At 44.2% G+C, this 72,089-nt stretch overlaps 3 protein-coding genes across 5 annotated transcripts in view; all 3 read left to right on the top strand.

Annotated features, from left to right (window-relative positions):
- The window catches only part of LOC110507154 (calsyntenin-2), a 445,555-nt gene extending 439,670 nt beyond the window's left edge, over positions 1-5,885 (top strand). The window contains exon 17 of the mRNA XM_036965819.2: positions 1,007-5,885. Coding sequence (XP_036821714.2) covers positions 1,007-1,192 — 186 coding nt within the window. The 3' untranslated portion in view covers positions 1,193-5,885. The remainder of the gene's footprint in view (positions 1-1,006) is intronic.
- A 3,072-nt stretch (positions 5,886-8,957) lies between these two features.
- LOC118944654 (tripartite motif-containing protein 42-like) lies at positions 8,958-12,683 on the top strand. Its single transcript, XM_036964659.2, has 5 exons — positions 8,958-9,001; positions 9,208-9,917; positions 11,439-12,172; positions 12,286-12,510; positions 12,627-12,683. Exons 1-5 carry the CDS (start codon positions 8,958-8,960, stop codon positions 12,681-12,683), a joined length of 1,770 nt encoding a protein of 589 aa, XP_036820554.2.
- Positions 12,684-29,360: 16,677 nt separating this feature from the next.
- On the top strand, positions 29,361-71,479 carry LOC110507935 (SPRY domain-containing SOCS box protein 4). Of its 3 annotated transcripts, XM_090223870.1 has the most exons (4): positions 29,564-29,983; positions 51,037-51,187; positions 60,421-61,352; positions 69,541-71,479. In XM_090223870.1, the coding sequence occupies exons 3-4, from the start codon at positions 60,644-60,646 to the stop codon at positions 69,666-69,668; spliced, it is 837 nt and encodes a 278-aa protein (XP_090079996.1). In that variant the 5' UTR covers positions 29,564-29,983; positions 51,037-51,187; positions 60,421-60,643; the 3' UTR covers positions 69,669-71,479. The 3 variants fall into 3 exon arrangements, with proteins under 3 accessions (XP_021444031.1, XP_090079996.1, XP_021444032.1); XM_021588356.3 differs by lacking the exon at positions 51,037-51,187 and having other exon boundaries at positions 29,361-29,983; XM_021588357.3 differs by lacking the exons at positions 29,564-29,983; positions 51,037-51,187 and adding an exon at positions 53,171-53,817.
- The last annotated feature ends 610 nt before the right edge of the window (positions 71,480-72,089 follow it).

Genomic DNA, 72,089 nt, shown 5'->3' with positions numbered 1-72,089 from the left:
GCAAGATACTGTCCAGTATATTAACAGTGAAAGGTGGTTCCAGGTGAATGACAAGAACCTATGAATAGTTACAGAATATTTACATAATACAGGTTTGAATAGAAATCAAAACCCTAAGCCTCAATCAGGCCTACCCTGCCAAACCAATAGTAGCAGGTTGGGGCATACCAGGTTATGGACAGCCTCCAAAACAGCTCACATAACAGAGCTAGAACATCCCTCCAGCTCACAGCTCATAGGTGAAACAGCTACCTTTATACCTATGGCCCCTACTTATGGAACATACCATTAAACATGGTGCTCTTTACCCATTAAATCATGTTAACAGGCATCTTCATTATATTACGTATTACATCTAAATAAACATCTTAAACATTCCTGGCTTATCCTCAACGCGTGAAATCTTTAAATGAATGAATACACATTTCATAACAATAGTTCTGCAACCTGCGTATGGTCCCATTGATAGACAAGACATGGAGCTCCGAGATGAGCCAACTTCAAACACAGGACACATTACAATATGGAAATAAACAAACTTCTTTCTCGTCAGTGTAGCAGGTGTCCATGTGCACCTGAACATGGCATCCACTTGGAGGATTGCAAAAGGGACAATTAATGCATTTAAATATGAAACTGAAATTCGTCACAATGCAACTTGACCAAACATTTGCTCGACACACAATTAGCCTTACGCACAATAAATAGCCATGATACTGGCAAAAGAGGGAAATAACAAGAGTACACTTTTATAATAAATTAATTACTAGATATATAGGGACACATGAATGCGCTAAACAAGGGGAATTCAATAATTAGTGACGAGAGGTACTGAGTCAGCTTCGTCACAGTGAGAAAAGAGAGAATGGACTGAAATAGAGTGAGTACCTGAAGATAGAGGGCAGAGGGAGGAATGGGACATAATGAACCAGAGTAGGATACACAAGGGCCACAGTAATCGGCTCCAGAGCCTGTCACACACCTGTTGCCTCTGTGCCCCATGCAGAGCTTCCAGGAGCCCCAGGGAGCTGAGGAAGAGGCCAGTGAGGAGGAGGAGGAAGATGAAGAGGATGACATCACCAGCACAGAGTCAGACGACAGCGAGGAGGAGGAGGTTCAAGGAGCTCCCAGGGTACAACAGAGCAGCAAGAGGGGCCAGCTGGACTGGGACAACTCTACAATAACCTACTGAATACAATTATACATACACACTGATGCACACACATACACACTGATGTACATACACACACGCTGAGGCATCAACATACTCACTACTATAAAATAAATTGTTCAAGTCATGAGACTACCTGAGATTTCTCTGAGTTGAGGTAACATCTTCCCCTACTGGTGAAAAAAGGAAATGGTATTAGGAATAGAATGAGCACTAAAGTGAAAACACACATACACGTCACACACACACACACAACACCAGTCTGAATTTAAAAAGACTCCTTTCCTTTATGTCAAACTATGTGGTGTTAACTAAAGGCTACCCTGTGGTACTCCAATGCTGTAATACTATCCTGTGGTCTTGAGTACCTCAGACCTCAAGCCCTCATCCACAAGCTGAAACCTTACCTACTGTTTTTTACTGAGACTGTGAAAAAAATACAACAAAATGTGAAAATACTGTATACAACTGAAATTGCTTGTCAAACATCTGTTTTCCACCTATTTTTTCAGGGTCTAAAATCTTGTCTGAGAAACTGTGGTCCTATAGGTCGCTGTGATCTTTTGTAATGGTAACAACCAACTAATGAAACAAATACCAAATGATAGTCTTTGGGTGGAGTTTTCCTTTAAGATGGTACAGTCCAGTATAGGGGAACACCTTCGATCCTTACCTTGATACACTATATTGCAAAAGTATGTGGACACCCCATCAAATTAGTGGATTTGGCTATTTCAGTCACATCCGTTGCTGACGGGTGTATAAAATCAAGCTCATCGCCATGCAATCTCCAAAGACAAACATTGTCAGTAGAATGGCCCTACTTAAGAGCTCAGTGACTTTCAACATGGCACCGTCATAGGATGTCACCTTTCCAACAAGTTAGTTCATCAAATTTCTGCCCTGCTAGAGCTTCCCGGTCAACTGTAAGTGCTGTTATTGTGAAGTGGAAACATCTAGGAGCAACAACGGCTCAGCCACAAGGGGAAGGCCACAGAAAGGGACCGCCGAGTACTGACGCGCGTAGTGCGTGAAAAAATGATGTCCTCGGTTGCAACACTCACTCCCGAATTCAAAACTGCCTCTGGAAGCAACGTCAGCACAATAACTGTTTGTCGGGGGCTTCATGAAATGGGTTTCCATGGCCGAGCAGCCACACACAAGCCTAAGATCACCATGTGCCATGCCAAACATCAGCTTGAGCGGTGTAAAGCTCACCGCCACTGGACTCTGTAGCACTGGAAACACATTCTCTGGAGTGATGAATCACTCTTCCCCATCTGGCAGTCCGACAGACTAACCTGGGTTCCAGTAGAACGCTACCTGCACAAATGCGTAGTGCCAACTGTAAAGTTTGGTGGAGGAGGAACAATGGTCTGGGGCTGTTTTTCCATGCATCGGGCTTGGCCCCTTAGTTCCAGTGAAGGGAAATCTTATCGCTAAGGAATACAATGCCATTCTAGATTATGCTATGCTCCAAACTTTGTGGCAACAGTTTGGGAAAGGCCCTTTCCTGTTTCAGCATGACAACAGGCATCTTCATTATATTACATATTACATCTAAATAAACATCTTAAACATTCCTGGCTTATCCTCTACAGCGTGCACAAAGCAAGGTTCTCACGCAATTGCACACCCTATAGAAATGTTGTGCAACATTAGCTTATGGGCTCTCATGAAGTGTTTGATTAGATTTTCGATTGCATTTGCATTGATGTCAGAGTGATTAGAGGGACAACAGAGTGCTGAGGACCAGGCAGTTAGCAAGTTTGGTAGGCTACTAATTCCCATCAGCAGCATAAGAGCTTGGAGAAGCCTAATTACCATGACTAAGCGGTCATTTGGAATTTGACTGCCTTCATGACTCGTGACCGCCGGTGTGGCGGTAATAAGGTCACCGCAACACCCCTACATACAGAAATGGTTTGTCGAGATCGGTGTGGAAGAACTTGACTGGCCTGCACAGAGCCCTGACCTCACCACCATCTAACACGATTGGAATGAATTGGAATGCCGACTGCAAGCCAGGCATAATCGGCCAACATCAGTGCCCGACCTCACTAATGCTCGTGGCTGAATGGAAGCAAGACCCTGCAGCAATGTTCCAACATCTAGTGGAGAGCCTTCCCAGAAGAGTGGAGGTTGTTATAGCAGCAAAGGGGTGACCAACTCCATATTAATGCCCATGATTCTTGAATGAGATGTTTGACGAGCAGATGTCCACATACTTTTGGTCATGTAGTGTATCTGTGTTCAGTATATCATACCTTTTGTCTATTGCATCAAATTAAAATTTAAGACAAAATAAGAAAAAATTATTGCATTGATTTGCAATATTTTAATACCTGAAAAATATGTTGGGTTTATTGCAATGGAACATATTTGATTTTTCACTGCGTATTTAAGCCTGGATGATGTGTCTAGGTGATTTTACATTTGGTGTAACCAATGGCACTAAACAATCGATTTGTTTTTTGATTGGTGTCCTGTTGGAGATGTTGTAGTTACTTGAGGCATAATCATGCAGTTGCAACATTACAGAATGTGCAGATAGAAATATGTTGCATAGAACAGACACGTTTCTCTGTCATGCAAAACAATAACCATGTCAGCTATATGCTTTTAATTTCTATCTTCAATATTCTGTACCCAACTGAATAAGCACCCAGGTGAAAGTTGACCTTGCCTGTTCTGATTTTTTTTGGACACACTATAAGAGAGAAGGAACCTTGTACATTTTGATATGTTCCTCTTACCTGTACATACTGACTAGAGTAGGTGACCCTGCCCTGAACCTAGCAAAGCCCCTCCCTCTGTTCATCTGTATGTATGTATGCACACCCCCCATCTCTATGTACTAACCCACCCATGTCATTTCATTCTGTTCATATCACACCAAACCCACCCCTCTCTCTATGTTTGCATCTCAATGTTCAGTTCATTCCAAATGGCTGTGCTCTCTGTCTCTGTTAAGATAGGCAAGACAAACAGACACCGCTGTTCCTGCATTTTAGGATGGGAGACAACAGTGGGAAATTATCATGGAGGTTAAACCAATTTAAACCCAACTTAAACTGGTTAATGGGCAGGGCATGTATAGGGTGTTGTCTTCTGTCTCCCTTACCCCTATCATACACAGTACACATATTACAAAACGTGATTTAACCTGCCATGAGGAGAAATTGAAAGTTTCTATTTTCTTCATTTGGGTATTTGACTGTGTGACCCTGCTTGATGTATTCCTTCCCGGGGATAGTCCTTTGGTTCTAGCTGTACCCGTATGTATCCCCTTTGAACCCTTGCTGGACTTTGCATCAATCCTCCCCAATGTTCTCCCAACGTTTGATTTAGAACAGTGGTCACCAACATTTGAGTCAAGATCACTTTCGCAGTCAAAAGGCAAGCCAAGATCTACCGCTCAGATAATTATTTTTACATTAACCTAATAAAAACATCTCTGTAGGAGATTTGTGCAGTACACTTAATACATTATCTTAGCATATTGGCTATATGCCTGCCCTGGCAATATTGTTATTCTCGACCATATTATATTTCAAAACTCGAGCTAATAGATCAGTTGCTGTAGCACTTGTGAGGCACAGCTGAGCACACATAATTCACTTGTTTATTTAACTGGACTGATGGTACAGTACCTGCATCTGATGGTCATGGTGATTTTAAGACAACTGGGAACTCTGAAGAAACGAGGTCAAACCAAGAAGTCAGTGAACTTCAGGTCGGGAAGTCGGAGTTCTAGAAAGATGCCAGCGTTTACGAGTTGGATGACCATTCAAAACTATTTTCCATAATCGGATATTGCTTTTTCCGAGTTCCCAGTTGTCTTGAACGATCAAAAGTCAACGAATCCCGAGTTCCCAGTTATTAAAAAAAAAAAGAAAACAGTCTCAGTGGGCGGAAGAAGTGAGCAGCAGACGGTCCTTGCTCTCTCCTTCCTTTCCTCCAGTGAGACTGACCAGATGGAGGGGACACAGTCTTCCACCTGATGGCAAAACTCGAGTCGCACCACATGTGCCTCGGCACAAATTCATGTTGTTCCTATGACCAACAAAAGTGAAATACTCCTCGATATTAAAATACACACGACGAGCTGCTAATAATAATAATAAAAACGCAGGGCTAGCCATACACTTGGCTACTCATTCATTTTCCGGGGTCGTGGAAGTAGGTAGGCACAGTGAATTGAGCTATCCGATTGGCCAGCACCAAAAGCGCACTCGATTTAGCCACATATCACCCGGTCCGCTGGGTAGCCGGAGTTTGTCTTTTCAGACAAATGCAATGGTAAAACGTTGTATACCCGGTGCCCAGGGCTTCCGAATCAAGTTGAACGTACCGTCAACAGCGCAACACGGAAAAAAAGGGGCGCAAGCGTATGCTGTTACCGTTGGCTTTTCTACAGAAATGTTTGGTGATCGACTAGGAATGCCTTGAAGATCAACCTGTCAATCAACATTAAATAAAGGTTTTTTTTTTTTAAATGGAATAAATTAAAATCGCAATCCACCGGTTGGTGACCACTGTTAGAGAAGAAGAAGAAGAAGAAGGTGAAAATAAATATCATCCTCGTAAAATGTGTAAAACCTTTTTTCGGTTTTTCTTGATTTTTTCTTTGGACTGTTTTTCTTAGTTTACTTTAAATGGTCACTAAAACACTTTCTGTCAATTGACCAATAAAGACTTGTTTTAGAATCTAGCTGTGTCTCATTCATTCCGCAGTCACTTATCAATTTGTTCAATACAGAAAACAACTAGGCCTAGAGAATGTGAATTAAAATGGGGTGGGAAATACTCAGCCACAGGTCACTAATTAGTCATATAGTAAAGTCTATGGACATTTCAGCCTATGGCATTTCAAAGCTATGAAAGGTTAGTTTCATGTTAATTAATTCTGTGTTCCAGGTCCAAAATGACCATCCCATTATAGCTGATTATAAATCCATAATAATACATACAGTGGGGCAAAAAAGTAATTAGTTAGCCACCCATTGTGCAAGTTCTCCCACTTAAAAAGATGAGAGAGGCCTGTAATTTTCATCATAGGTACACTTCAACTATGACAGACAAAATGAGGAAAAAAATCCAGAAAATCACATTGTAGGATTTTTTATGAATTTATTTGCAAAATATGGTGGAAAATAAGTATTTGGTCACCTACAAACAAGCAAGATTTCTGGCTCTCACAGACCTATAACTTTTTCTTTAAGAGGCTCCTCTGTCCTTCACTCGTTACCTGTATTAATGGAACCTGTTTGAACTTGTTATCAGTATAAAAGACAACTGTCCACAACCTCAAACAGTCACACTCCAATCTCCACTATGGCCAAGACCAAAGAGCTGTCAAAGGACACCAGAAACAACATTGTAGACCTGCACCAGGCTGGGAAGACTGAATCTGCAATAGGTAAGCAGCTTGGTTTGAAGAAATCAACTGTGGGAGCAATTATTAGGAAATGGAAGACATACAAGACCACTGATAATCTCCCTCGATCTGGGGCTCCACGCAAGATCTCACCCCGTGGGGTCAAAATGATCACAAGAACGGTGAGCAAAAATCCCAGAACCACACGGGGGACCTAGTGAATGACCTGCAGAGAGCTGGGACCAACGTACCAAAGCCTCCCATCAGTAACACACTACGCTGCCAGGGACTCAAATCCTGCAGTGCCAGACGTGTCCCCCTGCTTAAGCCAGTACATGTCCAGGCCCGCCTGAAGTTTGCTAGAGAGCATTTGGATGATCCAGAAGAAGATTGGGAGAATGTCATATGGTCAGATGAAACCAAAATATAACTTTTTGGTAAAAACTCAACTTGTCGTGTTTGGAGGACAAAGAATGCTGAGTTGCATCCAAAGAACACCATACCTACTGTGAAGCATGGGGGGTGGAAACATCATGCTTTGGGGCTGTTTTTCTGCAAAGGGACCAGGACGACTGATCCGTGTAAAGGAAAGAATGAATGGGGCCATGTATCGTGAGATTTTGATTGAAAACCTCCTTCCATCAGCAAGGGCATTGAAGATGAAACGTGGCTGGGTCTTTCAGCATGACAATGATCCCAAACACATCGCCCGGGCAACGAAAGAGTGGCTTCGTGAGAAGCATTTCAAGGTCCTGGAGTGGCCTAGCCAGTCTCCAGATCTCAACCCCATAGAAAATCTTTGGAGGGAGTTGAAAGTCCGTGTTGCCCAGCAACAGCCCCAAAACATCACTGCTCTAGAGGAGATCTGCATGGAGGAATGGGCCAAAATACCAGCAACAGTGTGTGAAAACCTTGTGAAGAGTTACAGAAAACGTTTGACCTCTGTCATTGCCAACAAAGGATATATAATAAAGTATTGAGAAACTTTTGTTATTGACCAAATACTTATTTTCCACCATAATTTCCAAATAAATTCATTAAAAATCCTACAATGTGATTTTCTGGATTTTTTTTCTCATTTTGTCTATCATAGTTGAAGTGTACCTATGATGAAAATTACAGGCCTCTCTCATCTTTTTGAGTGGGAGAACTTGCACAATTGGTGGCTGACTAAATATTTTTTTGCCCCACTGTATATCACCTAATGCTCTGTTAGATCTTTTTATCAACTTAAATTATTGTGAACATTACACATTTTTAACTTCTATTTGCTATTTATGGCCTGTAGGCCTCATTGACCTGAGCTCATACAACTATTTTTTGAGTAAAAAAAAAGATGGATTATTGTATTATTTTGACTATAACAAATACTCAGATGAAACCTATTGTGCTATTTATCACAGACTACTTTGTGTCAAAGTCATGATCTAAGATATGATCAAGAGCCTCACATACAGTATATAGTTTGGTCATTGTGGTGCCACAGAATGAATTGTGAGCAAGGCCTCAAAAAAGCTTTATATTCCAGAGCTGCAAGAAAAGTTCTATATATTATTGAAACAATTTTGCAATTGTTTGTGAGAATGCCAACAGGTGTGGTTCCCGTGGGGGAAAGATTCTATTGGGGAAAGGTTTCCAAGGTTGCCAAGAAGGGGAGTGAGGGGAGTGAGGTGTGTGTGTGTGTGTGTGTGTGTGTGTGTGTGTGTGTGTGTGTGTGTGTGTGTGTGTGTGTGTGTGTGTGTGTGTGTGTGTGTGTGTGTGTGTGTGTGTGTGTGTGTGTGTGTGTGTGTGTGTGTGTGTGTAATACACCCATTATGTGTGTGTACATACAACTAAGATATTTTGTGTGTGTTTAATCCAATGTCAAATGTAATACAATGTCTCCATCTAGTGGCCATTTCTACTGATGTGTTTATTGGTAGTGTTTTATCAACTTTTTCCCCACTTCGAGGAAATAGGCTGTAGAGAATCATATCAAAGCGCTGGGCTTGGAATTTGACCACGTTACCACATAATTCGGCCGCCACGTACGCTGCCATAATAACGTCATAGACGGCCGAAAGTGTACGTCACAGTAAAACAGCTGAGATATTCCCGCGAGTTTCACTTTTTGATCACACTCAGACGTGCTGAAGAACGTAAGTGCCTCAGTAATGAATGAAAAATGCAGATTAATTAACTAGATTAGGCTAATTAAATATAACGATCTCTATTAGAATTTGCAACCAAAATGTAAGCCAATGAGTGAAATAGAAAGTAGGCTAGCCTAACGAGCGAAATCTAATCATGACTTTGTTTTCTTTAGGATATAGCGCATAAAATAGAATTGGGAATCTGTTATCTAATACAAGAATGCTTGGTACTGATTCTGAATCCGGCTGTTGGCCGCGCTTGAGGTCTTCGAAGATGCGCAACAACCCCAAAGCCAAACACACAGGAAAGGAGATATGGTATGAAACAGATAAAAAGCATAACAAGTACTGAAGTAGTGCCATATATGATTTTTATTTTTATATGGACTGGAATAACAGAAATAGTCATCTGAAAATGTCTGGCATAGTGGGGGGATGATATTGTAGTGTAACTGTGACTACATTAGTATTTTTTTCCAGCTCTCCCCTCTCTGACCTCTAAGCCTGCCTGTTACCCCTTCTAGCTCTCAGGATGCCCAGACAAAAGCTGAGCTTGACCCAGTGACCCGCTCCCTGGCTCTCCACCTGTGCTGCCCAGCTTGTGACACTCTCCTCCTCCAGCCTGTGTCTCTGCCCTGTGGCCACTGCCTCTGTCGGCCCTGCCTGGAAAGCGTCCGCAAGAAGCCGCCCAGCACCAAGGCCTCTGATGCCGAGCAACCTCAGCCCTGCTCCCAGTGCCCCCGCTGCCTGGTCCACTACTCCCTCCAGCCCGGCGAGTCCTGGCACTTCCCAGAGAACCTTCTCCTGGCTAACGTGGCTGAGCAGCTCCTGGAAAGGCTTGAGGGCCTGAGGTGGGTGAAGCAACCCAAAAACAACCGTGCCAAGAAGAGACCCCTGAGGGTGACCGCCTGCGAGATCTGCTGTAAGCAGCGCGAGGCCCAGCGCTACTGCCACACCTGCGGCCTTAACTACTGTGCCAAGTGCCTGAGAAAACTCCATGGCAAACGGGCATTCCAGGTCCACGTGCTGACGGAGCCCGTGGAGAGCGGGTGCCGCGATCCGTGCCCCACCCACCACGACCGCTCCCTGTCCCACTGTTGCCTTGACGACGGAGCTCTGGGGTGCCAGGGGTGCATGGAACAGGGGCACCAGGGACACAATGTGTCTCTAGTCCACGAGGCCCGCACCCACATGGAGGTGGGCATCCACAATTCCCTAGAGCAGGCTTGGAAGGGTAAGGTCACGTCTACTACTCTAATTTCATGGATTTATGTCGTTCTTTTGACATCTTAATGTTGCTGCACAAACAGCTTTTGTTCAGTTAATTAGCTTTCATAAGTGCAGCCAGAATGTACCAGTGATAACCTTTCACATCTTAATTACTCCAAGTAAAAAATACATTCTCAAAATCCAATCTCTGTGAACCACAGCAATGGTAGCCAATGTTCCCTCAAAAGAAAATAGGCACTGAGCAAATTTCAGGTCTGCTGAGGACAAACTTGCACATTTTGAAAATTCTGTGCAAATTCCAGCGCAAGTTTACTGTGAACACTGAGGTTGTACTCGCTTTAAGTTTCAGTTTTAACAGTGGTCAGGTAGGCTACTATGGATATTTTATCATAATGTAGGTCTACCAGAGTGGCCTACCATCGAAAACAATGGAGAAAAATACATCCCATAACATTTTAACATGGAAATAGCTGTTCTATCAATCAGCCTACAGTAGCAGCAAATGTGTGGTGTTCAATGTAGGCCTACATTCCATGAGACTTAAAAAAAACATGCAGGGCTTAACATTACCCTGTTATCCACTAGTCCTTCAGACAAGGAGATGGCTTAAAATGTTTTGTTGTTTGATGCAAGACACCACTTTACAAAATAAAATGCATTATTATTATTATTACCATTATTATAGAAAACCAGACAGATTATGCTTCCCTCTGCCTATTGGCTACTTACCTTATCAAGCCTGTCTCAAAATACAACACTGCCCCTTTAACACTTAAAAAACGCACTTTACCTGACTAGCTTTTCAAAGATGACTAGAAATGCACACATCTTGTGCTCTTGTCGGAAGCAACCACTCCCCCATTGTTGACTAGAAATTAGAGATAACCGGGCTAACGACTCACTAACTAGCAAAGAATATGAACAAATGTGCACAGGTTTGATCTCAAAACAAGCGCACCTACTCGTGACCACTCATGCTGTAAACACAGTCAAGTTCAAAGTGAATGGCACAGATCCATATATGACTATTTGCATATAGGCCTACTGCAGCTCTGATTGGTTATGGCGCTGTAGAGTAGGGGCCTGAGTCATGCCTGTAAATGCAATAGAATAATATGCCAATGCTCTCTGCATACAAGAAAATCTCTTACACAGTTAATGTTGCATACTAATAAGTCTTGCATAGTTTGTTTTGTTTCAGTATGTTACATTGAAAGTGTCTAATATTGTATTGATTTGAGCACAATTTTCCACAGTATAGTGAAACGTTGATAGTGTTAACTAAAGGGAAAAACTAGGAAGTTGAGTGAAGGTCAAACTCATGCTTCTCTGCATGGGCTGATATTTCTTCTGCCCGGCCATCCGAGGGGAGCTGCGTGCCGACGCACGTGCACAGCTTAGAGGGAATATTATGTCAAACAGATTACTTGCAGCAGAGTAAACTCAAAGTTAATTCATTAAAAGTTCATACAGAAATGTAAGTTTGTATCAGATGTTTATTGCTGCACCCGTCATGTGGCTGTAGTGAAGTCCCAGTGTGAAGCTGACATGGTGTCCATGGACCAGTTGAGGGCCCGGACGGGCTCCGACGGCACCGAGCTAAGACGCCGTGTACGCGAGGGCTTCCTGTCTCTCCGTAATGTCCTGCTAGACCATGAGGCATTGCTGCTCTCACACCTGGACAACCTGACCTCCAGCACCTGCAGCGGAGCCATTGACTTCCTCCAGACCTCTGCCCCACTCCTGGGCTCCCTGACTGGGATGGAGATGATCTCTGAACAGGCCCTCCTGGAGCCCAACACCGTGGCCTTCCTGACCGGGGCCATGGCTCTGACCCAGCGGCTGCAGAGGGTCAACGGGGACATTCAACGCCCTGCCCTGACTCTCCAGGAGGGGGAGCCCTTCAAGGGGGTGAAGATGGACTTTGATGCCCTCTTTAGGGACCTGCAGGCCCTGCTGGGGACCCACCTCCACTGGAAGAGCCCCGAAGTGGCTGCAGTGGTTTCTGTGGCGACCGGCATGGAGGCAGATGTTTTGGAGGGGTGCTGCGAGGTGGTGCAGCTGCCGTCATGCCCAGGGACCCCGCACCGCTCCCTGGCGGACTCACCCCGAAGCCCCCGGACCCCCAGGAGCCACAGGAAGCTGGTGATGGAGGAACAGCTGGGCCTGTCAGCTGGGGACTGCAGCGATAAGGAACGCTATCTGCTGCCCAGGCCCCCCATCATCTACCAGCACATCGTCAGTGGAGCCACTGTGGAGGTACAGTTAAACAGCAACTATGGACTTATTCAGGAATTAAACTTCAAATGTATTGTTTTATATCTATGTAGAAGTTATCCAATATGATGATAGCTATCTATCTGTCTGTGTAGATCTTCTGGATGCTGCCCATGGGTGAGGAGGTGGAGACCTTTGACATCCACTTCCAGGATGCGGTTACCTTGGGGATGGCCATGGAGGAGGGGAAGGGAGTGGTCCTGGTGGGGCTGAAGACATGCAACCTGCAGACGGCCAGGCTCTGCCTAAACACACACTACCTGTTCCGGGCACGCTCTGTCAACAGCAATGGGGCCGGGGAGTGGAGCTCCTCCTACAGAGTGAGTGTGGTATTACATGACCAATGACATTCACTGACTGACTGTGAGCCCAATCCTATTTTGATATACATGAGTATTACTAACAACTAACTTGTTCATGTTGTCATTGTTCCCAGGTGAACACCGAGTGCCAGGGAGATGAGGCCAAGGCAGCCGTGACACAGGAAATCTAACTCTTACTACAGGAAATAAAGATCCCACACATCAAATCTCATACTCCATATGTCTACTTACAATCTGCCATTTACATATATTACTTTACATTATCTAACAGAAACATACATTGCATAAAAAAATAATGCAAGCAGCTTTGAAAAAGTGAGTTTCAATAAACACAATGCACACATCTTGTTGCTATGTGGAATTTGTTTCTAACTAATTCACCTGGTTAAATAAAGGTTAATCAGAATACAATTGTATTGACCACTTTAAAATTATAGTCTTAGTCACGTCTCGGTGCCCAGAGCAAACAGTGGAAATCTTTCTTTAATCACCTATGAAAAAAAACACTAATTAGCATCAGGCTAACGAGTCCTAGGTGACCCTCTCGTTATACAACATTAAATAATTACATCCTATTACCCCCAGCAGCAGCAGCCCTCTGCTATTACAGCCCACACATCTCTCAAGGACATGGTAATCCACTCATTCTAATTAAAACACTGCTGAAAGTGCACTGTCCGGAAAAATTTGGTAAGTGTCGTGGTGAGTGTCGCTTGACTTTAAAATCAATCTGAGGATTGTTATTTATCTAATTACCTAAATATGTTTAATTGTTACCCGATTAAATTAATCATGTAACAATTAACTCATTAGGATCTGGGGCACCACGAGAAGGGTTCTTTAAAGAGTTGCCATCTCCCGAATTAAACTCTAAAGGTCTTTACCTATCACATCTATAAACAGTCAATGTATTAATCATAACCTCATATCATATCATCATTCTGAACAGTCGTAACCTCCTTGCATCTGCAAAAACCTGAGACTTACTTATGATTCAGTACTACACAAATTGGTGTAATTATTTATTTACAAACTAATTAAAGGGTAACACAGGATAACATGCACACTTAATACGTTAAAAACAGGTCCATAGCGGACTGACAACAATATGGCTGCCTGTTACAAAAGACATGGAGAGGGTGAGAGGGAGAGAGACCCTTAACGTTGGTACATTTAGAAAATACTCTCACTTGTAGTATTCCTATACCTTGCACACGAACCGCCGCCCGCTTGGAGTGAGAAATCATAAATATATTTACGTGAAATGCCTTGGTTCGCCGTGTCTCTCTCAAAACCATACCAGTGATTGTCCGGGAGGTGGTTTTATTGTCTCTACCTCGTGTTGAGATTCAGGGTTCAAACCGCTCTAACAGTGCAGCTGCAGCTCTATGTCTCTCTGGTCTGATATGTAAATTCTTAACCCATCATTTTATACAGTTTGTTCAAAAGGGCGGTTCCGTCAGGCTGACACGCTCTCTGACCTCACTCAGGGGCGTGACTTGTAACTTGTGCAAAGTTTATGTAAAACAATTATATATTTTGTCTCTTAAAATAATTTCCCTCTCTTAACAAAAACACTTTCATAATTTTTCATATTTCATGCACAACACATTGGATGGACACTTCACTCATGTAGTGTGTGTACTTTCCAAGCTACAGTATTTCCTTTATATTTTTTTTTTATATGATATCACAAAATTACAAACGAAATGACATTAGTGTTCCCCACGTTTTATGTTTGAAATATTGTTCCAGTATTCGCTTTAGAACGTGTTAGCGGGAAAAGTCTGTAGAAACAAAAGACCTTCCTCTGGTGAACATTGGCGAGGGAGAGCTGAATGTTCTGTCCTTGATTTACAACAGGGTGTGAGTTGTTAACCCCAACAGCCCCACCGGTCCACCTGGTGTATGGTTGGTTATATGAGGGTTGGTCTGGGTGACAGAGTCTGTTGTGTGAACATGATGTCTGTGCTGTAATATTAGTCATCTGCTCCACTATGAGAGGTTGTTAACCTGCAATATCACACTACATTTATAAAACAAGTCATTGTGTCCTTTAAAATCACTACAGGCATCGCTCTTTCTCTCGCTTTCTTTCTCTCTCTGTCTCTTACTCGCTCTCTCATACACACACTTAGGCTGCGTCTACACAGGCAGCCCAATTCTGATATTTTACCACTTTGGTATTTTGACCAATCAGATCAGCTGTTTTGCCAATAATTGTGCAAAAGATTAGATTTTGGCTGCCTGTGTAAACGCAGACTTATAGTACTGCCTTTCTCATCAGCTTTTCTGTTTCCTTTGCTGAGGTTTACACATGGATCATAATGTCATCTAATCTTTTCTCTTCTTCAAACACATGGTTAGCAGATGTTATTGGTCACATACACATGGTTAGCAGATGTTATTGGTCACATACACATGGTTAGCAGATGTTATTGGTCACATACACATGATTAGCAGATGTTATTGGTCACATACACATGGTTAGCAGATGCTATTGGTCACATACACATGATTAGCAGATGCTATTGGTCACATACACATGGTTAGCAGATGTTATTGGTCACATACCCATGGTTAGCAGATGTTATTGGTCACATACCCATGGTTAGCAGATGTTATTGGTCACATACACATGGTTAGCAGATGTTATTGGTCACATACACATGGTTAGCAGATGCAATTGGTCACATACACATGGTTAGCAGATGTTATTGGTCACATACCCATGGTTAGCAGATGCTATTGGTCACATACACATGGTTAGCAGATGTTATTGGTCACATACCCATGGTTAGCAGATGTTATTGGCCACATACACATGGTTAGCAGATGTTATTGATCACATACCCATGGTTAGCAGATGTTATTGGTCACATACCCATGGTTAGCAGATGTTATTGGTCACATACCCATGGTTAGCAGATGTTATTGTGGGTGTATCAAAATGCTTGTGCTTCTGGTTCTGACAGTGCAGCAATATCGAACAAGTAATCTAACAATTCCACAACAACTACCTTATCATCATCATTGCCATCCCCACAGTCTGTGAGGAAAGAGAGGACTGATTACCACAGTGTTATTTGAGGATTCATCAGTGATAATGCTGTAATCTTACCTGCTTGTGTACAATGTTACAGTGCAGTAGGCCTAATCCTCATGGACAAGTACAATGTTACAGTGCAGTAGGCCTAATCCTCATGGACAAGTACAATGTTACAGTGCAGTAGGCCTGATCCTCATGGACAAGTACAATGTTACAGTGCAGTAGGCCTAATCCTCATGGACAAGTACAATGTTACAGTGCAGTAGGCCTAATCCTCATGGACAAGTACAATGTTACAGTGCAGTAGGCCTGATCCTCATAGACAAGTACACTGTTACAGTGCAGTAGGCCTAATCCTCATGGACAAGTACAATGTTACAGTGCAGTAGGCCTAATCCTCATGGACAAGTACAATGTTACAGTGCAGTAGGCCTAATCCTCATGGACAAGTACAATGTTACAGTGCAGTAGGCCTGATCCTCATAGACAAGTACAATGTTACAGTGCAGTAGGCCTGCTCCCCCTGGACAAGTACAATGTTACAGTGCAGTAGGCCAGATCCTCATGGACAAGTACAATGTTACAGTTCTGTAGGCCTGATCCTCATGGGCAAGTACAATGTTACAGTGCAGTAGGCCTAATCCTCATGGACAAGTACAATGTTACAGTGCAGTAGGCCTAATCCTCATGGACAAGTACAATGTTACAGTGCAGTAGGCCTGATCCTCATAGACAAGTACAATGTTACAGTGCAGTAGGCCTGCTCCCCCTGGACAAGTACAATGTTACAGTGCAGTAGGCCTGATCCTCATGGACAAGTACAATGTTACAGTGCAGTAGGCCTAATCCTCATGGACAAGTACAATGTTACAGTGCAGTAGGCCTAATCCTCATGGACAAGTACAATGTTACAGTGCAGTAGGCCTGATCCTCATAGACAAGTACAATGTTACAGTGCAGTAGGCCTAATCCTCATGGACAAGTACAATGTTACAGTGCAGTAGGCCTAATCCTCATGGACAAGTACAATGTTACAGTGCAGTAGGCCTAATCCTCATGGACAAGTACAATGTTACAGTGCAGTAGGCCTGATCCTCATAGACAAGTACAATGTTACAGTGCAGTAGGCCTGCTCCCCCTGGACAAGTACAATGTTACAGTGCAGTAGGCCAGATCCTCATGGACAAGTACAATGTTACAGTTCTGTAGGCCTGATCCTCATGGGCAAGTACAATGTTACAGTGCAGTAGGCCTAATCCTCATGGACAAGTACAATGTTACAGTGCAGTAGGCCTAATCCTCATGGACAAGTACAATGTTACAGTGCAGTAGGCCTGATCCTCATAGACAAGTACAATGTTACAGTGCAGTAGGCCTGCTCCCCCTGGACAAGTACAATGTTACAGTGCAGTAGGCCTGATCCTCATGGACAAGTACAATGTTACAGTTCTGTAGGCCTGATCCTCATGGGCAAGTACAATGTTACAGTGCAGTAGGCCTAATCCTCATGGACAAGTACAATGTTACAGTTCAGTAGGCCTGATCCTCATTGACAAGTACAATGTTACAGTGCAGTAGGCCTGATCCTCATGGACAAGTACAATGTTACAGTGCAGTAGGCCTGATCCTCATTGACAAGTACGATGTTACAGTGCAGTAGGCCTAATCCTCATGGACAAGTACAATGTTACAGTGCAGTGGGCCTGATCCTCATGGACAAGTACAATGTTACAGTGCAGTAGGCCTGATCCTCATGGACAATTACAATGTTACAGTGCAGTAGGCCTGATCCTCATAGACAAGTACAATGTTACAGTGCAGTAGGCCTGTTCCTCATGGACAAGTACAATGTTACAGTGCAGTAGGAATAATGCTCATGGACAAGTACAATGTTACAGTGCAGTAGGCCTGAACCTCATGGACAAGTACAATGTTACAGTGCAGTAGGCCTGCTCCCCCTGGAAGAGTACAATGTTACAGTGCAGTAGGCCTGGTCCTCATGGACAAGTACAATGTTACAGTTCTGTAGGCCTGATCCTCATGGACAAGTACAATGTTACAGTGCAGTATGCCTGATCCTCATAGACCAGAACAATGTTACAGTGCAGTAGGCCTGATCCTCATAGACAAGTACAATGTTACAGTGCAGTAGGCCTGATCCTCATGGACAAGTACAATGTTACAGTGCAGTGGGCCTGATCCTCATGGACAAGTACAATGTTACAGTGCAGTAGGCCTGATCCTCATAGACAAGTACAATGTTACAGTGCAGTAGGCCTAATGCTCATGGACAAGTACAATGTTACAGTGCAGTAGGCCTGATCCTCATAGACAAGTACAATGTTACAGTGCAGTAGGCCTGATCCTCATGGACAAGTACAATGTTACAGTGCAGTAGGCCTGCTCCCCCTGGAACAGTACAATGTTATAGTGCAGTAGGCCTAATCCTGATGGACAAGTACAATGTTACAGTGCAGTAGGCCTGATCCTCATGGACAAGTACAATGTTACAGTGCAGTAGGCCTGATCCTCATGGACAAGTACGATGTTACAGTGGAGTAGGCCTGATCCTCATAGACAAGTACAATATTACAGTGCAGTAGGCCTGATCCTCATGGACAAGTACAATGTTACAGTGCAGTAGGCCTGATCCTCATGGACAAGTACAATGTTACAGTGCAGTAGGCCTGATCCTCATAGACAAGTACATTGTTACAGTGCAGTAGGCCTGATCCTCATAGACAAGTACAATGTTACAGTGCAGTAGGCCTGATCCTCATTGACAAGTACAATGTTACAGTTCTGTCGGCCTGATCCTCATGGACAAGTACAATATTACAGTGCAGTAGTCCTGATCCTCATGGACAAGTACAATGTTACAGTGCAGTAGGCCTGATCCTCATGGACAAGTACAATGTTACAGTGCAGTAGGCCTGATCCTCATTGACAAGTACAATGTTACAGTGCAGTAGGCCTGATCCTCATGGACAAGTACAATGTTACAGTGCAGTAGGCCTGATCCTCATGGACAAGTACAATGTTACAGTGCAGTAGGCCTGATCCTCATGGACAAGTACGATGTTACAGTGGAGTAGGCCTGATCCTCATAGACAAGTACAATATTACAGTGCAGTAGGCCTGATCCTCATGGACAAGTACAATGTTACAGTGCAGTAGGCCTGATCCTCATGGACAAGTACAATGTTACAGTGCAGTAGGCCTGATCCTCATAGACAAGTACATTGTTACAGTGCAGTAGGCCTGATCCTCATAGACAAGTACAATGTTACAGTGCAGTAGGCCTGATCCTCATTGACAAGTACAATGTTACAGTTCTGTCGGCCTGATCCTCATGGACAAGTACAATATTACAGTGCAGTAGTCCTGATCCTCATGGACAAGTACAATGTTACAGTGCAGTAGGCCTGATCCTCATGGACAAGTACAATGTTACAGTGCAGTAGGCCTGATCCTCATTGACAAGTACAATGTTACAGTGCAGTAGGCCTGATCCTCATGGACAAGTACAATGTTACAGTGCAGTAGGCCTGATCCTCATGGACAAGTACAATGTTACAGTGCAGTAGGCCTGATCCTTATGGTCAAGTACAATGTTACAGTGCAGTAGGCCTGATCCTCATAGACAAGTACAATGTTACAGTGCAATAGGCCTGATCCTCATGGACAAGTACAATGTTATAGTGCAGTAAGCCTGATCCTCATGGACAAGTACAATGTTACAGTGCAGTAGGCCTGATCCTCATGGACAAGTACAATATTACAGTGCAGTAGGCCTGATCCTCATGGACAAGTACAATGTTACAGTGCAGTAGGCCTGATCCTCATTGACAAGTACAATGTTACAGTTCAGTAAGCCTGATCCTCATGGACAAGTACAATGTTACAGTGCAGTAGGCCTGATCCTCATAGACAAGTACATGGTTGCTATTTCCAGAATTGACCAAAAGATGGGAGCATAGATCCCACCAGCACAGGATTAGGTGGAGCAACAAATATTCAGCATCAGCAAAAAAATAAAACTAATCTAAACTCCCAGGTGAGTTTATTATGACAAGGTTTCCAGCTTCATCAGAGTTGTGCTGATGATCATGATTGTATAATAACAGAGCGTAGCATGCAAAGTCAGAGGAAATGGGACTCATGCTGAGCTCAAGTGACTTGCCTACATCTGTTTGTGTACACAGAGGGAGAATCTTAATTGCATACTCCTCGCGTCTTCTCTCCTCGCCTCCTTCTCAAAACCCATTGGATAAGAAAGCCAGAGGTCCCTACCCTCTGACCTCCTCCAATCGGTTTTGAGAAGGAAGAGAGTAGAAAGGTTGCGATGAGTATGCAATTACGATTCTCCCATACAGTAGAAACCAGCCTGTGATCCTGTGGCATAGTGACTACTTGTGAATCCATGCGTGCATGAGTTATACGAATGTGTTTGTAAGGTCACGAGGTCATACAGTCATCCAAAAGCCTTGACATCATCTGTAGAACATACACAACACACATGTTATTGGTCACATACACATGGTTAGGGGTTTAGGCAATGTCACTGGTATCACCATAAGGCTGTGGCCGCTAATTGTGTGTGTATGTGTGTGTGTGCGCATTACAGTTGCTAATTTGAGATGAACCCTCACAGTAACAGTGTTTGGCTGCACTAATAGGCAGTGGCTGACATTTGAAAAGGTTGAGATAGAGGGTGGGGGGTCTCACTCGCATTCTGACTAAAGAGTCGGTCCCCTTGTGCGGAATGGCCAGAGGATAAAACATTGAGACTCAAGCTTTTGTCCTAGCTAATCCTTAGACCAATTATTGTAAAAATCTAATTCATTCCTATGCTACAATATACAGGTAGGTGGTAGGCTAAATAAAATGTTATGTCACTCAATCTTCTCCATCTCTCTCTCAACATCTGTTCTCATAGTATGCAGTCATGCAAAACCAATGTTTATTCAAAAATAATAAGGGATGTAGGAGAAGAGATAAGTACGCAGTAGGAAAGGTATCAGTGGAAGACAGAGATATGGAGAGATGAAATTAGAGACAGAGAGAGAGAGAGTGTTGGAGGGACTACAGCAGCAACTAGATCTTCTGCACAGATTCTGTCAGACCTGGGCCCTGACAGTAAATCTCATTAAGACAAAAATAATGGTGTTCCAAAAAAGGTCCAGTTGCCAGGACCACAAATACAAACTCCATCTAGACACCGCTGCCATAGAGCGCACAAAAAACATCAGCACTCGGCCTAAACATCAGCACCACAGGTAACTTCCACAAAGCTGTGAACGAGCTGAGAAACAAGGCAAGAAGGGCCTTCTACGCCATCAAAGGTACATAACATTTGACATACCAGTCATACCAGACATACCAGACATACCAGGATCTGGCTAAAAATAGTTTAATCAGTTATAGAATCCATTGCCCTTTATGGTTGTGAGGTCTGGGGTCCGCTCACCAACCAAGAATTCACAAAATGGGACAAACACCAAATTGAGACTCTGCAAAAATATCCTCTGTGTATAATGTAACACACCAAATAATGCATGCAGAGCAGAATTAGGCTGATATCCGCTAATTATCCAAATCCAGAAAAGAGCCTTTGAATTCTACAACCACCAAAAATGAAGTGATTCCCAAACCTTCCATAACAAAGCCATCACCTACAGAGAGATGAACCTGGAGAAGAGTAACCTAAGCAAGCTGGTCATGGGGCTCTGTTCACAAACACAAAGAGAGCCCACAGAGCCCCCAGACAGCAACACAATTAGACCCAACCAAATCATGAGAAAACAAAAAGATAATTTCTTGACACATTGGGAAGAATTAACAAAACAACAGAGCAAACTAGAATGCTATTTGGCCCTAAACAGAAAGTACACAGTGGCAGAATACCTGACCACTGTGACTGATCCAAACTTAAGGAACGCTTTGACTATGTACAGACTCAGTGAGCATTGCCTTGCTATTGAGAAAGGCCGCCGTAGGCAGACATGGCTCTCAAGAGAAGACAGGCTATGTGCACACTGCCCACAAAATGAGATGGAAACTGAGCTGCACTTCCTAACCTCCTGCCAAATGTATGACCATATTAGAGACACATATTTCCCTCAGATTACACAGACCCACGAAGATTTCGAAAACAAATCCAATTGATTTGATAAACTCCCATATCTACTGGGTGAAATACCACAGTGTGCCATCACAACAGCAAGATGTGTGACCTGTTTCCACAAGAAAAGGGCAACCAGTGGAGAACAAACACCATTGAAAATACATCCTATATTTATGTTAATTTATTTTCCATTTTTCACTTTAAACATTTGCACATTGTTACAACACTGTATATAGCCATAATATGGCATTTGAAATGTCTCTATTCATTTGGAACTGTTGTGAATGTAATATTTACTGTTCATTTTTTATTGTTTGTCACTTTTGTCTTCCTTTATCGCAACAAAGCATCCTTCACTCATGCTGCCAAACATACCCTCGTAAAATTGACTGTCCTACCGATCCTCGACTTCGGTGATGTCATCTATAAAATAGCCTCCAACACTTTACTCAACAAACTGGATGCAGTCTATCACAGTGCCATCCGTTTTGTCACCAAAGCCCCATATACCACCCACCATTGCGACCTGTATGCTCTCGTTGGTTGGCCCTCGCTTCATACTCGTCGCCAAACCCACTGGCTCCAGGTTATCTACAAGTCTCTGCTAGGTAAAGCCCCGCCTTATCTCAGCTCGCTGGTCACCATAGCATCTCCCACCTGTAGCACGCGCTCCAGCAGGTATATCTCACTGGTCACCCCCAAAGCCAATTCCTCCTTTGGTTGTCTTTCCTTCCAGTTCTCTGCTGCCCATGACTGGAACGAACTACAAAAATCTCTGAAACTGGAAACACTTATTTCCCTCACTAGCTTTAAGCACTAACTGTCAGAGCAGCTCACAGATTACTGCACCTGTACATAGCCCACCTATAATTTAGCCCAAACAACTACCTCTTTCCCTACTGTATTAAATGTATTTATTTATTTTGCTCCTTTGCACCCCATTATTTTTATTTCTACTTTGCACTTTGCACATTCTTCCATTGCAAATCTACCATTCCAGTGTTTTACTTGCTATATTCTATTTACTTTGCCAACATGGCCTTTTTTTGCCTTTACCTCCCTTATCTCACCTCATTTTCTCACATCGTATTTAGACTTGTTTATACTGTATTATTGACTGTATGTTTGTTTTACTCCATGTGTAACTCTGTGTCGTTGTATGTGTCGAACTGCTTTGCTTTATCTTGGCCAAGTCGCAATTGTAAATGAGAACTTGTTCTCAACTTGCCTACCTGGTTAAATAAAGGTGCAATAAAATAAAAAAAATAAAAATAAAAATTTGAATTGAGAGAGAGAGAGTTAAAGCTAGATAAGGGAGAGCACCATACTGAGAAGTGTGTTTTATATTTATTTGCATGTGGGGTATAGGATCTACTGTCTGGCTAACTGGAGCAGACATCTACAAAAACATCTGTTTTTATCATTCCGCTGCTAGCTCAATATGACTAGAATGAACAACACCCCCAATACACTCAAACAGTACCAATAGTATGATATACCAGTCTCAATACCACAACTTTAACACATATTGTATACTCAATGTCCGAGACCCTACCCCTTGATATTTAGTCCTAAAAGAAATGGATATGTGTTATTAGCAGAGTAGTAGATCCACTTAACCTGTCTTCAGGCCAGGAAGGATGTTCCGAGAACTATCCAATCCTCTCGAAATTACTATAGTACTTTGAGGTAGTGGCTAGGACTTTGTTTCGAATTTGGCATCATACATACACAGCAACACCACAACACCCCTGCAAAAAGAGATGCAGCAAGCTGCTAAGCCTGTATCCTCATTTCGGAAAAGAAGGGAGGGGGCAGAGAGAGAGAGAGAGAGAGAGAGAGTGAGGAGGAAGAATGAGAGAGAGACTGTTGTTTGTTGTTTTCCCATCGTAGTCGTGGGGATTATATCAAACAGGCTTAGTAGATGACTCTTAGGGGCTTGTGTTTTTGTTCTCTTGGCTAAATAAAGAAACTATTATTCGGCACATCTCTGGTGCGGTGCTTACTCAGAGGACTAACTCACCCTTCCTACTCTCAAATGTATAATTTATGTCAATCTCTCCCCATCTCCCTCTATCCTTTACTGTCACTTCTCATTGCCTGCCTGTCTCTCTGAATCCCTGCTCTACTCCCCCTATATCACTTTTCCAGCATTGCAGAGGCCCCTCCCATCTTGCAGAGAAATAACTTGTGGGAGAGGGAGGCTGAGTGTAAGAGGACAAGGGGAAACAACAGTCTTAGATAAGCCCAGGGGAATCTCCCATCATCCTCTACTTTAGCAACACGCAGATGACTACTCTGGGAAGGTGAGCCACTTGAAGTAGACGTTACTCATAAGCACAGGTTAAAGACCAGCTTCCTCTCCCCCTAATCCTAATCATTAACGACCAGCTTCCCCTTCCCCTAATCCTAACCATTAACGACCAGCTTCCCCTTCCCCTAATCCTAACCATTAACGACCAGCTTCCCCGTCCCCTAATCCTAACCATTAACGACCAGCTTCCCCGTCCCCTAATCCTAACCATTAACGACCAGCTTCCCCATCCCCTAATCCTAACCATTAACGACCATTTTACCCTTCCCCTAATCCTAACCATTAACGACCATTTTACCCTTCCCCTAATCCTAACCATTAACGACCAGCTTCCCCTTCCCCTAATCCTAACCATTAACGACCAGCTTCCCCTTCCCCTAACCTTCCCCTAATCCTAACCATTAACGACCAGCTTCCCCTTCCCCTAATCCTAATCCTAATCATTAGTTGGAAAACTACTAAACCTGATCTCAGATAAGTATCTGGAGACAACTTTATCTTACATCAGGTGCAGTGGAGGCTCATAATAATGGCTGGAATTGAGTGTAATGGCTGGAATGGAGTGTATGGAATGGTATCAAACATAAACCATTCCATTCACTCCATTCCGGACATTATTATGAGCCATCCTCCCCTCAGCAGCCTCCACTGGTCAGGTGAGTCAGTTACTGGGGCAGAACAGTAAGAATTGTCTGGTAGTCTACATTGGCACTGGCAAAATCACAGCAAAATAGAGAAACGATGGCAAAGTTAAGATTCATACAGAAAAGTACTGTTCTGTGGGTGTTCCTTCAGACATCCACTGCTTCTGTTGCCCACTATCTAGGTGAAGACCCCCGCCTCAGCACTGTGTAGGTCTACAAAGAGACACTCACAAAACTTCCCTTGAGCTTTGTCTGAACTCTGGCTAACTCTGCAACCAAAAAAGTTTTCATCTGCAAAACCACATCACATAAGGGAGGGTGAAATCAGAGACCCCAAATAAAAATCCTTTCCTATTCTTTCTCTCTCTCTCTCTCTCTCTCTCTCTCTCTCTCACACACACACAAAACACTGGCCCACATATAAGGGAAAGTGAAAGAAAGTTCAGCACAACGGAAGCAATACAGGCTGTTACTCATTTTCATGATTTTTAATGAGCAGAAAACTTCATGGTGGCGTTTGACTGTCAATACATGATGATCAAATCAATCCGGTTTAGTGACACCCCAGGGAGGAAATATCACAGTGATAAGAGAGGATTAGGAGGAGAAAAGAAAAGGAAGAGCTAATGAAAGGCATATGCAGGCAGAGAGAGAGCAGAGACAGTGAGAGACGTGGGTGTCTATAGACTTGAAGAAGTTTCAGCAACTGCTGGTGGGAACATTTATGGGAGGCTGGGGTAAAGTATGAAAAGATTATGAGAAACACACACACAGTCTGTCTGGAGCTCACAGAACACACACACAGTCTGTCTGGAGCTCACAGAACACACACACACACAGTCTGTCTGGAGCTCACAGAACACACACACAGTCTGTCTGGAGCTCACAGAACACACACACACACAGTCTGTCTGGAGCTCACAGAACACACACACAGTCTGTCTGGAGCTCACAGAACACACACACACACAGTCTGTCTGGAGCTCACAGAACACACACAGTCTGTCTGGAGCTCGCAGAACACACACACAGTCTATCTGGAGCTCACAGAACACACACACACACAGTCTGTCTGGAGCTCACAGAACACACACACACACAGTCTGTCTGCAGCTCGCAGAACACACACACAGTCTATCTGGAGCTCACAGAACACACACACACACACAGTCTGTCTGGAGCTCGCAGAACACACACACAGTCTGTCTGGAGCTCACAGAACACACAGTCTGTCTGGAGCTCGCAGAACACACACACAGTCTGTCTGGAGCTCGCAGAACACACACACAGTCTGTCTGGAGCTCACAGAACACACACACACACACACACAGTCTGTCTGGAGCTCGCAGAACACACACACAGTCTGTCTGGAGCTCACAGAACACACACACAGTCTGTCCGGAGCTCATAGAACACACACACAGTCTGTCTGGAGCTCACAGAACACACACACACACACACAGTCTGTCTGGAGCTCACAGAACACACACACAGTCTGTCTGGAGCTCACAGAACACACACACACACACAGTCTGTCTGGAGCTCACAGAACACACACACAGTCTGTAGTTTACAGCCCCAGCGTGATGGTCGCTCTAAGACATAAACATCCAACTGATGATGATGATTCATAGCCCCACACTCTGTGTGTGTGTGTGTGTGTGTGTGTGTGTGTGTGTGTGTGTGTGTGTGTGTGTGTGTGTGTGTGTGTGTGTGTGTGTGAGAGAGAGAGAGCAAGAGAGAGAGAGCAAGAGAGAGAGATAGAGATAGAGATAGAGAAAGAAAGAAAGAAAGAGCAAGAAAGAAAGAAAGAAAGAAAGAAAGAAAGAAAGAAAGAAAGAAAGAAAGAAAGAGAGAGAGAGAGAAAGAAAGAGCGAGAGGGAGAGAGAGAGAGAAAGAAAGAAAGAGCGAGAGAAAGAGAGAATTGACAGTTCTATGGATCAAATCACAAGGGAAAATAAAAGTGCTGAGCAGACAGCTCTGTTAATGTCAGGTGTCAACAGCAATGAGAACAGATTCATCTGGCAGTCTGACCACACACACACACACACGGATATGCAGGCTGAGCACAGCACAGCATAAGCCTACCCCTGGCACCATTTTAACAATTCTGAGCTGTATGCAGTCAAGCGAGACGTATACCGTTGGGCGATCAATGGTAATGTGTATAATGACAAACTATAATCAATATTGTTGTACAATGACTTGTGATCAATGGTGATGTTTAGTATTGATTTCAACACTAAGCCTCATTGAAATTGATTTCACGCTATTTCGATATCCTGCCCCTTAGGTCAGAATCTATAGTCCCTAAATCACAACATCTATGTCTACTATCTGGTCTTCCTCATGTAGGCCTATCTTACTCTCTGTAGGCCTATTAGGAGAAGAGCCTACATGCCTGTATTCAAGGCTATAGCTGTGTAGGCCTTAGCCCTTGATCATGAGTCTAAGTTTCCTTACTTTACACATAAGAGTCATTGGTCGACAGGGTCTTCTGTAGGGGAGCTATGTTAAGAGCCGCAACGCTTGGTGCGAACATTAACACACATCGCTTGCGGGCCTTAGCTTACATATTGTCAATAAATAATTTTCCAAAAACAAAAGGTTAAATTGATACACACCTTTATAGGGTTATGAGGCCATATTTCAATGTTACAGTGCTTGTTTACAGAAAACAGACGGAAGACAGAGTGGACTCAATGTGAACAAAGCTGTCTGCATGTTCTTCCCAAAGAGGGCAACTGATGTTACTGAGCCAGATGTCTATGTGTCTGGGGAGAGGCTCCAGGTGGTATCTGATGCTACTGAGCCAGATGTCTATGTGTCTGGGGAGAGGCTCCAGGTGGTATCTGATGCTACTGACCCAGATATCTATGTGTCTGGGGAGAGGCTCCAGGTGGTATCTGATGCTACTGAGCCAGATGTCTATGTGTCTGGGGAGAGGCTCCAGGTGGTATCTGATGCTACTGAGCCAGATGTCTATGTGTCTGGGGAGAGGCTCCAGGTGGTATCTGATGCTACTGAGCCAGATGTCTATGTGTCTGGGGAGAGGCTCCAGGTGGTATCTGATGCTACTGAGCCAGATGTCTATGTGTCTGGGGAGAGGCTCCAGGTGGTATCTGATGCTACTGAGCCAGATGTCTATGTGTCTGGGGAGAGGCTCCAGGTGGTATCTGATGCTACTGAGCCAGATGTCTATGTGTCTGGGGAGAGGCTCCAGGTTGTATCTGATGCTACTGAGCCAGATGTCTATGTGTCTGGGGAGAGGCTCCAGGTGGTATCTGATGCTACTGAGCCAGATGTCTATGTGTCTGGGGAGAGGCTCCAGGTGGTATCTGATGCTACTGACCCAGATGTCTATGTGTCTGGGGAGAGGCTCCAGGTGGTATCTGATGCTACTGAGCCAGATGTCTATGTGTCTGGGGAGAGGCTCCAGGTTGTATCTGATGCTACTGAGCCAGATATCTATGTGTCTGGGGAGAGGCTCCAGGTGGTATCTGATGCTACTGAGCCAGATGTCTATGTGTCTGGGGAGAGGCTCCAGGTGGTATCTGATGCTACTGAGCCAGATGTCTATGTGTCTGGGGAGAGGCTCCAGGTGGTATCTGATGCTACTGAGCCAGATGTCTATGTGTCTGGGGAGAGGCTCCAGGTGGTATCTGATGCTACTGAGCCAGATGTCTATGTGTCTGGGGAGAGGCTCCAGGTGGTATCTGATGCTACTGAGCCAGATGTCTATGTGTCTGGGGAGAGGCTCCAGGTTGTATCTGATGCTACTGAGCCAGATATCTATGTGTCTGGGGAGAGGCTCCAGGTGGTATCTGATGCTACTGAGCCAGATGTCTATGTGTCTGGGGAGAGGCTCCAGGTGGTATCTGATGCTACTGACCCAGATGTCTATGTGTCTGGGGAGAGGCTCCAGGTGGTATCTGATGCTACTGAGCCAGATGTCTATGTGTCTGGGGAGAGGCTCCAGGTGGTATCTGATGCTACTGAGCCAGATGTCTATGTGTCTGGGGAGAGGCTCCAGGTGGTATCTGATGCTACTGAGCCAGATGTCTATGTGTCTGGGGAGAGGCTCCAGGTGGTATCTGATGCTACTGAGCCAGATGTCTATGTGTCTGGGGAGAGGCTCCAGGTGGTATCTGATGCTACTGAGCCAGATGTCTATGTGTCTGGGGAGAGGCTCCAGGTGGTATCTGATGCTACTGAGCCAGATGTCTATGTGTCTGGGGAGAGGCTCCAGGTTGTATCTGATGCTACTGAGCCAGATGTCTATGTGTCTGGGGAGAGGCTCCAGGTGGTATCTGATACTTGATTCCAACCTCTCTTTTAAAAAGCAGGTGAGAAAGGGAACTCAAATAACCAAATCCAACCTCGCTCATTTCCAATTCATACGAAATTGTCTGACTACAGAGGTAGCCAAACTGAACTTCAATGCCATGATACTTCCCCACTTAACATACTGGTTGACCTAGTTGGGCCCAAGCTTGCTGTACAACATTAAAGCCCGGTCAGTCTGTCTACAATCAGGCTCTCAAGGTGCTTGATAGAAAGCCAATAGCCATAATCACTGTTACATCCTCAGAAAACATAAGCTCCCGAGTTGGGGAAATATTGCGCAATATAGCAACACCTCTTGTATTTAAGATCCTGAATGGCCTGGCTCCCCCTCCACTTTGTACTTTTGTCAAACATAAAACCCACGGCAACAGATCCACGAGGTCTGCCATGAGAGGTGACTGTATAGTTAAAACAGAACCATGTAAGGTACTTGGACTAAGGAGTAACGTTAGGCTCCTTTAGTCCAATATTGGGCAATGTAGGCCTATGCTACTAGTAACATTTAGGCTAGTTGCATAGAAAAAGTCATTTCAAATTTAGACTAGGATACTTCTTCACTCCCCGAGGTCAGTGTTGTGAGCAAAACTAGCTAGTCGAATGATTATATCCTCGCCACGAAAAATGGGCTGACTTTAGGACTGCGGAAAGAAATGGCTCTGCTGTTGCCCTAGCCATCACCTATTGCGGATCCTATCCCTCGAGCGACTTGGCCAATCAGTGCGTATCAGCGACACATGAACGGTGATTTCCACGGAATGGCTCGCGGAACAAAGAAGCCGCCCGTCGCGAATTCCCTTATCGGTAGATAGAGAGAATTCGCCGATAAAACAGCACAGAAGAGTAAAGTTAGTACGGCTTGGTGAAATAAAATGATTATATTCGACGCATAATATAAAAAAAAGTCCAACGTTTTTTTATGCTCAAGGAGAGAACTTGGCGTCGTGAGGGCTTTGTCGGTCGCGAGGCGAGGCTTTTGGCTACATTGGAACGTAAGTAAAATATGTCTTGTCTGTTTTCATTTTTTTCCCGTCGAATATAATAATGTTTGAACACATTCGATAGTGTTGTTCAATATGCTCTCTATTGTTGACGTTTAGAAAACTTGGCAGTGTTTACAACTTTGTCGCACTGGGTTGGGTATGTTGTGTTGTTGTACATGTTGTTTTTATGAAGCTGCAGCAACTCAATAAGCCTTTCGTACGAGAAGGCTACTTTATGACTTTATTGAAATAAAATTACGTCGACTGGGAAGCGAGGCTTGGTAATTTGAGAAGCATAAATTGTCTTTGGCATTTACTTGTAATTCCATTTTTTTTGTTGTACAATTAATTAATCCCACCGTTTACAAGCGCTTGGGAAGTAATGACACAATATTAATAAACTTATTATGATTAGAATGTTTTCGAAACGATATTCTGAAAAGGTTCTGAGTGGCTACAAGCAAATAAACATAATTTCCCCCAAAATATGTTGTTGACAACATATAGAATATTCAGGATTTAATTCTGTCGAAAACTGGGACACGGAGTAGGCCACCGTAATGGTTATTACTTACATCAGGAAAGCACTTTTTTGCTTTAAGTATTAGCCCACTGTATTGTAGTCTACTCCTTTGCAGAATTTGCATGTCGGCTTGCTATTTGATACCCTGCTTTGGGCAGTTTCCTATTGTCACAGCTGAATTTACGTCAGTGTAGTCTTTGATTCTACAGACAGACAGGTGGGCAAACAGGAGAGATATTTTACAGCGGGGGTAGGTTTACCAAAACGGACGCCTATTCAAGTGGATCTGTTGCAGTTTATTGGTCATTTTTAAATGGTAAATGCCTTATCTCCTGGAGGGACAGTAACCACACCATCTGCCTAACCTGGCCCTTCCGGGGCAGGAACACTGTCCAGATGAAGTGTGACAGGATTACCGTGGGATGGACCTAAAGAGCCAGTTATCATATTGATGTGCTTTTCTTTCCTTGATGCGTCTTAGTGGATGGTACATTAAACCTCTGTCACCAGAGTAGGCCTTGCTTACTCTTCTGACTTGGCCTACAACTAATCCATTTATATGGAAAACCATTACCGGTTTTGGGCTGTTGTATAGGCCCAATCAATGAATGAGCCCATGGGAAGTATTCAGATAGTTCCTAGTATAGAACCATTCACAGCCCCCAAACTCAATTATTAACATCTGGGGTTTGAACCCACGATCTCAGTCATGTCAGGTGACCTATGAACCCTATAGCCACCTAGATGGGCGACATCCACAGTGCATCATGACCACACCGATGCAGAGCTGGAATAGGCACACTGTTGGAAGTTTTTGTTGTTGTTGACCAAACACACAAGCTATTTCTATGTGAACAAATTAAGACTTTCAGCATGTTTATAGAGAAGAGCACTCAACATTTACTGCACTGACACAAATGACTAATGATTGGTTGAAATACATTTAGAATATCACATTTTATTTGTCACATGTGCCGAAAACAACAGGTGTTGTTCACCTTACAGTGAAATGCTTACTTGCAAGCCCTTATTAACCAACAATGCAGTTCAAGAAATAGAGTTAAGAACATATTTACAAAATAAAAAGTAACACAAAATAACAACAACGAGGCTTTGTGCCGGTACAGAGTCAATGTGCGGGTGTACAGGTTAGTCGAGGTAATTTGTACATGTAGGTAGGGGTAAAGTGACTATATACATAGATAAAAAAAACAGAGAGTAGGAGCTGTGTAAAAACAAAGGAGGGGTGTCAATGTAAATTGTCCGGTTGGCCGTTTCATTAATTGTTCAGCAGTCTGATGGCTTGGGGGTAGAAGCTGTTAAGGAGCCATTTGGACCTAGACTTGGTGCTCTGGGACCACTTGCTGTGCGGTAGCAGAGGACAGTCTATGACTTGGGTGACTGGAGTCACAATTTTTGGGCCTTCCTCTGACACTGCCTACTATACAGGTCCTTGATGGCAGGACGCTTGGCTCGGTGATGTACTGGGCTGTGCGCACTACCCTCTAATGCCTTACGGTCAGATGCCGAGTGGTTGCCATACCAGGCGGTGATGCAACTGGTCAGGATACTCTCGATAATGCAGCTGTAGAACCTTTTGAGGATCTGGGGACCCATGCCAAATCTTTTCAGTCTCCTGAAGGGGAAAATGGGTTGTCGTGCCATCTTCACAACTTTTTTGGTGTGTTTGGATTGTAGGATCTGTACTGTTAGATTTCAGTGCCGCCTTTGCCGCCATTCAATATTATTCTGCAATGTAGAAAACAGTCAAAATAAAGAAACCCTTGAATGAGTAGGTGTTCAAACATTTGACGGGTGCTGTGTCTCTCTCTCTCTCTCGATAAACCAAACAATCGACCAGTCGACTAATTGGGGTCAGTCCTTCAATGGTTGTAAATCTGTGTAGCAAGTCCTGAAACTTGACTAGTTTTATCTTGATTATTGTCCAGTCACATGGTCTAGTGCTGCAAAGAAGTACCTAGTTAAGGCTGCTGCTGGCCCAAAACAGAGTTTCACATTTAGCTTTTCATTGTAATCAGAGGGCTAATATCAAAACTATGCATGCCAGTCTCTCTTGGCTAAGAGTTGAGGAAAGACTGACTGCATCACTTCTTGATTTTATAAAAAACATTCATGTGTAGGAAATTCCAAATTGTTTGAATAGTAAACTTGCACACAGCACTGATACACACTTTTCACAGTCCCCAGGTCCAGAACAAATTCAAGGGAACATACAGTATTATACAGAGCCATTATTGCATTTAATTCCCTTCCATCTTAACTACTGCAAGTGAACAGCAAACCTGGTTTCAAAAAACGAACAATGCTTCACCTCATGGCACGCTTCTCCCCCAAGTGACCTACTTGTTGTGTGTATGTACTGACATCTATGTGTTACTGATAGATGCACAATACATGTTAATGTTTTAAAATATATGTAAATTAATGTATTTTTCATTGTGTCGGACCCCTTTAAGACTAGCTGTTGCCATTGGCTAATGGGGATCCTAATAAAAACAAATGGGCAGAATGTCTACTCCTGGTCTGAGGATTGACCTCAGAAATCAGGATAGCTTGGATCAGAGCAAAGAAGTATGATTTCTAGACCTACACATTGGGCTTTGAGTTTCTTTGTCCATCTGTGTGAACTAATAATGAGCTGTCTGTAAACCCTTTGACCCCCTTAAAGGATGTCATATGTGTATGGAGTGCGTTAAGTAAAAGCACAGTTTGCGGAACACATCTGTCTTGTCTTTTAGACTGCTTCTAAGGACAGCCAGTGAGTGGTAGACTTAATTTGAGAGCGTGTGCTAGATCCTGGAAGAAAGATTGTGATGGAACACCTCTCAGCACACCACCCCCGAATACACTATAATGTAACCAGTTTATATTGTGGTGTTTGTTGCATAGCCTACTGTAACATGCAGTACAAACAGGGTGTGCATGTGACTACTGTATTGCAATAAACATCACACACGGGGTCCGTGCTTCCTAAGTGTGTGTTCAATGGAGTGGTGGTGTGTTGAGGGAAACAGAATTGCCTACCCTGTCACAATCCTGCTTCACACTCTGTCAATTGGTGCTAATGTTGATTGAGCTATATTGTTTTCACTTTACCCTACCACAAAGTAAGCTAGCTGTGCTGACAATGACAGGACACCCTAACGTTGTTGTGAGCAGGTTATGTGACCATGAATCAGGTTATGCTGCCCCCCTCTGAGTCTCAGTAGGGGGGCTGGTGTGGCTCAGGGCCATCCTGAGAGAGGCGTTGGCAGCTTGTTTCAGCTTCTTCCATGTTTGTCACAGAGGGGGGAAAACGCTAAAACTGCATTCAGGGACTGACTCTAGGAGTTCATGACGCAGAAGAAGCAACGTTTCTGAGCTACTTTGATGCATGCGGTTATCGCTATGACAACTCTATTGCTGCTGTGATATTTAGGTAATTTATTGTGACAAATGAGGTTGCAAATGACTGGCGTGTCACAGGCCTCTCGTTGAGCAGAAATCAGTCGTTCCAACAAACCACTGTGGTGACATACAGAATATACACTGAACAAAAATATAAACGCAACAATTTCATTGATTTTACAGAGTTACAGTTCATATGAGGAAATGTCAATTGAAATAGATCAATCAATTACATTTTAAAAGGGGCTTTATAAATACTAAAGCCAATGTCACACAGTGCTGTACAGAAACCCAGCCTAAAACCCCAAACAGCAAGCAATGCAGATGTAGAAGCACGGTGGCTAGGGAAAAACTCCCTAGAAAGGCAGGAACCTAGAGAGGAACCAGGCTCTGATGGGTGGCCAGTCCTCTTCTGGCTTTGCCGGGAGGCAACTATTACAGTACATGGCCAGTGTGTGTGAGGGAGAGAGAGACGAAAACTGCAGGTCCGGGACAAGCAGCACGTCTAGTGAACAGGTCAGGGTTTCTTATCCGCAGGCAGAACAATTTAAATGGGTTCATTAGTCCTTAATCTATGGAATTCACGACTGGGAATACAGATACCTTTTTGTGCATTCATATTGCCATCGATAAAATGCAATTGTATTCGTTGACCATAGTTTATGCCTGCTCATACCATAACCCCACTGCCACCATGGGCTGCTGTTAACAACGTTGACATCAGCAAACGGCTTGCCCACATGACTCCATACACGTGGTCTGTGGTTGTGAAGCCAGTTGGACGTACTGCCAAATCCTCTAAAATGATTTTGGAAGCAGCTTATGGTAGAGAAATGAACATTCAATTCTCCCTCTGACAGGTGCATGCTACTCATGTTGATCACCATCTTGGGAACATAGCTTCCAGGAACATTAACGTTATCAGAACAGCACAAATCATTTCACATCCTCTTCCGTCCGTCTGTTCATTCGGAGCTCAGAAGGGATAGCCACGGTCCAGGAGGAACGGCATGCAGTAGTTCCTCCGCTCCACCTTGCTCAGAGCCTGTGGGATCATGATGGAGGTGATGAATGCATTTTAATCTCCACACAAACCAACAGTGCTGCGTCAGCCAGCAGCTGTCCAGAGTCGTGACACACTAGCACTAGTCCCATCGGCCGTGCCTGTGTGTCCTGTAGCCCCCTGTCCCTCCCTCCCCTCACACACACTGCTGAGCCAGTCAAATGGTAATGTTTAGAAATCCCATTCAAAGTGATAGGTCATTGAATGACACACTGGGCTGTAAGGGGGACAGCGGGACAATTTTTTAAAGGCCTTGTTCCCACAGTGTAATATCATATAATCACTGTAGTAGCCTTAATTTAATTGCTCAAGTTGTGGCATGACTCCCATGTTCATTTTGTGGCATGACTCCCATGTTCATGTTCATTTACTGTCCACCATTAGTGTGTGTGTGAGAGAGACTCGGTCACAAAGATAATAGATTATTCAAAGCCACTTTTGTACTATAGTTGTAGGCTACTCTTACTGATGTCACTTGTGTCCTGTGATAATAACGATGACAACAGGTTTGCGTGCATTTTGTTTTCTGTAATCTGCTATGTCCAATTTCATGTAAATGAAGGTTATAATCAGACAGCATGGCCATTATGTAAAGAAGCAACGGTCTAAACAACCAGTTGTTAAACTTAGTTTCCAGGGTAAGCTGTCAAACTGGAAGGTTGTGTGTGATTACAGATAGATGGTTTGCTGCATATGTTGTCAACTTACTTGGGGCCTCTGGTTGTTTTTGAGTGATGTGGTATTTCTCTATGCACACTCACAGGACTCTACACTCTCACACACTGACACTCCAACGCACACACACACAACATGCACGCACATTTATACTGGCTACACGCACTCGCATACAATCATCCTTTATGCTGCTGCTACTTCCCCACACTACACCACCGCCACCAGCCTATATTGTTGACACCAGGCAGGATGTGGCCATGGACTGCTTACACCAAATCCTGACTGCCGCCAGCATGATTTGTCGGCCAATCCAATGTTTTTCCACTCTTTAATTTGTCCGGTGTTGGTGATTGCGTGCCCACTGGAGCTGCTTCTTGATTTTATCTGATAGGAGTGGAACCCGGTGTGGGGTCGGTCTTTGTCATGGATGGGCTATTGCAGCAGACAACGAGTTGTGCGTTCCGAGATGCCGTTCTGCACACCACTGTTGTACTGCGCCGTTATTTCCCTGTTTTATATAGTAAGCTACGGCAACGTGACTCACTGTCTGTAGGAGCTAACCATTTTCCTGGACAGGTGCTGTACCTAATTAACTGGCACCTGAGTGGGGCTTCTTTCTAGTGTTATTTTTGTTTTTATTCTACCTTGTTATTTTTAGTACTACATTGAAATTGCAAGAATGGCATTTCAATGTACTTAACTTGATGTGGTGATCTGAGTCCCTATGCCTGAACTTGTGCCCCCCGTACACACGCAGACCACACCCCCCCCACACACACCACACCCCCACACACCACACTTACAGGCGATGGATACCTCTCTCCATAGTGGAGGAGAGATGTAGCAGAACAGTCATTCATCTCTTTTCCAGATCTGAGGGTGAGAGAGGCTCCTCAGAGACTTGCACCCACACATTTCTGGAGTTCTGCAGTACTGAACATGCATGCAGAAGCTATGGTACCCTACACATGCACACAACAGCATATTGACTGCTGTGAGCACGTATTCATGTCTATATTGGTACGTTGGTTCTGGTAACCATCGATATTTGTGAAGAGTAGGATGGCAATCCAAGTGCATTGTTCATCTTTCTGGTCCTAGATATTCTAAAATGAGACCAATTGCATATCTATTCACATTTGTATTCCGATAATTGTGTATAAGTCAGTCGGCAGGCTCTTTGATGTTAATCTTGATGTACAGCATGTTCACCCCCCCCAAATCAGGATGAGTCTGATCTAAAGGAGGAGAGGGCAGGTGAAGGGGATGGAGGGTGAAGGGGATGGAGGGTGAATGTGAATTGGGAGAATGTCATATGGTCAGATGAAACCAAAATAGAACTTTTTGGTAAAAACTCAACTCGTCGTGTTTGGAGGACAAAGAACGCTGAGTTGCATCCAAAGAACACCATACCTACTGTGAAGCATGGGGGTGGAAACATGCTTTGGGGCTGTTTTTCTGCAAAGGGACCAGGACGACTGATCCGTGTAAAGGAAAGAATGAATCGAGCCATGTATCGTGAGATTTTGAGTGTAACGTGGATGAAACGTGGCTGGGTCTTTCAGCATGACAATGATCCCAAAAACACCGCCCGGGCAACGAAGGAGTGGTTTCGTAAGAAGCATTTCAAGGTCCTGGAATGGCCTAGCCAGTCTCCAGATCTCAACCCCATAGAAAATCTTTGGAGGAAGTTGAAAGTCCGTGTTGCCCAGAACAAGCCCCAAAACATCACTGCTCTAGAGGAGATCTGCATGGAGGAATGGGCCAAAATACCAGCAACAGTGTGTGAACCTTGTGAAGACTTACAGAAAACATTTGACCTCTGTCATTGCCAACAAAGGGTATATAACAAAGTATTGAGATAAACTTTTGTTATTGACCAAATACTTATTTTCCACCATAATTTCCAAATAAATTCATTAAAAATCCTACAATGTGATTTTCTGGATTTTTTTCCCTCATTTTCTCTGTCATAGTTGAAGTGTACCTATGATGAAAATTACAGGCATCACCTTTTTTAAGTGTGAGAACTTGCACAATTGGTGGCTGACTAAATACGTTTTTGCCCCACTGTACATGTAGGTAGAGTTATTAAAGTGACTGCAAAGATGATAACAACAGAGTAGCAGCAGTGTAAAAGGGGCAATGCAAATAATCTGGGTGGCCATTTGATTAGATGTTCAGCGGATGGTCAGGCTCACCGTAGTCTTGTAGGTCAAGAGGTTGCTGTGTCATGTTACTAAATCATGCCCCAGGAAGTCTTCCCCCCCAGTATGTCAATGAGACCTCGCCCCTCACCCCAGCTGCCACTTCTCCCACTCCTTTTTAATCATCTGTTTTACGGTCTGTTCTATATGGCATGCAAAGCGGTGTACCCGTTGCCTGGGTCAGACACAGGACAGTGTCTCGAGGCTCCTATTCACAGACGGACAGAGAATTCTCACCCTGGCCGACCTGCCTCACAAAAATTACAAGATCAAACAATGAGGCTACTCCGATCCGAATTGGATCAGTGTTCTCCGGATCCAATGTGTTGCACACTGTCCTCCCAGTCTCTGCAGAGCGCATCAGAGTATAATTATTGTAGGCCTATGTAGACGGGCACGAGTGGTCTTTCAATCACACAGTCGTGAAATGTGTTTTTGAGATCAAAGCGACCCTAGCCTTGTGTGCACATTTGTTGATATTCATTGCAAGTTAGTGAGTTATTTAGCCAGTTGTAGGTCATTTTTGGTCAGCAATGAGAAAATCATGGTGTGCACCATGGGGGAGATTTGCACAGCAAGAAAATAATAACCAGCCAAACTACACTATATTATGAATTTGCTATCTTGCTAGTTAATTATTTAGCTATGTCTTAATGGCATTGTCGTGTCCCATGTCCTAAAATAACTTTCCACCGACACTTGTGTAGAACTGGAAATCGCTGACACGCAGTTGATACTGGTGCACAGTTGATGAAACTAATGCTGCATATTCCCGGTTGTAAAACTATGTCTCTCAGATGCTCAAAATTGGTTAGGATTCTCCTCTATTCAATCCTGGCCAAGTTAAAAAATATATTCTTAGAGTAGCCTAATTGACAAACTCATGCTTTCAAGCTTGCCCATGAACACGGAATATTTTAACCTTACAAATAAATAAACATCTTACTTAGCTACCTTAGCCATTTGATACTTGGTTCATTTAATGAAGGAATTATTTGAAAAAGACAACAGTATTTGGTTGTTGTTGGAACCCCTCGCCAACAGCCAATGAAATTACAGGGCGCCAAATACAAATCAACAGAAATCTCATAAATCAAATTTCTCAAACATACAAGTATTAGGCACCATTTTAAAGATACAATTCTCATTTATCCAAGAACAGTGTCTGATTTCAAAAATGCTTTACAGCGAAAGCTCCACAAACGATTGTTAGGTCACCACCAAGTCACAGAAAAACCCAGCCATTTTTCCAGCCAAAGAGAGGAGTCACAAAAAGCACAAATAGAGAGAAAATTAATCACTAACCTTTGATGATCTTCATCAGATGACACTCATAGGACTTCATGTTACATGTATTGTGTATGTTTTATTCGGTAAAGTTCATATTTATATAAAAAAAATCTAATTTTACATTGGCGTGTTACGTTCAGTAGTTCCGAAACATGCAGTGATTTTTGCAGAGAGCCACATGAATTTACAAAAATACTCATTATAAATGTTGATAAATACATGTGTTATACATGGAAATATAGATAAACTTCTCCTTAATGCAACCGCTGTGTCAGAAAAACAAACTTTACGGAAAAAGCATAATCTGAGTACAGCGCTCAGTCCAAAACAGCCAAAATAAATATCCGCCATGTTGCGCAGTCAATATTAGTCAGAAATAGCATTATAAATATTCACTTACCTTTGATCTTCATCAGAATGCACTCCTAGGAATCCCAGTTCGACAAATGTTTGATTTGTTCCGTAAAGTCCATCAGTTATGTTCAAATAGCTTATTTTGTTAGGGCATTTGGTAAACAAATCCAAATGCGCGTTCAGGTCCAGCCAAACGTCGGACGAAAAGTTCAAAAAGTTATATTACAGGTCGTAGAAACTTGTCAAACTAAGTATAGAATCAATCTTTAGGATGTTTTTATCATAAATGTTCAATAATGTTCCAACCGGAGAATTCCATTGTCTGTAGAAAAGCAATGGAACGAGAGCTACCTCTCATGTGAAATGCGCATGACTGAGAACGAGGCTGCTGCCAGACCCCTTATTCAAACAGCTCTCATCCGGCCCCCCTTCACAGTAGAAGCCTTTCTAAAGACGGTTGACATCTATTGCAAAATGACCCATATCCCACTGTGTATTCGTTAGGTGCTGAGTTCAAAAACTACAAACGTCAGATTTCCCACTTCCTGTTTGGATTTTTTTTCTCAGGTTTTTGCCTGCCATATGAGTTATGTTATACACAGACATCATTCAAACAGTTTTAGAAACTTCAGAGTGTTTTCTATCCAATACTAATAATACTATGCATATATTGGCATCTGGGACTGAGTAGGAGGCAGTTTACTCTAGCACGCTATTCATCCCCCTATTCCAAAGAAGTTAATGGTAAATAGCTGTGCTGCTGTAAGGGTCTATGCCTCCTTAACCTCTCTGGGATATGTGGGACGCTAGCGTTCCACCTGGCCAAAAGCCAGGGAAAATGCTGAGTGCCAAATTCAAATAAATTACTATAAAAATCTAACTTTCATTAAATCACACATGCAAGATAGCAAATTAAAGCTACACTTGTTATGAATCCAGCCAACATGTCAGATTTACAAAAGGCTTTTCTGCGATTATCTGAGGATGGCGCCTCCGTAAACAAAGAGAGAAAAGCATATTTCAACCCTGCAGGCGCGACACGAAACACAGGAATAAAAATATAATTCATGACTTTGACGAGCTTCTTTTGTTGGCACTCCAATATGTCCCATAAACATCACAAATGGTCCTTTTGTTCGATTAATTCCATCTATATATATCCAAAATGTCCATTTATTTGGCGTGTTTGATCCAGAAAAACACCGGTTCCAACTTGCGCAACGTGACTACAAAATATCTCAAAAACTTTGCCAAAACATTTCAAACTACTTTTGTAATACAACTTTAGGTATTTTTTTAACGTAAATCTATACAATTGAAGACTGGATGATCTGTGTTCAATACAGGAGGAAAACAAACTGTAGCTAGCTTTCTGGTCACATGCCTCTATCTAACAGTACACTTCAAGTGACCCTCGTTCAAGATGGCCGTACTTCTTCATTACACAAAGGAAAAACCTCAACCAATTTCTAAAGACTGTTGGCATCCAGTGGAAGTGATAGGATCTACAGGAAGGTCCCTTAGAAATCTGGATTCCCAATGAAAAGAGGGGTTTCGCCTGCTAAATAAGTTGTTATACTCACAGACATGATTCAAACAGTTTTAGAAACTTCAGAGTGTTTTCTATCCAAATCTACTAATAATATGCATATATTATCTTCTGTGGATGAGTAGCAGGCAGTTGAATTTGGGTATGCATTTCATCCGGATGTGAAAATACTGCCCCCTGTCACCAAGAAGTTAAAGACTACCCCCACCATCATGGCTGCCTTGGGTTCGTTGATCCTCCTGTTAGGCTAAGCAGCAGTAGCCTCAGTCTAGGCCTTCCCAGCAGGTGTGACTCGACTGTGGTCCCTGCAGAGCAAGTCTGGTCGACCGGAACACGGCTGTGACTGAACACTGCTTCCCAAATCCCCCCCTGAGCACCGGAGTGCGCTGAACAATACACAAGTCCTTCAGTGTTAAGTCAATTACCCGCCAATCAAGACTAGTGCTGGAGAAAGTTTTATTTTGGACCTGACTGAGTCTTAAGAGTCAACACACAGGTGGACACACTAGCTCTGGTTTCACCAGTTCTCTCGCATTGTAAGCTGCTGTTAGGTTCTCAGTTCCAGCATGAATAACAGAATTGTCTTGTGTGTTCTTTAGGGCTGACCTCAATTAGTCGACTGGTCGATTGCATTTAAAAAAAAAAATTGAGCATTGGCAAATATGAAAAATGTTTATGCCCTTCTGAGTGGACTAATCCATTGTGCAGGCCGCAGGTATGGCTCACCAGTAGTACATTTATCATTAATTCCCATAATATATAATCTACAACGTTAACTGGCCATCACTGTGGAGCTTCTCAGTCATTTTTTTCTTCATCTCATACAGCAAGTTAACAAAGTCTGTTTTTGCATCCATTTGAGAAGGACAATTGTTCCTCAACATAGCCTTTTGGATTACCGGAATGAAAGGGGGAAAAATTTAATGCTCTGATCTGGTGGAAATGTCATAAAATTGGCCTACCTGATTTACTACTTATCCCTTGTGCAAAATTGATACAATGATTAAAGTTCCTTGCAGCCAGTGATTTAAAGGATATTTGTTTTCATCAGGATATTTTCTACCTATGGGCTGCAATGTTTTTTTTGTTGTTTTTACTGCAATGTTTTTATTTATGTAGGCTATTTTTACATATTGGCAATAAAAGTTACAAATCTAAAAGTAGAATTTTGATTAACCACATTACATTGATTTTGACTTTATTATAAATGAAACTGTTCCATGAAAATGTACATATGAAAATCATAACTGGCATGCAGATCAGAAGAAATGGTAGGATAACTCGGCACTCCAAATAGGAAAGGTTGCCGACCTTGCCTAACTTCGGGAGCAATATATCAGAATCTGCCAAGGCCAGCAGGAGGGTCAGGAACAGGTTTGTTTTATTCTGGTTAGGCTATATTGATCTCTGGCTCCATCTTTAGTAATCGGTCTTCAGTTTTAATTGCAGTTCTTGAAGCATCAGACAACACAGGGCCAATTTTTTTCTGTATAACTATCCCTATTGTTTAGTTGGGAACTGACATGTATTTACATAGATATTTTAAAGTAACCATGCTTGCTCTGGCCTAGAGTTGTGCTACTTGCAGTGACAGACCAGATATGTTTTATCCTTGGAGGTCGTTGTTTGCACGTTTTTTTTCTTGTGCATTTGCCTGTTTTATCTGTGATATAAGCGTGTGTGTGTCATAGATGTATGTCAATCATGGCAGGGCCCTGTTATGAATAGAGCTCACATCCCTGTCTACATCACCCAGCTCTCCAGACTGGCTTGAGATTAGATGAGTGACAGCGGTCTGTCCATCCCTAACGGGGTCATTGCTCTTGGGAGGTTCATCTCTCCCTGGTGGAGTTTTGACGAGCACAGTGACGCAGGATGAGCCAGGGACAGGGGGCAGGATGTTATGATCCACACTAACAAGCTACTAATTGGTTGTTAATGTGACAGAGCGGGGTTTGAGTCACAAGGCTATTTTAGCCCACTGAGCTAAGGCCTAGACATTTGAAAACTTAAGTCTATTGAAATCTACTTACACAAAAAGGATTAGGGTCTACAAGGCTTGGGATTGAACTTTAGACTGCATAGGTCTTAAGTCCATACATTTCTTCAATCAGTGATTGGCCTCCATTGGGTAGACTTGCCCATTTGGCTAAGCTTTGAACCCACGCATCATCACCAGTCTCCAAGGCTTTGTGGAGTCAACTGACTGCTCCAAATAAGTTGAGATTCTTGACAAAAGGTAAAGGTATACTGCACTTGCATCCTTACTGTAGTTCTGTCTCTGAGGATATTTTTTTAATTCAAGCACGCTGCTCTCCCAGAGGTTCGGGGGTTCAAATATCTGTGGTTTCTCATGTTAACAACAATCTCTTAATATTTCATTACTTAATTATTCCTGTAATCAGTCATCGGCCTATTAACGTGCTGTCTGCCAAGGTGGACAAATAGTGGTTGGAGCAGAACCTCATAGGGATGATTTGCGTTCTTATTTTAGAGCCCCTGCTGCAGGCTCACGCTGTAATGGCTGGCGGGCTGGCTGGGTATTTTGGGAGCTAATTTATTGCATCTCTCTCCAGGGGGTGGTGGGGGGAGGGGGGGGGGGGGTAAGATATGCACCCAGGGCTCCTTCCCGACTGGTGATTCATCTCCATGCTACATCGGCATGACGTGCCGTTTTTTATTTCACAATTTAATGTGTGTGAAGATGACGCTATTCAGCCGGCACTCGTATACAAGTAAAGTCTATGGGGGAGAAACTCGCCCTGAGTGTTTTGTGTAGAGAGAGAAAAGAGCACCGGGTTGGAGGGAGATGAAGAGAGGTCTGTTTTATATCCCCAGTGGCTCATACTGATAAATGGCTGGCCCCAGTCTTCCCACTGACGCACAAATGTCACATCATAAAAAAACAGTACGCACTCTTCCAGTGTCTCTCTCTGACCCCCTGCCTTGCAAAGCACACAATTATACCATGGGGTTTTCCTCCACCACCACCTCGTCCTATCAAGTGGCTAAATTGTGTTCCTAAGTGCATTTGAGCTAAATTGAAGCGGCCTCAATCACAGAGCTGCTATGATTTATTTTCTTTAATTTGAGACGCGATAAAACTGCAAGGTGAGGTCTGTCATTACCTTACCATTACATGCTGTTGGTTAGGGATGTGGCGAGTGGTGTTTTGGATAACTAATTGTCATGCAAAATGGCCACGATTGTCATAATTGTCATAATTGTCATTTTGGTTTAATTGTTTTTATTTGTATTGTACTGCATTATAATGCTACAACATATCTAATGGTTTAGCTACGACATATCTAATGGTTTAGCTACGACATACAGTTGAAGATGAAGTTTACATACACCTTAGCCAAATACATTTAAACTCAGTTTTTCACAATTCCTGACATTTAATCCTAGTAAAAATTCCCTGCCTTAGGTCAATTAGGATCACCACTTTATTTTAAGAATGTGAAATGTTAGAATAATAGTAGAGAGAAGGATTTATTCAGCTTTTATTTCCTTCATCACATTCCCAGTGGGTCAGAAGTTTACATACACTCAATTAGTATTTGGTAGCATTGCCTTTTTAAATTGTCAAACGTTTCGGGTAGCCTTCCACAAGCTTCCCACAATGAGTTGGGTGAATTTTGGCCCATTCCTCCTGACACAGCCTGTGTGACTGAGTCAGGTTTGTAAGGCCTCCTTACTCGCGCACACTTTTTCAGTTCTGCCCACAAATGTTCTATAGGACGGATGTCAGGGCTTTGTGATGGCCACTCCAATATCTGGACTTTGTTGTCCTTAAGCCATTTTGCCACAATTTTGGAAGTATGCTCGGGGTCATTGTCCATTTGGAAGACCCATTTGCGACCAAGCTTTAACTTGTGGATATATTGAAGAAACATCTGACAATTTTCCTGCCTCATGACGCCATCTATTTTGTGAAGTGCACCAGTCCCTCCTGCAGCAAAGCATCCCCACAACATGATTCTGCCACCCCCGTGCTTCACAGTTGGGATGGTGTTCTTTGGTTTGCAAGCCTCCCCCTTTTTCCTCCAAACATAACAATGGTCATTATGGCCAAAAAGTTATTTTTGTTTCATCAGACCAGAGGACATCTCTCCAAAAGGTATGGTCTTTGTCCCCATGTGCAGTTGCAAACCGTAGTCTGGCTTTTTTTAATGCCGGTTTTGGAGCAGTGACATCTTCCTTGCTGAGCGGCCTTTCAGGTTATGTCTATCGGATTCGTTTTACTGTGGATATAGATACCTTTGTACCTGTTTCCTCCAGAATCTTTACAAGGTCCTTTGCTGTTGTTCTGGGATTGATTTGCACTTTTCGCACCAAAGTACGTTCATCTCTAGAAGACAATGCGTCTCCTTCCTGAGCGGTATGACGGCTGTGTGGTCCCATGGTGTTTAGTCTTGCGTACTATTGTTTGCACAGATGAACATGGTACCTTCAGGCATTTGGTTCATCCTTGGAGCAATTTCCAGACTTGTGGAGGTCTACAATCTTTTTATTACTGGCCCAACACTAACCCCGTGTGCTCGTAAAATGATTACCAACCTTATACACTTCATGTAAAAATAAGAAACTGCTATTTGGTAAACTATAGCTACTTGAAAATAAATGTCAAAATAAAATGTATGAAGAGTGTTATGATATTTCTTTTAGTTCAAGGTATTGCCCATAATTGTGGGCAAAGGCAGCCCCCTTGTGGAATCAAAAAAAGCAGCTTCCTATAGTTCTCTCTGTTTTGCCCAGTTGGCACATGTGAGCTTGATGCACCCCAAGCCAAAGCATCATTGGCTTGTTGTAGTGCAAACCTGCTGTGATTTTGTGTACCTGTCACTCAGGGACTTACCTAAAGATAATGACTTCCTTGTTTTAGTGTAGAGAGAAACCAGTACCCAAACTAACAAGGAGGAATCTGACCTTTTTTCCACTTTGTTTCGCTATGACCTTAGTGTCATTCTCCTTTCGATGCCCATTCAACTCTCATACCGGTCTGTCCACACAAAACGAGTGTTTTGAATGCTGGAGTCAGGGTAACCTCTGTGTGTGTGTGTGTGTGGTGCTGGGGGAAGAATGGAACAACAAAGACCCATTCTGAAGAAGATTCAGTTAGTGAATGAGGGAGAAGTGGAGGGAACAGGTGGTGAATTGTGAAGGAAGAGCAATAAGAGACATCAGTCTCAATTCTAGCCGTTCCAACCTGCTGCCTATCTATCACATCACTGTGTGTGTTCGTGTGTTTTTGCCTGTGGGCCTGATGAGCTGGGAGAGATGACTCCTCTAATCAGTAGATTATTCATGATGATGCTGGACTGGAGGCCTGAGGGAAGGGCACTGTAATCTGCCCAGCACTTCCAATTTGCCGTTTTCCCATATGATGCAAAGTGCCCTCTATAGGTTAAAATCCCTTATCGTATGCACTATAGTCTGCCCTGCTATGGAAAAATTTGCATGTATTGATCTCGGATGAAGATTAAGATTCCTAAAAGGTTGTTGCTTTTTTTTCTTAAATCCATTTTCTGCTCATTGATGTTGAGCATCCATTGGATTATTCTCCACAGGAAACTGAGAACAACACTATCTCTTGGAGTACACTGGCACTCCTGGAACTCTTTTCAAGATACAGTGGGCCAAAAAAGTATTTAGTCAGCCACCAATTGTGCAAGTTCTCCCACTTAAAAAGATGAGAGATCTGTAATTTTCATCATAGGTACACTTCAACTATGACAGAGAAAATGAGGGAAAAAAATCCAGAAAATCACATTGTAGGATTATTTATGAATTTATTTGCAAATGATGGTGGAAAATAAGTATTTGGTCAATAACAAAAGTTTATCTCAATACTTTGTAATATACCCTTTGTTGGCAATGACAGAGGTCAAACGTTTTCTGTAAGTCTTCTCAAGGTTTTCACACACTGTTGCTGGTATTTTGGCCCATTCCTCCGTGCAGATCTCCTCTAGAGCAGTGATGTTTTGGGGCTGTTGCTGGGCAACACGGACTTTCAACTTCCTCCAAAGATTTTCTATGGGGTCGAGATCTGGAGACTGGCTAGGCTACTCCAGGACCTTGAAATGCTTCTTACAAAGCCACTCCTTCGTTGCCCGGGCAGTGTGTTTGGGATCATTGTCATGCTGAAAGACCCAGCCATGTTTCATCTTCAATGCCCTTGCTGATGGAGGTTTTCACTCAAAATCTCACGATACATGGCACCATTCATTCTTTCCTTTACACGGATCAGTCGTCCTGGTCCCTTTGCAGAAAAACAGCCCCAAAGCATGATGTTTCCACCCCCATGCTTCACAGTAGGTATGGTGTTCTTTGGATGCACTCAGCATTCTTTGTCCTCCAAACACGACGAGTTGAGTTTTTACCAAAAAGTTATATTTTGGTTTCATCTGATCTGATGAAAATTACAGGCCTCTCTCATCTTTTTAAGTGAGAGAACTTGCACAATTGGTGGCTGACTAAATACTTTTTTGCCCCACTGTACCTTTTTGTGTAGTGAAAAGGATGCTGCTGCTATTCAGCTGTGCTGTCTGACTGTTAACAAGCCTCTGCTTATACAATCTTCCTTTTACAGTCTATGGAACTGCAGCTTTTCAGCAGCAGCTAATAGACATCACACCCTGCCCCTTCTCCCACTGCTTTCACTGAAGTTTTTATTTAGCGCCTTAGCTACCAAACGGTCTTCTCTCCAATCCTCATTTAGCTTAATTGCTGCTGAGCCCCGGCCTAGTGAGATAGACAGGGAGATTGTGAGGGAGAGGTGAAGGTAGCTGTAATGAGAAAGGCGTGATGTATTAATCAGGCCTGACTTCTCTCATCCCCTCTAATCTCATCAAGTGGTAGAGCGCTCCCAGTTCCGCCCGGCAACATCTGTGGACTCAAAATGGGGAGTTTATCCACCTGTTAACCAGGTTTTCACCTCGTGACACCGGAGGCAGCAGCACTTTACACAGCAGATGGATGAGGTCTTGGCTGGGTAGTCTCGTCTCCAGTGGTTCACCAGGTGGTTTAGGATTGAAATTACTGCTGGTTTGGTGTTATTTTGGAGTTAAGTGTGTGTTTTGGGTCTAGTTTGGCGGAAGCAGCAGAGGCACCGTGAGAATAGGTTTGTTTGTCTGGATAGTGTGTGTGTGTGTGTGGAGGCTGGGAATTATTCCGTGCACGAGAGACCTTGTAGTCACATTGTGATTAGAGGCTGTTTTCCTTAGGCTGAGAAATGTACTACAGCGACGCAGCCCACGGAGTCGTTTCATCAATTCCGCCCCGGCCTAATGGCCAATTTAGCCATCAAACGACAGGCGGTGCAGCACTACACGCCTGGTTAATGTTTGAAGAGGAGGCGCCTGAAAATTTGATGAACATTAAGATTGCAATGCCCCATATGGTTTCTCTCTATACCTCCCTCCTCCTTCGCTGTCCTTTCTCTCTGACTTACCTTCCCTCTGGTTGATTGGTATTGAGCTATTCCCACTTGGTACAGAATGTCTCCCTGTGTAATGTCACCTGCTTGCCTCGTGTCTGCTGTAGGCAGGTCCACATTGGTTATGTAATGATTAGAGCCTTCAGTCCTGTGATCTTGGCTAAGGTTTGAGGGAATGTCCCGTGCTGAAGCCTATTAAAGTAGCTGTACTGCACATCCAGGTTACTAAAGTTCCTTACCCTCAACTTTACTAGGTCACTGTTTGACTCTGAATTCCCCTACACTCAACTTTAGTACACTTACATTTGAGTGTCCTTTCACCTCCCAACGCGCCTGCCTTATTCCACATCACTGTCTAGGCCGGTGTCCTGTCTTATTCTACTGATTGTCTCATGGGGCTCACGAGTGGCGCAGCATCTCAGTGTAGAGTCGTCACTACAATCCCTGGTTCGAATCCAGGCTCTATCACATCTGGCCGTGATTGGGAGTCCCATAAGGCGGCGCACAATTGGATCAGCGTCGTCTGAGTTTGGCCAGGGTAGGCCGTCATTGTAAATAAGAATTTGTTCTCAAGTAACTTGCCTAGTTATATAAATGTTAAATAAAGTAAAAAATCTGATCCTCTCCTCCAATCCATTTTAAAGAGAGAGGCGAGGAAACACGGACTAAAGAAGCAAGGATTCGACTGCTAGTGATGTTTCCAGACACGGTCTAATATGTACTGTCCTGATTCTACCTGCTGTCTCGTTGGCTCCCTTCTGTTTCTCCTTAGGAAGTAGGCAGGCCACAGTAAGGTGATTGACCTGTGACCTTTGGACTTGGTGATTTGGTTGTTCGCTGCAGACTCCAGATCTCAGATGAATTAACAGGTGAACTCACATACAACCAGCAGACACTAGTCTACTAATAATTTGCTCCTTACAGTTGATGGACCCAATTCAACTCCTTCATTGGACATTGACTGCATTCCAGAACCATTCAAAGTGTAAAACGGGCACAAAACAAGAGTGGACTTTGATTACGCATGCTATAAAAACACTACACCTTCCAACAAAAGCAGCAGAGATGAGGTGCTGTCGTTTTATTCAGAGATACTAATAAAAGATCCTGTACATGTCATGATGCCAAATGTTGCTGAGTGCTTTTGATTGTTCATTCCTATTGATGGATTCACCCATGTGTTATTTAATAGATTGTTCCCATTTCTATGACCCAGGGGCCAGGGTGAGGAACCTGATCAGAACTGTTTGGGCTTACTTAACTGCTGGCCCAGGTAACCAGAGCCTTCAGCCTGGGTACTTATTAATATTTGAACAGGGTCCAGCCCAATCAGCTGAAATGCTCTGTAAACATGGAGAGACTGATTTGGGTTATAACCTACTAGTACCACAGTGACAATAGTGAGCGCTAGGCTAAGTCGCTATCCGTCGCCACCCCATTATGAATTACATTCTAGAGCATGATTTATCAATGTACCCCAAGCCCTTTTATAAAGTGTATAGGAGGTTCGACCCACGTGGAGCATCAACATGCCGCAGTCGGTTCCCAAGCGCTACCCAAACCTGTTTTTCTGGGCTTTTTTGTTGTTGCCTGTATGGTGATGTGATGACAAGTATCATTGTCTGTAATTTATCCATTGATTTGCCTAACTGTTGGCTGATAGGAGGGATTTTATGAGAGGAGTTGTGAATGAGTCATCAACAAATATTTTATTTGTCACATGCGCCGAATACAACCGGTACCGTGAAATGCTTACTTACAAGCTCTTAACCAACAATGTAGTTCTAGAAATGGAGTTAAAAAAACATTTACTAAATAAACAAAATTTTAAAAGTAAAATAACAATAACGCGGCCATATAAAGTACCAGTCAAAAGTTGACACACCTACTCATTCCAGGGTTTTTGTTGTTTTTACTATACGTTGTAGAGTAGTATACGTTGTAGAGTAGTACTGAAGGCATCAAAACTATGAAATAACACGTTTCATGTAGTAACCAAAAAAGTGTTAAACAAATCCAAATATATTTGAGATTCTTCAAAGTAGCCTCCCTTTGCCTTGATGACCCAGAGTTACCTCTGCTGCAGAGGACAAGTTCATTAGAGTTACCAGCCCCAGAAATTGCAGCCCAATTAAATCCTTCACATAGTTGAAGTAACAGACACATCTCAACATCAACTGTTCAGAGGAGACTGCGTGAATCAGGCCTTCATGGTCGAAAGGCTGCAAAGAAACTACTACTAAAGGACACCAATAAGAGGAGACTTGCTTGGGCGAAGAAACTCGAGCAATGAACATTAGACTGGTGGAAGTCTGTCCTTTGGTCTGATATTTTTGGTTCCAACCACGGTGTCTTTGAGACGCAGAGTAGGTGAACAGATGATCTTCACATGTGTGGTTCTCACCGCGAAGCATGGAGGAGGATGTTTGGGGGTGCTTTGCTGGTGACACTGTCTGTGATTTATTTAATCGGCATGGCTGCCACAGCATTCTGCAGCGATAGGCCAGTCCAAATAGGTGAAAACCAGATGAGGTATCATTTGTTTTCAACAGGACAATGATCTAACACACCTCCAGGCTGTGTAAGGGTTATTTCACCAAGAAGGAGAGTGATGGAGTGCTACATCAGATGACCTGGCCTCCACAATCACCCGACCTCAACCCAATTGAGATGGTTTGGGAGGAGTTGGACCGCAGAGTGAAGGTAAAGCAGACAACAAGTGCTCAGCATATGTGGGAACTCATTCAAGAGCATTCCAGGTGAAGCTGGTTGAGAGAATGCCAAGAGTGTGCACAGCTGTCAAGGCAAAGGGTGGCTACTTTGAAGAATCTAAAATCCAAAATGTATTTTGATTTGTTTAACAATTTGTTTGGTTACTACATGATTCCATATGTTTCATAGATTGAATGTCTTCACAATTATTCTACAATGTAGAAAATAGCCAAAATAAATAAAAACCCTTGAATGAGTAGGTGTGTCTGAACTTTTGACTGGTACTATATGTCCTGCCCTGCTCACCTTGACTAACCTTCATAAATAGCTCCTGTCAGAATGTGTCTTGTGATTGGTTGTGAGTGTGTGTGTACTCAACCCAGTGGATTATGCCTCCAGAATACACCTTGTGCTTACAGTAAAACGACTCCTGCCAAGTCTGACTGAACTTTGAACGAGCGGCTTTGTCTGTATTGGAGCCAGATCTCAACTTCACTATCTGGATCCAACTAGTGGCAATGCACCTACTGGCCCCCAGAGCAGTGCTAAGGTATGATGCCAGCTATTCTGTTATCCAGCTCTATACTGGCCATTCTGCTCTTGGCTGGGTGCATATCTGGAGGAGCTGGATTACTGAAACAGTGTGTTAGGGTGTGATATTGTGCTCGTCAGTCTCCTTTGTGTATGAGACGGGAATTGATTTGGACAAATGGCTGCTCATTTACCAACCCTGGCTGGCCAACCCCCTTTGATCTTTGTTGTAAAGTGATTCATCTTCACTGTCTGTCGGTCTGTTTTTAAGAGGAGATAAAAGTAGCACTACTCTTTCAAGATGGCTGTTTGTGATGCGGTGTTGTGAAGGAGATACTCTTTTATAGCTAGCATCCTGCAAGTTTTTTTTATGTAGTATGTGCACGCACATAGTCTGATCTGTAATCTATTTCTACCATTCCTCTTTCTCTGTTGCTCTTTGACTGCTTTCTCTTTCATCTCCCAACCTTTCCCCCCTCCCCCACTCTGCCTTCCTTGTCTTTAGCCATCCTTTTTTCCTCTCTTTACTCTCTGATCTGTCGCATGATTGCCTTTTCTACTCACTTCCTGGTGATGGAGTGAATGGAACCTCCAGTGGTAAAACGTATCTCTTTTGTCTCACTCCACCTCCACATTTCTCTCCCTCTTTCTCTTAATTTCAGTGAATCATGCTGCCTTCTCTGTAAGGGACTGTGCTTTTGACAGTTGTGAAGCAAAGGTTGTAGCTAGCTAGTTGACTGACGTGTGTGTGTGTGTGTGTGTGGTGAGGGTTGAAATTGACCGGAATGTAGAAACAGTGGCGTTAAGGGTTTCCAGCCTGTGCTCGGTGCTGTCCTGCTCTGCTCAGACGAGGGGAGGTCTTCTGTCTAACACAGAGGTCATACACACACACACACACAGCTGCTGTCACTCAACAGGAGCCTACGTCAAAACAAAGCAGAAACAACAGGTTATAGTGTCCTAATGTGCGCTCTCTTACGCAAACTTTTTTTTTATACAGAATGTATTAGCAGGTGGTCGTAGAATCTCTGTGTGTGTGGTATAGAGACTTGACTGGACTCTACAGCTTGTGATTTAAGCCACTCCAGATTGAGGAAAGGGCATGGTGAGAGGAATGCCGCTCTGAAGTGTGGGTAGGAGCAGATATGGTGGGAAGGCTTTCTTGTCTCTCAGGGGAGAAACATGAGAGGGAAAGGGGGATGGATAGGCACTGAGAAGGCTAGAGAAGAGGCGGGCATGGTTGCAAAGCTGAACAGTGAGAAGGTTAGGTGGGAGAGGGCTGACATGTTGTTGATATGAACAAGTATGTCATGTTCTCTCCATACTTGTAAGGTTATGTGTCTGTGAGAGGAGGAGTAACATGATACAGCTCTCCCACCATCATTGAGCCCTCCCTCTTTCTCCCTTAGTTTCCCTCTATTCAGTCTCTCCTACTGAAGGAACACTACAGAGCATTCTCTCTTTCCCTCACTCCTAATGAGGCTGCCTCCGCAGCAACCAGCAAAGTACAGTCCAGCCAAGGTTGCTTTCCGCTCTGAGTTCTGGAAGGTTTGGTCAGTGGCATGTCCACAGAACCTTTACCCAAAAACAACTGCTCTGATTCTCTACTCTCTATTCACTTCTCATTTTTCGTCGTCCTCAGGACTGGCCTATTGCATCAGTCACTTAGTCAGTGAGGGACTGTTTACCAGTCTCTTTGTTCTCTTTCCTGCTCTTTTGCTTTGTTCCATCGCTCCACTTGAAGCACAGAGCGAAAGAGAGACTGGGGTGTTTTCTAATAGTTGGGAAAGACTTTCTGTGGCCTTATGCTTAGCCACCTCCCTCGCTCATCCCCCCTTTCTCCTTGCAGTGGCTGTTTTCCTGTCGTAGCTGGGAACTGACTGAGGCAAGACTGTTTTCCTGTTGTGGCGTCACTTACTGACATTTCTATTCTATTTCTCGCTTTCTGTATTTCTCTCTCGATCCACTATTCTGGCCACAGTTGGACAAGGCTTTTAGGATTTCCTCTCTCCTCTAGTGTTTGCGTACACATTGCCTTGAGTCGTGAGAAATCTAATTGCTGACACCAGCTTGACCTTGGATATCGCATGGTAAGAAGTTCCTCTCATTCTGTTTCTTTCTCCATGTTGGCGCTTGCTCTCCCTCGCTCGCTCTCCTCGTCTTTCTCTGTCTCGCTTTGTCTCTAGTTCTCTGTGTGTGGCACAGTTGTGTTCAAGCAATGTTGTGCTAGCATGTTATAGGGACTCAGTATGGGAAATATAAAATGAAGGGAGCTGTGTGATACTCTAGCATTCCCCAGCTGTTTGGCACACAGAGAGCAAGAGAAGCCATTTCCTGTAGGTTTGGGGTTATACAAGTCTGGAGAGTAGGAGAGTCACTGTCTTTTCTGTCCTGTGAGATGACGTGCGCTGCTTTTTTAACAGTAAGCAGTAAAGCACACTCATTATCAGGATGTTATGCTCTGTCTTGAAGTATTGGATTTCATCTTGGCTCTCTCACTGTAACAGTATCTTATGGTTTGTTGCCGTACTTGCACTATGGTAGTGGAGTATTATTCAGTCTCACAGTAAATCCCTCAGTGTTGTATTTTTAAGTTCCTGTTAGAGCAAGTAATATTTGTGTTAGGTCGAGTGTGTACGACTAGTGATGTGCTCACCCTATCACTAACGCAGTTCGTTCACACCTCGGTGTGTGTCCGCTAGTCCTGGCTCAGATAGACTGGATCACTAAAATAGCTCAAACTCTGTCCACCTTTTGTGTGACATTGGAGTTATCCTCAGAATCTCACATTAATAAGTGTAACCCCTCATCTTCCAATACGCCCACATATCACTGGTGTTTTCCCCTCTGCTCAATAGTCATCTCTAGAGAGGTTTTTCTCCCGTGGAGTTGTATTGATCCCCGGCCAGCCAATGGCCCACGACACAGACAACAACACAATGCAATGGGAAACGATTTACTCTTGAGTTAGGACTGTGTGACGGGCATCTGCTGCTCCACAAAGCACATGAGATGGAGGGGAGGAACAGGGGAGGGAGGGAGGCACAACAATCTTGGCGCCAAGGGATAGCACGTGGCTGAGAGAAAGGCGTGCTAAGGGGACAGATATGATAGGATGTATGGGAACAAAGGGTTGCTAGCAAAGACATGCACGGTTTTAAAATCCACTTAGAATCAGATAATCTGCTATTTATTAGCTGTATAACTCAGATGGTGTGCATGTGGAAAACTGCATGTCTGTGCATGTGTCGGTTCAAAGCTGCTGTCACTCGTTTGATCTTGTCTGCTATAATGCGCCTGCAAGGCATGTATGAGTCTCTGTGTGGCCTTGTATTGTCCTGCCAGTCTCTGTATTTGCTATGCTAACAACGACACTGCCAACGCCAGCCAGCTCTTCTCACCTATACTAACAGAGGAGAGGTGTACCAGAATAACTAGTGATGTTCATATTCCTCTGATTTCTCTACTTTGCTCATCATCCCTGCCTCCTGTACCCATCTCTTCCCCCTTCCTGTAATCTCCCTCCTCTCGCCTCTGTTCATCACTCCAGATTTCCTCCATTAAGGTATGGACACTTCAAATTAAATCAAATGTTATTAGTCACATGCGACAAATACAACCGGTGTAGACTTTACAGTGAAATGCTTACTTACGAGCCCCTAACCAACAATGCAGTTAAATTATTTTTTTTAAAAATAAAAGTAACGAGTTATTAAAGAGCAGCAGTAAAATAACAATAGAGAGACTATAGACGGGGGGTACCGGTACAGAGTCAATGTGCGGGGGCATCTGTTGAGGTAATATGTACATGTAAGTAGAGTTATTAAAGTGACTATGCATAGATGATACGAGTAGCAGCTGTGTTAAAGGAGGGGGGTGGTACAATGCAAATAGTCTGGGTAGCCATTTGATTAGATGTTCAGGAGTCTTATGGCTTGGGGGTGGAAGCTGTTTAGAAGCCTCTTGGACCTAGATTTGGCGCTCCGGTACCGCTTGCCATACGGTAACTGTCTATGGCTAGGATGGCTGAAGTCTTTGACAATTTTTAGGTCCTTCCTCTGACACTGCCTGGTATAGAGGTCTTGGATGGCAGGAAGCTTGGCCCTGGTGATGTACTGGGCCATATGCACTACCCTCTGTAGTGCCTTGCGGTTGGAGGCCGAGCAGTTGCCATACCAGGCATTGATGCATCCAGTCAGGATGCTCTCGATGGTGCAGCTGCAGAACCTTTTTGAGGATCTGAGGACCTATGCCAGATCCTTTCAGTCTCCTGAGGGGGAATAGGTTTTGTTGTGCTTGCTTCACAACTGTCTTGGTGTGCCTGGACCATGTTAGTTAGTTTGTTGGTGATGTGGACACCAAGGAACTTGAAGCTCTCAACCAGCTCCACTACAGCCACGTCGATGAGAATGGTGGCGTGCTTGGTCCTCTTTTTCCTGTAGTCCACAATCATCTCCTTTGTCTTGATCATGTTGAGGGAGAGTTTGTTATCCTGGCACCATGCAGCCAGGTCTCAGCCTATAGGGAGGTGGTCAGTCTCGTCGTTGTCGGTGAGTGAACAGGGAGTACAGGAGGGGCTGAGCACGCACCCCTGAGGGGCCCCTGTGAGGATCCCTGGGAGGATCAGCGTGGCAGATGTGTTGTTACCTACCCTTATCACCTGGGGGCGGCCTGTTGGGATGTCCAGGATCCAGTTGCAGAGGGAGGCGTTTAGCCCCAGAGTCCTTAGCTTATTGATGAGTTTTGACGGCACTATGGTGTTGACCGCTGAGCTGTAGTCAATGAATAGCATTCTCATATAGGGGTTCCATTTGTCTAGGTGGGAAAGGGCAGTGTGAAGTGCAATAGAGATTGCATGCTCTGTTAGGGCGGTATGTAAATTGGAGTGGGTCTAGGGTTTCTGGAACAATGGTGACGTGAGCCATGACCAGCCTTTCAAAGCACTTCATGGCTACAGATGTGAGTGCTACGGGTCAGTAGTCATTTAGGCAGGTTACCTTAGTGTTCTTGGGCACAGGGACTATGGCGGTCTCCTTAAAACATGTTGGTGTTATAGACTTGGGACAGGGAGAGGTTTAAAATGTCAGTGAAGATGCTTGCCAGTTGGTCAGCGCATGCTCACAGTACACATCCTGGTAATCAGTCTGGCCTTGTAAATGTTGACCTGTTTACAGGTCTTACTCATATCGGCTGCAGAGAACGTGATCACACAGTCTTCTGGAACAGCTGGTGCTCTCATGCACGTTTCAGTGTTATTTGCCTCGAAGCGAACATAGAAGTAGTTTAGCTTGTCTGATAGGCTCGTGTCACTGGGCAGTTCTCGGCTGTGCTTCCCTTTTGTAGTCTGTAATGGTTTGCAAGCCCTTCCACGTCCGACGAGCTCCAGAGCCGGTGTAGTACGATTCGATCTTAGTCCTGTATTGATGCTTTGCATGTTTGATGGTTCGTCAGAGGGCATAGCAAGATTTCTCATTAGCTTCCGGGTTAGAGTCCCACTCCTTGAAAGCGGCAGCTCTAGCCTTTAGCTCAGTGCAGGTGTTGCCGGTAATCCATGGCTTCTGGTTGGGGTATGTACGTACGGTCACTGTGGGATGACGTCATCGATGCACTTATTGATGAAGCCAATGACTGATGTGGTTTACTCTTCAATGCCATCAAAGAAATCCTGGGACATATTCCAGTCTGTTCTAGCAAAACAGACCTGTAGCTTTTCATCTGACCACTTTTCTTATTGATCAAGTCACTGGTGCTTCCTGCTTTTAATTTTTTGCTTGTATGTCGGAATCAGGAGGATAGATTTATGATCAGATTTGCCCAATGGGGGATGAGGGAGCTGTATGCGTCTGTGTGGAGTAAAGGTGGTCCAGTGAATTTTTTTTCCATGGTAAGATTAAAGTCCTGTATTAAAGTCCTCGGCTACTAAGAGCGCCGCCTCTGGGTGAGCGTTGTCTTATAGTGGAATACATCTCATTCAGTGCGGTCTTAGTGCCAGCATCAGTCTGTGGTGGTATGTAGACAGTTACAAAAAATGCAGATGAAAACTCTCTAGGTAGATAGTGTGGTCTACAGCTTATCATTAAATACTCTACCTTAGGTGAGCAAAACCTTGAGACTTTCTTAGATATCGTGCACCAGTTGTTATTTACAAAAATACATAGTCTGCTGCCCTTTGTCTTACCAGACGCCTCTGTTCTGTCCTGCCGATACAGCGTATAACCAGCCATCTATCTGTATGTTGATATTGTCGTCGTTCAGCCAGGACCCCGTGAAGCATAAGTTATTTGTTTGGAATGTCCCGTTGGTAGTTTAATCTTCCGCGTAGGTCATCGATTTTATTTTCCAAAGATTGCACGTTTGCTAGCACAATGGAAGGAAGTGGGGGTTTATTCAATCGCCTATGAATTTTCAGAAGGCAGCCCGACCTCTGGCCCCCTTTTCTCCTCCTCCTCCTCATGCAAATGACGGGAACTGGGCCTGTTCCCAGGAAAGCAGTATATCATTGACGTTGTGGTGCTTGTCGGACTCTGCCAGTCCGTGGTGAATAATTGCAGTTTGGATGTCCAGAAGTTATTTTCGGTCATAAGAGACGGTAGCAGCAACATTATGTACAAAATAAGTTACAAAATATGTTAGAAGCAACGCAAAAAAAACACAATTCATTAGGAATACATAAAACATCAGCCTTGTTCTCCGGCGCCATCTTGCAGACTTAGCACCTCTGTTCAGAGTGCCAGCCGTAATTTATAAACCGATTCTACTTGTAGAATCACACAAAAATATTGGCAGTCAGACGCCCACCGGTGGGTGGTCCCTAAAACTAATGTTGAACGAACGTCAAATGAGCGGCAGATTGACATTTGTTGTAGTGGGTGCGCTCTTACACTCTCAGACCCATCTCCTCCCTTGCACCCATCTCCTATCCTCCACAGCTCAAACTATATTGAAGAGGACAGAGGCCCAGATTAGTATAAAACACCAGATGGTTTGGTGTGTGTGCCTTCACACACTGGCCACAGGGGTCAAGAGAAGACTCACAACATGCATACAGAGAGACATTACTTCACTCACAGGATGGAGAGACCGACACACACCAGCAGCACATAGGCTCAGAAGTGTGTGCACGCGCGTTGCTAATGCTATTGACATGTGACTGCAGACATCTTGGTAATGAAGTTGAGATCAGCAGGAGAGAATGTCACTCCTTTTCCATTCAATGTTTCATCTAATTGTCTGCCTGGATGTTTCTCCCCCCAGGGGTCATAAGATGACGAGTAGCTTCCCTCAGACGAGACAAGCCACTTAACCCGTCTTTAGCACTATCTCCGTCAGCAAGTGTCTGCATGTCATACAACACAGTGTGATCAGTGAGTCTCAGTGGGCCTCATTGCGTTATGCGTTGTGGTAAATAGGACTCTTCATTCCAGCACAAATGACACCATGAGTCATTTATAAACTTATAAATGAATTAATATGTAATCAAATCACATTTTATTGGTCACATACACGTGTTTAGCAGATGTTATTGCGGATGTGGCGAAATGCTTGTGTTTCTGGTGCCAACAGTGGAGTAATATCTAACAAGTATTGTCTAACAATTTCACAATGTACACAAATCTAATGTAAATGGAAGACGTAGCTTTAATTTGTATAGCGAGAGACAGTGCAATGCAAATGAGGTTTGAAACACACTGGCACATGTGTATTGCTTCGCACAGACAGTAGTTTCAGTGTTTGTTATGTGGTTATTAAATCTTGCCTCCTCTGCCTCGCCTCCTCTGCCTCGCCTCCTCTGCCTCCCCCTGGTGTGTGGGTTGAATGTGACCACTTCCCGCCATTTGTGTCCCAGCAGCAGCTCAGCTCTCTCAGGGAGTTACAGGTTGCCAGTTAAGTGTTCTCTCTCTGTTCTCTATAAGTGGAGTGGGTCTCTTTCCTCAAACAGGGAGGGAGTATTTGAAACAACATTTTGGAACAGGTGGAAACAGATGAAGTCGGTGGGTTTATGGGAAATGTAGTGGGAGGGTGAATGTGCCAGAGATAGTTATGTAAAATCTGTGGCACGGTAACTGACTGTTTTGACATCTTTGTGGAATGATTTCTCAAATCTTTTTGGTCTTGTTTAGTCTCCACTCAGAGGAATGTTAGTGTTCCATCTAGAATATCCTTCCTTTTTAAGAACACACAAAGGCCTTTTCATTGTGTGCATGTGAGTGACCCCACTTTTGTCATGGTGTGTTTTGTTATACAATGTTTGGTCTTCTCTGTTCAGTATCTGGTAAGTGTGTGGTTGAGTGACTACGTTTCTGGGTTGGTGGGGCAGTCTCCTCTTGTTTGGTGTGTAGTTTGTGAACATTCATGTCTGGTGCCCTTTGAGTGTGAGGCTGCTCAGATGTTCCCTCTTCTTTCAGAGGGCTGGTAGGAACCACAGGGCAACCGGAGGCTGTTTCAGACTGGTACATCTTTCTTTCGTGTCTTCCTCCCCTCTACTCTTCTGATGCGTTGTTTTTAATTTGGGTGAAGGAAGCCTTTTGCAGCAGCCTGTCTGTTTGAGAGTTACATTTTCAATATGAGAGGAAAAGGGCCTTTAAAAAATGTTTTTGTTGTTTTCGCACAGCTGCTGTGTGTAACATGAGTTTGGGAAAGTGAGAATATGTCATAATAAAGTCAAGTAATGTTTTCCTCTGTCTCTCCTCTAGTTGCGAGTTTCCTCTGACAGTGGACTGAGTGTCTCTGTGAGCGTCTCTCAACCTGGGACAACTGCTCTTCTGGCTACTCCTCTGACAGTGGACTGAGTGTCTCTGTGAGCGTCTCTCAACCTGGGACGACTGCTCTTCTGGCTACAGCGTCCATGAGGTAACGGCGGGAAGCCCCATACTACCCTCGCTCCATCCCCCTCTCCCTCCATCCCCCTCTGCAGCGATGGGTCAGAAGATCTCAGGCAGCATCAAGTCAGTGGACGCACGGGGTGAGCCTTCATACCGGCCGGTCCGCCGTGAGCTGCGGGGTCCAGACTTCTGCCGGCCTCCTCGTTTGGACCTGCTTCTGGACATGCCCCCTGCGACCTCTGACCTGCAGCTCCACCACGCCTGGAACCCCGAAGACCGCTCGCTTAATGTCTTTGTCAAGGAGGACGACAAGCTGACCTTCCACCGCCACCCGGTGGCCCAGAGCACCGACTGCATCCGCGGCCAGGTGGGCTACACACGGGGGCTCCATGTCTGGCGGATCCACTGGCCGGTGAGACAACGAGGAACACACGCTGTCGTAGGGGTGGGCACGGCTGACGCTCTTCTACACTCTGTGGGTTACACGGCCCTGGTGGGTTCGGACTGTGAGTCGTGGGGTTGGGACTTGGGCCGGAACAGACTCTACCATGACAGTAAGAACCGTCCGGCCTCCACCTCGGCACCAACATACCCGTGTTTCCTGGAGGCAGACGAGTCGTTTGTTCTGCCAGATGCCCTGCTGGTGGTGCTAGACATGGACGAGGGCTCACTCAGCTTCATGGTGGACGGCCAGTACCTGGGCGTGGCCTTCAGAGGGTTAAAGGGCAAGAGGCTGTACCCCATCGTCAGCGCCGTGTGGGGACACTGTGAGGTCTCCATCCGCTACGTCAATGGACTGGATCGTAAGTCAATATCCTTATGCCTTGACAGTGGGAAACCTCTCTCTCTCTGGCTGTTTTGCCTTCTGTTTGTTCTGTCTATATTTATATTGTGGGGTTTGCTGTATTCTGTGCTGTGGTTTTGCATACCTCAGTCAGCATAGCATACTCCGACAAGGCTATGTATTCTCTAATACTGTAGCTCAAAGCAACTATAATATCAGCAAGTCAATGCTGCATTATACCTTGAGGGCGCTCACTTTCCTTTCTCTCTGGCTCTTGTTTAGAAAACAATAAAGCACAATGTCAAAACCCAGTGACTCATACACCCATACTCTCCCCATCTCTGAATATAAAACCAAGTTGGAGCGCTCGCTTTTCATTGTTTACTGTGTTGATGAGGGGAGGCAGGCGGGACGAGGGAGGCGTCTGTAGGAAATGTTGAACAGCACAATTATATTGTGTTTGGAGCTGGGGCTTATTTTAGAAGTGCTGAGGCAGCCTCTCGCCCAGGGGAGATTTCTGATGAATCGACATGCGCAGAGCACATGAATATGACCAGTGGGAGGGGTGGAAAGATGGAGGGACAGAGCTGGAGGAAGAAAAGAGAAAGGGAGGGAGTGAGATGAAGTGGTTAAGGTTAATAATTATAAATTAAACTTATAGTGCTTTTTATTACAATTTCATAGCACTTTAATAAGCAACAACAAAACAAAATAATGCAATTTTGTAAAACAGTGGATGGACTGTCATGGCAGGCAGGGTAGTTAGTTAATGGCTTGCATAGTCGGTGCCAGGAGGAAGGCTAGAGTAGAGGCAGTTCAGAGATGAAATGGAGGGAGGTCACATCCAGGGGGTTTCAGATTGGTCCAGAGCCGTTCATCAGGGCGCCCTTGCTGATGCAGCGCTTCTCAGTAGTACTCTCTGAAGTCAGACTCCATGGGTAGAACCCCTCCACTACCGATGTGTAGCACCCACCTGGGTGTCAGAGAAGCACACTGCACATCAGTCCAGAATAGTCCTCCCTGACGCTAACCACTGGAGACAACTACTGAAAAAGGTTGAAGGAGAAAGACATTTGGATTTAATCATCTGTGTGTCTGTCAGTCAGTCATGGGTTTTGGACATAATGGACTGGAGACGATGAGGCTGTGTGTTGACAGACAGTAAGTGACCGTTTCCTCACTAGGTTAGTCCCAGAGACTCTGTCTGAATAATACTGTAGTAGTGACAGCCTGAGCATGGAGATGCTGTATACCAGTGGTGGCTTACCTTCCTCCTGCAGACCTACTGGATACTGAGATTCTACCAATCAGCTGCTCATCAGGACCTAGATTAGCTGCATCAGCTGTGTTGGAGCAGGAGCTAGAGTTGGCCACTGGTCTCTGTCAATCTATAGCCTCCAGTACACTAATCAGTGGCATGTCAGTACAGCGAGACTAGCTGATAGTGTTTTATACTTCAGACTGCCTGGGTCGACTGTATACAGTTCTGTGTGTAGTGACTGCCTCAGCTACTGTGGAGAGAAAGTGGGGGAGGGCCTGCTGGTGTGTGTTTCTCGGCTCTGATCTATAAAAAGATGTCTTTACCCATAGTAGGCTTACCCATAAGCTCTCTCCTCAGTCAACCCCCCCCCTCCCTTAGACGGTCAGACATTAACTACTAATTTTCATGGCCGCAAGCCAGGTGTTTGTGTGAGTTCACGGAAGGGAGCCAGGAGTGGAGTAATTCTGGAGGCAGTCCCAGTGTGGCGCAGAGCTCAATGTCTCGCCTTGCGAAGGAAGGTGTGTGTGTGTATTGTGCCCCATACAGTCACCCTCTGTTGCATGGTTTTCTTGTCTCTATCTCAGACCAACACACTGGGCTGTTTGTGTGGAACTTGTGACATTAATGCATTATTCTATAGCCCATTAGAACACAAGCCCTATTCTTCATCAACTGGTTTACTTTCAAGAGGACAAAGGAGGGGTTTTAGTGTTGGTTTATTATAGGGCATGGGGTTGTCTCACTCTTCCCCCCTTCTATTTCTCTCTACCCTTTTTCTCAATTTCCCTCACAATATCCCTCTATTTCTCCAGCCCCTCTGCTGTGTTTTCCCAAACTAAATGAAGATGGAGGAAAGTTAAGGGAATGAAGTTTTATAATGTAAGAGAAGCTAATGGAAGCAGCTTCTGAAGCATAACTCTGTCCACCCCATGTCCTTGCTTTGTCACAACTCTGTTGCCTCATTATGTAGGAATCCTGTGTATGTCATCTTCTCTCTACACTGATGTTAATAGTATTTATTTGTTCTGTGGGAATGCTCCAGAGGAAAGCATGGTATATTATAAATTGGGTAGTTTGGGTACTGGATGCTATTATGGCTGAAACAGCACTTCAGCCAGAGGTATATCAGACAATAAACCACTGGTCTCATGCATGAATTCTATTTATCTTAGTAATCAGTTTATAATAGTAATAAGGCACATCAGGGGTGTCTGAGAACAACCCTTACCACACCCCCTCTGGCCTTATTGCTTAATTATGCTTTGGAAATGGGGCACACGCACAGGAACATGCAGACAGTATATGAGTATGCATACACTGAGATGCCAGGCATTGGCTTGTATTCCCCAATGTAGCTTCTCCATGTTTCTGTTTTAGACGCACTGTGGTAGAGGAGTCTTCTCTTTCTCTTGCAATAAAATCATGTGAAGAGAGAGATGTCCCTCCACTTTTCCATCACTTTCTCAAATTGTCCCTTAACACAGTTCATGCAATTCTCTGATCCTGTCTTTCTCAGCGAACACACAGTTTCTTCTCCACACGACTTTCACACTGATAGAAGCTTTATTGATTTCTTTAGTGTTTCTGTTGCTCCATAAAGCCTGTAAATAGAAAACAATAGGAGAGGTGGGGATCAGGCTGTCCTGCTAGCTATATTCTAATAGCACTGTTCTTCACATACCAAAATGGCACAACACTACAGCCATAGGGAGGCTACCAGCAGCCAAACTCATTCAGAGCTTAACAAGAGAATAACAAGAGGTGAGCACTTTGCAAAACCTCTGTTACAAATGCACACCATTTCATGCTGGCTCTTTCTCTCACTCGCTCTCTCCCCCCGATATCTCTTTCTCACTCACTCCCACTATTTCGTTTACCCTCAAATCCCTGCTTCAATATTTACACTTCTGATCATGTAGGGGAGTTGCCGTAGAAACCGTTTAGCTGAATGGGGAGAGGAGACGTTACAGCAAGTGCTGGCTTGGGGAGGGAGATTTAGGCTGGGGATGATGTGTTGGCTGGGACTGGATCATCTTGGTTGTGAATGGAGGCTCTTCTTGTTTGGAGCCATGAAACTCTGCTGTAAGTCTCCTGATAGTGTGGAGAATAGATTCACAGACAGTGAGTATGTTTACATGAACACTAATAATTAGATATTAAACTTATGTCAGCAGGCCGAGTATGGTAATAGTCACAAACACCTTACTCTGCTTATCTGAATTGGTTTAATGTCAAAATCGAGGTAAGCATACAGCGATTTTAAACACACATTTTATTTTGCGATCTTTAGAATGATTAGGACACGTAAACCGCTTAATCAGCGTTCCAGTGGTGTGTTTGATCTGCACATGTGCCAGCACCGGTATTGCAAGCCTCCCTCTTATTATGCACGAGTGAAGTGAGTTTGGAATAACAGAGTGTGCATCTTTAGAAATAGTTTTCAGATACAAACTTTATATGTCCCAACTCTGAATATAATAGGCTTCGCAAAAATAACATTGTCACTGTGGTAGAACGTTTATTTTCATTGGTGATTTACTGCTGTCAACAGGATTATTAGGGAAATAGTTACTCTTGCAAAGTATGTAAACGTTTTAAACAAACTATTATATTAATCTGACTATCCACAATAATGGTGTTGTGTGCATGTAACTGTACTCAATGTCTTGCAGAGGTATAGCAGGCTTTATTATGCTGAGGACCCGAGTGTATAGGGGCACTGCAGGGGTCAGTGGCTAAATGGACTGGATCATTTGCTTCTGTCTGGGGATCAGTGGCTAAATGGACTGGATCATTTGCTTCTGTCTGGGGGTCAGTGGCTAAATGGACTGGATCATTTGCTTCTGTCTGGGGGTCAGTGGCTAAATGGACTGGATCATTTGCTTCTGTCTGGGGATCAGTGGCTAAATGGACTGGATCATTTGCTTCTGTCTGGGGATCAGTGGCTAAATGGACTGGATCATTTGCTTCTGTCTGGGGATCAGTGGCTAAATGGACTGGATCATTTGCTTCTGTCTGGGGATCAGTGGCTAAATGGACTGGATCATTTGCTTCTGTCTGGGGATCAGTGGCTGGGACATTTGGTTCTGTCTGGTAATAAAGCGCTAACGGACGACTGGTGTCCGTTAGTTCAGTGAGCAATTGGATTCAGCTGAAGTCAGCGATTCAATTTGGACGCTGACATTTCCAATTTGAGAGAGGCTGAGGCTTGCCCTTTCTCTTGCTCTCTCTCTTCCTCACTGCTGTTTCCATTTGTTTTTTCTCACACTCTCCTTGTGATGTCCTTTCTCTCTCTCTCCCTGTGGTGTGTTCGTTCTCTCTCCCCCTGTGATGTTCTGTCTGTCTGATGGGCGCTCACTCACTCTCCCTGTGATGTGCTCTTGGGGGATTGGTCACTGTTGTACGTTCTTTGCCATGCTTACTTACTGGAAAAATCAATCACGCAGGATGAGCTGCTCATTTTATGCATTGACGTCACACACGTCTTGTCACAAGATTGTCATTTTATACATTTGTGTGACACACACACACTACTTGCCATAATAAGTCAGTCTTTTCATATATTTTACATCTGACACACACACACGCTCCCACTCCCAATCATGAGGTGGAATCATTGGAACTGGTGCACAGTTTGAGATGTTATCCATCTCCACTGGCACAGTTCTCCATATTGATTAGATAAGCTCTGAGTCTGGAATCAACAAGTCCATACTGAATATCCTGACAGCAGGTCAATTGGCATCTCTCCTGGTTGCACGCAAAGACTGTGAGTCTGAGAGGAAATGAGAGATGGCGGGAGAGATTGATCCGAAACAAAGATGGGGAGAGCGCGAGAAGAAATTGGGACAGCAGGATCAAGATACGTGTGTGGACACCCCTTCAAATTAGCAGATTCGGGTAGTTCAGCCACACCTGTTGCTGACGGGTGTATAAAATCAAGCACACAGGCATGCAATCACCAAGGTCAAACATTGGCAGTAGAACGGCCTTACTGAAGAGCTCAGTGACTTTCAACGTGGCACCGTCATAGGATGCCACCTTTCCAACAAGTCAGTCTGTCAAATTTCTGGCCTGTTAGAGCTTCCCTGATCAACTGTGCTGTTATTTTGAATCGGAAATGTCTGAGCAACAACAAGAACTGTTCGTCGGGAGCTTCGGGAAATGGGTTTCCATGGCCGAGCAGCTGCACACAAGCCTAAGATCACCAAGTGTCGGCTGGAGTGGTGTAAAGCTTGTCGCCATTGGACTCTGGAGCAGTGGAAACGCATTCTCTGGAGTGATGAATCATGCTTCACCATCTAGCAGTTTGATGGGTAAATCTGGGTTTGTCGGCTGCCAGGGGATCGCTACGTACCCCAATGCGTAGTGCCAACTTTAAAGTTTGGAATAATCATCTGGGGCCGTTTTTCATGGTTTGGGCTAGGCCCCTTAGTTCCAGTGAAGGGAAATCTTAATGCTACAGCATACAATGACATTCTAGATGATTCTGTGCTTCTAACTTTGGTAACAGTTAGGGGAAGGCCCTTTCCTGTTTTAGCATGACAATGCCCCCGTGCACAAAGCGAGGTCCATATAGAAATGGTTTGTTGAGATCTGTGTGGAAGATCTTGACTGGCCTGCACAGAGCCCTGACCTCAACCCCATCGAACACATGTGCGATGAATTGGAACGCAGACTGAAAGCCAGGCCTAATCATCCAACATCAGTGCCCTACCTCTGTTTCCACCTGAGTGCACCTGTATGTAGACAGGCCTAGAGCATGCTCCCGATTGTCCCAGAATGAGAGCCCTGGACTATGCCTGAATCAGACAGACCCAGACAGCATCATATCTGCTTTACTGACACAAACCTGTATCTCACCATTATTAACCGAGCAGTGGGGGAGAGGGGGACTGAGTCAGGGGAGAGAAAGATGGATGGATGGACATAAACGGGATAGGAGGAGAGGGATGGAGATGAGAGAAGAAAGTGGTTTGCTTGATATTACTTTCTAGTCCCTTTAACTGAACCACTTCCAGCTAATTTGCTTCCATTAATACTTAATATCACCCTGTCCTGTTTGCTTTCATCCCATGTTTTGAAGTGTAATATGGGTTTTTATGAACCCACATGGCATGCAGTTCAGCAAGCCAAGGCAGACATGCTTCTGCATAGAATACTGACCAACATGTAGCTGTTATTCTCCCCTACCTCTCCCTTTTCTCTCTTTCTTTGTGAAGACTATTTCAAGGTAATCATGATACCCAAGAGATACGCACCATACAAGTTTCTCCATGCTCATATACGAGTCCTCAACCTGCAAACACACCTACATTCACCGGAGCAGTGTGGAGTCTGATAGCTCAGCCAGACTGTTGATTGACAGCAGACATTAACAGACTCCTGCTCAGATTCCCGCTGTTTGATGGGACCACTTGTCGCTGGTGGCAACGCAGGGAGAGGGCGCACCAGCTGGACGATTGGACAGTTTCCAGGAAGCAGCAGCAGCATCATAATTATGATCCCTCCTATGCAATTCCCATAGCTCCACTGAATAACATGCTATGTTACTGTTCCTCTCAATTGACTCAACTATGGCTCTCTATGTTAATAGGCTTGCCTTGTTTGTGTGTGTGTTCCTGACACACGGCTACAGTGAGATGATCGTCTTCCTTTAGTAAGCCTAGGTAATGACACACCAGTGTGTGAACCATGTGTGTGCAGGTGGTGAGAGCTACCTTTCATTACTGAGTTCAGAGGTCACCTAATATATCCAGGCTCTCTAACAGGAATTGTAGGTTTTACATCCTCCAGGTGGTGCCCAACTGTCTTACGCCCTATGACTGTCTTGCGCCCATATAACCATGGAGTCAGACAAACAGAAGAAACATGCAGACAGGAGATTACATCCATCCATCCATCTCCCACAATCCCTCTGCGCAGCAAGTGAGGTGTAGGCTGTGACCATGTGACCTGTTTAGCCCATTAGTGAGTCAGATAGGCAGGCCGGATCCTGGAAGTCGACATCTGGAAGTGCGTGTGTATTTGTCTGCGTGTGTCTAAGGCCTATGTTTTACGGTAGTTTCTTGGAAGTTGAGTCAATCATCACTTTGCACGTTTTTTTTTAGATCTTTGTTAGTTTTAAGAACATTCATTATATGGTGAAATAGATCATGTCAAAAGCCAGCCTGCCAGCAAGCCTGCTTTTGTATCACATCCTATGGAAACAAGCCTGCTTTTGTATCACATCCTATGGAAACAAGCCTGCTTTTGTATCACATCCTTCCTATGGAAACAAGCCTGCTTTTGTATCACATCCTTCCTATGGAAACAAGCCTGCTTTTGTATCACATCCTATGGAAACAAGCCTGCTTTTGTATCACATCCTTCCTATGGAAACAAGCCTGCTTTTGTATCACATCCTTCCTATGGAAACATCTTAGTGTGTAATACAGGAGAGTCCAATGTCAGTTTGTGTCTAATATATTTTGCTGTGTGTTGTCTAGTGGTCACGTAGCTACAAGGGCACCAGTCCATTTAGAGGATTCCCTAGGGTCCCCCTTGACACCACCCACTCTGTCTATTCCAAGCCATGTGGCCAGTGACTCAGCATATTGTGTATGTGTACTTTAGTGAGGGAGACTGTGTGTGGTGAGCTCCTGAGCATCACCTTCACACAGTGCTCAGGAGTGTCTGCTCTGTAAGTCCAGCACAAACAGATGGTCACGGCAGGTGGACCAGTCAAGTTGACGTCCGTGAAGGGCACTCTCATTGTCAAAGTTTCTCTGTGTGGGAAGATCTCTGACACAAAAAAAAAAGCACTTAAAAGCCCTTCTGAGAATGATATATTGCTTAGTCTACACCAATATTAAATGCACTCATTGCCATTCCTTCTAAAATAGCATCTATTAAATCTGTGTTAACATTCCTTTTTTAATGTCCTCTTCTCTCCTGTCTGTCACAGCGGAGCCCCTCCCCCTGATGGACCTGTGCAGGCGAGTGGCCAGGCTGGCTCTGGGGCGGGACCGACTCAACCAGATAGACACCCTCCCTCTGCCAGAGACCCTCAAGAACTACCTCCAGTACCAGTGACCCCACACACTCACCAGGACAACGAACGACTGACTGCTTGACGGCAGCTACATTTCACTACAGTCAACTCCCAAAAATGTAACCCTGACCCATTGGACATCTACTCAGGATAATTATGATGGTCTGGAGGAAGCCTATGAAGGAGTTCCGAGTTTCTTTTTAGGATTTGTCTGTTTTTTTATTTTTTTTATTTTTTATTTGCTCACTGCTGTGATGGTTGATGGACAGAGGGAGGATTAACGAAAGGAGGGGGTGGGCTTGAGACTGGACTGTAGCAGAAGTGTTGGGCTATGATGCTGACTTCTCATTGGGTATATGGGTCTGTAGTTCTTCTAGAATATGTGCCTGGAGGAACAGGGCGTTTGGGGATGATGCATATAGACATCATACATAGTTACTGTACATCTATACAGATTCTCTGGAAGGCTCTCGGAACATCTAGAGATTTATATTTAGACCCTATAGCAGGCTCCACTGAGACTCACCAGCCCCTAGCCACAGGGAGTTAGATATTTATATTTAGACCCTATAGCAGGCTCCACTGAGACTCACCAGCCCCTAGCCACAGGGAGTTAGATATTTATATTTAGACCCTATAGCAGGCTCCACTGAGACTCACCAGCCCCTAGCCACAGGGAGTTAGATATTTATATTTAGACCCTATAGCAGGCTCCACTGAGACTCACCAGCCCCTAGCCACAGGGAGTTAGATATTTATATTTAGACCCTATAGCAGGCTCCACTGAGACTCACCAGCCCCTAGCCACAGGGAGTTAGAGGATGGAAAACACACAGGCAGGCAAACATCCTTGAATGCATGCATGCATATGCAAACACTCGCTCATGCTCAGAGGGGCTGTTTTCAGTGTGAGTGGCGTGAGGTTTTATGCATGTGTGGGTTGGTGCGTGTCGGCCTTGCTCCGCAACAGGCAACCCGAGGCATCAGTCAGACCCACTCGGACTCCACTGAGTTTGGGGACACTGCATCCCTGATATCTTTTAGAGCCCTGCTGCACTACACCTCCCTCTCAACTGGCAGTCTCTTTATTTATCAGCGGATTTCATTGGATCCAGGCTTCCATTAGGTCTCTGTCTGGGTGAGTGACTGGGTCTGTGTCAAATGGCACCCTATTCCCTACATAGTGCACTACGTTTGATCAGCCTGATCAGGAGTAGTGCACTACGTTTGATCAGCCTGATCAGGAGTAGTGCACTACGTTTGATCAGCCTGATCAGGAGTAGTGCACTACGTTTGATCAGCCTGATCAGGAGTAGTGCACTACGTTTGATCAGCCTGATCAGGAGTAGTGCACTACGTTTGATCAGCCTGATCAGGAGTAGTGCACTACGTTTGATCAGCCTGATCAGGAGTAGTGCACTACGTTTGATCAGCCTGATCAGGAGTAGTGCACTACGTCGGGATAGGGTGCCGTTGTGGACATACCCTGGGATGTTGTCAGTCAGTGTGTGTTAAAGCTGATTGAAGTTGATCAGAGGGCCAATCAGCTATTACTGTTTATGTGCCTGCGCAGAGAAAGCACATGACACCTCTGTCACAGGAGACTGTTTTTAAAAAATGTATATGCTGCTTTGTTTTTTCACTCCTGTTCTTATCCCGATGGTGATATTCCTCTTTTAAATAAGTTCTCTTTTTATGAATGAGGCTTTTGTTTATTTCTATTGTATTAAGATCTATTTGCCGAACAGGAAGTGACCCGGTTGAGACAGGAAGTCTCGCTGAGAGAGACTGATCGAGGAATGTGCTGCAATTAGCATCTTTTTAAATGTGAATTAAAAAAAACTGAACCCAACATACTGGTGTTTTTTCCCCAATTGGACCTACTGTCACCTCAGCGTGTCAGTGTCATCCAAATGAAGTCGCAATGCTGCCCAGCACCGTCACACACTAAGCCTTTGAACCAAAACTATAGTATTGAGTTTCTCTAACTGTGATTTAAAATCTGATGCTGTAGTTGGCTGCATGTATTTGATATTTAGTCTCAGTAATGTTTTGTGAACCTGATGTCCCATGGGGCAGGTAGGCTGAACAAAGCCTGTTGCGATCACAGTTCAGACAAAGCAGCTTTACTGTTCAAAAAACCCTTCATGGTTTACAGCATAAATCTGTCTCTGATCATACTGTAGAAAAATCACACCAGGACGAGAGCGCCAAGCAACAGCAAAGTGGTCATGATGAGATGATTTACCGCAAGTTGTGAGTGTGGTTGTAGGGAAGGAAAAATGTCCCTAAATGGTTACAATCATCCTCCCTCTAGGAAGGCTTGGTAAGGATGGTCTTGCAGGGCCATAGTTACCGGGCCATAGTTACCTGCCCATTACCAGAAGGGTACATAACTGGTGTTCTACCACATGGATCTCGAAGGCTTTTGTGCTGAAATTCAGGTTGAGAAGCGAGGATTT

This window comes from Oncorhynchus mykiss, chromosome 27 (genome assembly GCF_057628025.1).
Source record: "Oncorhynchus mykiss isolate SJ-2025 chromosome 27, ASM5762802v1, whole genome shotgun sequence".
NCBI lineage: Eukaryota > Metazoa > Chordata > Actinopteri > Salmoniformes > Salmonidae > Oncorhynchus > Oncorhynchus mykiss.
The sequence above is the reverse complement of the archived record's forward strand: the minus strand, read 5'-3'. Positions and strand labels throughout refer to the sequence as shown.

Excerpts from the sequence above, each read along its gene's own strand:
- LOC118944654 (XM_036964659.2), top strand. The coding sequence starts at position 8,958 with ATGCGCAACAACCCCAAAGCCAAACACACAGGAAAGGAGATATG. Across the intron at positions 9,002-9,207 it reads CACACAGGAAAGGAGATATG|CTCTCAGGATGCCCAGACAA; the intron begins GTATGAAACAGA and ends TACCCCTTCTAG. Across the intron at positions 9,918-11,438 it reads CCTAGAGCAGGCTTGGAAGG|TGAAGTCCCAGTGTGAAGCT; the intron begins GTAAGGTCACGT and ends ATGTGGCTGTAG.
- LOC110507935 (XM_021588356.3), top strand. The coding sequence starts at position 60,644 with ATGGGTCAGAAGATCTCAGGCAGCATCAAGTCAGTGGACGCACGGGGT. Across the intron at positions 61,353-69,540 it reads CTACGTCAATGGACTGGATC|CGGAGCCCCTCCCCCTGATG; the intron begins GTAAGTCAATAT and ends TGTCTGTCACAG.